Source organism: Perca flavescens, chromosome 19 (genome assembly GCF_004354835.1).
Source record: "Perca flavescens isolate YP-PL-M2 chromosome 19, PFLA_1.0, whole genome shotgun sequence".
Taxonomy (NCBI): domain Eukaryota; kingdom Metazoa; phylum Chordata; class Actinopteri; order Perciformes; family Percidae; genus Perca; species Perca flavescens.
The window spans coordinates 12,869,391-12,941,479 of record NC_041349.1 but is presented as its reverse complement, the minus strand read 5'-3'; the positions used below and the strand labels follow the sequence as shown (position 1 = coordinate 12,941,479).

The following is a 72,089-nucleotide window of genomic DNA, read 5'->3' as shown; positions in this document are numbered from 1 at the left end:
TGGAGAAGTTTACCTGCGACCATTAAGTCAGCTTTATGGCTTTGCCCTGCTGCTCATTCTCTTGGTCTGTGTGTTTGTTACTGTTTCTGTCTAGGAGTTTTGTTGTGTATGTGGTGTTTATGTTCTGCAGAGCAGGAACCTGCTGAAAATCAGTTTTACACTGAGTCAGGCCCGATTGTCTTTAATCTTTTCCTGTTTAATAAATAAAAAATGAAATAAAAATGAATGTAAAGTGCTATATAAATAAAATGTATTATTATTATTATCCCAAACCTAAACAAGTAGTTTTATTGCCGAATCAGGTTATGCACTGCAGGGGCATGTGCAGGCGCACTGATCGCTCATGATGCTGGACATTTGCAGGAATACGCACGAAAAAAGTGTGCAAAACGTTTTGTAAGCTATCATACCAAGGAAAACAAACCGCTATTCAAAGTCCTTGATTCTCTCTGCTATCTGACTTTTAAATCTACACAGTCTCTGGAATGAGCGTCCTTTTAGATTTTCCTGAGGTGTGAGCTGCTTGTGTTCAACTTGTTTGGGAACCTGATTTGTCATTTCTCACCTCAAACAGCGCTGTGTACACTCACTGCCCGTCCTTTATATTTTGTTTCTGACAATCTGCTGTCGGTTGTGTATGTGTTTATGTGTAAATGTTTTGTTCTTGGGGTCTGAAGACTGCTGGAAACTAAATTGCCCTTTTGGGATAAATAAAGTAGTTTGAATTGAATAAGTACTGTTGTATGAGGATACATTGCTCAGGTAAACCCATATCCAAAAAGACCTTACCGTATACTGTATTTGTATGCAATTTTATGCTAACTTTTGGTCTTAGATGTAATGCTAGGTTCCTGCTATAGATAACTGCCACTGGTAGTATGATCTGCTGTGTTGATATGAGACATTTCCGTAGATGGTAATTTCTTTGCTTGAGGACTCATAACAACAAGGTCGGTGTGTGGATTTGTAAGCATGAAGACATGCACATGTATCAGTGAAGCATTGTTTTGGTTCATTGGACTCCCCTTTCCTCTTTCTTCCTGTATGTTTTGTCTGTCATGTGGTTTGAATTGTCTCCCTTCATGGTTCCTGGTATTGACTTCAACCACAATTGGGACAGAAGATCTAATAAAAGAGAGCTCGGATCTGTACTCCAATTGTTGAATTGACTTTTTAGATCTCTGACAGTCGGCCCCCAACTTTGGAGAACCAGGCCCGTGTGGTCAAAACCCCAAACACATCATTGTGTTGTCATTTTTCTTTGAGTTTGTTCTTCATGACAAGACTAGGTTTGATTTTCCTTGAGATTAATAAACCCTGTATGATCATGTTGCCGCAAACCACATGCACAGTTCAATGTGGTTACAGTCTCGGTCATTTATTGTATTAAGTTCCAGCGTTTCCCAATTTCTTAAATATTTTCACCAACAAAAATGAACAAAACAAAGGAGCCAAACATCACATCCACACATGAGCGAAGCAAATCCAGCGTATCAGTGACTCAACTTAATTGAGTTTCAGCACAAATGATTGAAGGCATATAACATGATCACAGCGTTGCATGTGGAAACAGGGAACGCATTCACATATTTAATCAATATGATATGAGGAACATTCAACAAGGCTTTAATGTAAATGATACGTTCTTGAGATTAATGGTTCCCAGTCCTGTTTGGGTGTGAAATCAGGAGTTCATGACCTCCTAATCAGTTCATGTTCCTCACTGTGATTGGTTGATGTTGGCTTATGGAAGGTGAACAGAAATATTTAAAGAATGTACGATATCTTATCTATGTAACAACAAGAAGTGGTAATAACATGATGTGGTGAATGAAAAATGTAGCTTAGCAGTAGAGAAGTCAGTTTAACCTTGAAAAACATTAGCTAACGACAGCTACTGGTCATTCCGGACCAAGTACTGAATGGATGTAGCAGCAAAGTGTTTTGTAACTGATTGTATAGGTGGTGTATGCGTGTGTCTCATTTTTCATCTTGGTCTCATTTATGACTGTATGCTAAGGACCTCTAGTGGTTATTGATATCAGCAATGTATTTAGATTTCCCTGGATCAATGTTGAAATCACCCACAGTTTATAGCCTACTGATATCACACTTGAAACATACGCCCTAGAGCTGGGCAATATATCGATATTATATCGATATCGTGATATGAGACTAGATATCGTCTTAGATTTTGGCTATGGTAATATCGTAATATGGCACAAGTCTTTTCCTGGTATTAAAGGCTGCATTACAGTAAAGTGATGTCATTTTCTGAACTTACCAGACTGTTGTAACTGTTCTATTATTTGTCTTTACCCACTTAGTCATTATATCAACCTTACTGATGATTATTTATCAAAAATCTCATTGTGTAAATATTTTGTGAAAGCACCAATAGTCAACACTACAATATCGTTGCGGTATCGATATTGAGGTATTTGGTCAAAAATATCGTGATATTTGATTTTCTCCATATCGTCCAGCCCTACTACGCCCTCACATTTGCTGACAAGACAGTTTCCTTAACTGCAGACATTGATATCTCTGCAGTGGCTTAACAGATTTTTAACCATCCAAACTGCATTTGAAACGTTCATCTACCTTCGTTCTTGTGCAATTTCAACTGCTGAGATTGACCTTACCGATCTCTCTACAATGTTAGTTTATATCAGGGGACATAAGGATGACCCCCCCCCCTGTGCAATACCACATAGTGAATGAAGAGGCAAATGTGCACTGTGATGAATGTTTATTTTAGACCTAATTATGCACATCTGTTACAGAGAGAGCGGAATTATACGAGGCAATGTATAGGTTTCTCTAAACAAACTGCCCATGAGTCCCGACAGTTATCCTAAATATAATTTCTTACCCGTGACATTTCAGACAACAAACCAACTTTCCCATAGCATTGTTTTCCACTGAGCCATGTTTGCTTTGAAGACGTTGAATGTCACTCTGCCTCACCAGCCTCTGCGGGCAACTTTCATCCAGTTTCACCACAGTTGACTTGTCTGGTCTGTGTGGGCTGAGGCCAGCTGAATTATAGTCATGAGACAGTCAAACACGTAGAAGTATACGTATAGACATACAGAGGAAGGCAGTTATTGCAAATATGAAAGGTTATCTTGTTTAGGTTGGGCTGCTTTAAAGGTTAAAGGCTTGAGGCTGATTGTTTATAAAACAGTGATTATATAAAGGCATGTCCTCTACTTTTTAAGGTTTGTCATTAAGTGAATTTATAAGCTCTGACAAGGTTCTTTCAGTCGTTCCTTCAAAGAGAGACTATTACTTTTAGAAAAAAAGAGATCACGCAATCTTGAAAATTAACGGAGCCGAGAGGGTGAATCCTAATGATTTCGGGGATCCTCAGGCTTTTCCTCTAGCTCCACCAAGAGGTTGGTATTTGTCATTTTGAGTGAAATGGATGGAACTGTTGGATGTTCTACCATGAAATTTGCTTCACACATTCAAGCTCCTTTCAGGATGAATTGTAATCACTTTGGTGATCCCCAGACTCTTCATTTAATGTCCCCATTGATTTGTCCAATACTGTTTTATTACCAAATACTGTTGCATGATGTTAATATGAACGTAATGAATGCATTCAAAAGAGATGTGCAGAGGTGAAAAGGGAGACTTAAAATCTCCTCATAGTAGAAAAATCGGCGAATGGTTTCTGCTTTAGAAAATAAATATATTGCAAGTAGGGCTGTGTATTGGCAAGTTTCTGGCAATACGATACGTATCACGATACATGGGTCACAATTCAATATATTTCGATACTGTGCGTAAGGCGATATATTGGGATTTTTTTAAAGTATAATTTTAGAAAAACTAATATTTAAAAAAAATACATGATGTTCATTAAAGTCAAAGAAGTTTACTTTAGGTAAACAATTCAGTACACATAAAATCAAACTGCGTTTTTGAAAATCGATATAGTATTACTAAATTAAATATTGCGACACTCAAGTGTATCGATCTACCCAAGTCATCCTCCATTGCCTCCGCATTTTATTCATCGTGTTCTTTCATTGTTATAGTTATAGTCTGTAAAAGTACGATCAGGGCTCGGTGCCAGCAAGTATAAAGCCTGGAATGGTTTTGCAGACAATTTAGAATTTATTAGGAAACACGATATTAACAATAGTTAAAACGGCAAAAAGTTTCTTAACCATTCCTTAAAAAAGGAAAACTTTACATGTCAAGATCACTTTTCGTGGCATGAGAAGCTACAACTAAGCATGTGAAACTAAACCGTTGTGTAATGTCTTCTGTGGGTCTAGTCCGAGAAAATGACCCAAGTGATGTCACTAAAGTTGTCTTGCTTTGAGCTTAGAGACGACACATTTTGAACAGCAAGGGTGTGTTCTAAACTGATGATTTTTAAAGATGTATCAGCCGAGGAAACTAATGCTGCCTTCTTGGCTATATAGGTCCCTTAATAAAAAGAGATTATAGTCTCTATGAGGCTTCTACCTGGATAGAAGGAAGGAAGGGAAGAACAAATGAACGAACAGAGGAATGTGGGGGAAAAAAGAGAGAAAGGAAAGGGAGGGGGAAGAAAGTAGAAAAGAGCAAAAAGGAAGGAGGGAGGGAGGGAAGGAAGGGAAAAAGAGAAGGAAGGAAAAGAGGAATGAAGGGATAAAAAGAGGAGGAAGTGCAGTCCCTCTGTGTTGTGTGGATTTAGTAGCTGATTGATGTACCCACTTTCGTGCAAAATTCCTCAGACTTAATGCTCATGGTTTCTCAATGGGGTTCAACACACAAATTAATGCAAACACACACACACATACATTAAAAATACATTTCTCTCCCACAGGCTGAACTGGTGGTGAAACATGTCTGGTTCTTGTTAACTTGAGTGTCGCATCCCCCCATCAGAACAACAACAACACTCCCTCACTCATTTTCTTTCCTTCACTTTGTTTTTCCTGTTTCCCTCTGTCTCTCTTAAAGCCTCTTGTCATCCTGTTACTCAATATTCACTCCGTCTGTCATTCTCCCTCTATGAGCCTCCTGGTCAACCTACAACATTGTAGCTCCCAGACTGATGTCTTGTTAGAGACTGAGAGTGAGATCTTGATGGTCGGTTGATAATGTTCACTGCATACAGCCAGAAGAGATTTCCATTCCATCGCCTTTTTAAGGCTTTTGGATTTTGGTTAAATTGTCAACTGTTCTGATGATGGTTTCTCTCTCCTCATCTCGGCAGGGGGACCACACGTGGGCGACCATGTTGGGTCAGAGTGTGCGGTTACAGCCGGTGCCCATCCAGAGCCTGTCGGAGCTGGAGCGAGCCAGGTTACAGGATGTGGCCTTGTACCACCTGGAGGAGAGGGACCTGGACTTCAAGATCAGCATCCCGAGGGGTACGCAAATGTTTTCACTTCTTGAGTTCCGATTGTTTTGTTTTTTCCAATATCCAATATATATTTTTTAATTGATTTCCTGCCTTTTTTGGTACTTTTTTTTATTTTTTGCTTTTTTTTGCTGTTTTGCCAAGCGTTTGATCAGAAGAGTCCCATTTCTTGTCTGTATGGAGAGTGGTATCAATCTTTGCACCTAACTCTTGGAGAGAAAGCAAATGAGCGTATCTACCAAAATGTCAAAGTAGAGCTGGGCAATATATCGATATATTATATCGATATCGTGATATGAGACTAGATATCGTCTTAGATTTTGGACATCGTAATATGGCATAAGTGTTGTCTTTTCCTGGTTTTAAAGGCTGCATTACAGTAAAGTGATGTCATTTTCTGAACTTACCAGACTGATGTAACTGTTCTACTATTTGCCTTTAACCACTTAATCATTATATCCACATTACTGATGATTATTTATCAAAAATCTCATTGTGTAAATATTTTGTGAAAGCACCAATAGTCAACACTACAATATTGTTGCGGTATCAATATTGAGGTATTTGGTCAAAAATATTGTGATATTTGATTTTCTCCATATCTCCCAGCCCTATGTCGAAGTATTTCTTAAAGATTTGGCTGCCAATTAGCAACCTTTGTCAATGTAAGAAACACCTTAAAGTCTTGTGTTGGATATCTTTACAACATAGTTTGTGAATACAATTTTAGCCGTTGACTTTCTTGAAATCTTGAATGTCACAGCACACAGGCATGTTTCAAGACTTTGATTACGTCTTGAAATTAATTTTATCAATTTAAAAATAATTTCTGCTTAATGTCATGATTCTTGATGGAAGTGCCCACTTTAATGTTTTGTCTCGCTTGTGAAGAGGAGTGGCAGCCTTGAGGTTAGAGAATCAAGCCAGTTGAGTGTGAAGCAGGAGGACGTTGAGGATAAGCCTGTGTGTGTTTGGTCAACTCTCTGGTCAAAGAAGGCATTCCATGCACAAGTGTAAGCAATGACGTTGTCGGTTATGATAAGAAAGGGCAAAGGATGCTGCACGATGTGTTTATTCTTCCATGCGTCTCGCTCCATATCTCAAAAAAGGGGGGGGGTTGATGACAGATGAGTCTGATTCAACTTTTGAAGAAAAGCAACCTCCCAGTAGGGCTGCACGATATGAGGAAAATATCTAATTGCGATTATTTTTGACTGATATCGCGATTTCGATATGATTCATGATATTGGAGGAAATGATCATTTTTGTATCATTATTCTCCTTTTCATAGAAAAAAAAATTAATTTGTAGGCTAGGACGACTGCAGATCCACAATACCTGAATAATAATAATATGGTAATTGAAGTGAAAAGCATATTAGACACAAATTATATTGCAGCAGAGTATTTTTGTATGTCTTAAAACATGGGATCTTTAAAGGTGCTGTAGGTAGGATTGGGAAGATCCAGGACTTAGCCATCAACAACTTCTCAGTCCCTCCCCTCTTTCTGCTAAAGCCCAAAACGGTCTCCTAAGCCCCTCTCCCCACAAGGGAGAATTAATACGTGTGCATGAGCAGTGATTCACATGCAGTTAGACCCCCGGCCATGATTGGTGCATCTGAACAAGGAGCGGTGGGTTTTTGCAAGTCACACTACAGGCTGTAGGTGGTGCCAGAGGAGCCAGATTTATTTTTAATCACGTGCTTCATGTAGTACTACTGGAACATAGGGTCAGTTTCAGCAAATATGACAGAAAGTTAGTTTTATAAGGCTTACCTACTGCACCTTTTTAAGTAAGAATGTCAAGCCTCAGTGAAGGCTGTTGTCCTTAACAGCCTAACCCTTACATCAGCTCTAGTAATCTTTAATAAGAGCGGTTAAAAACCTCAACATGTTTCCTCTGCTAAGGTTTACTTGTACAACCTTCCTCTCCTTACCACTGGACTCTACTCCCTGCTTTGAAATAGTGTTTGTGTGCACTCGTCGCATCCGTCTAAGCTCTAAAGTCCAGCCAATAAAGTGAAGGAGTTTTCACCAACAAACTGTAAATCTTTCAAACACTTCATAGGTCACAGACTGGGAGGTTGTTTTTTTATCTTGTGTTTATTGGGGCTGGAGATATCTCGAGGTTCACCGAGTATAGCGGCTGATGCTGAGAAACGCAGCTGATTGTAGAAGTGGTGTGTGTGTGTCTGTGTGTGTTTGTGTGTGTGGAGGATCTGTCGGTAGCCTTTCTCCTATGAGACCAGTCCTTGGGCTGCTTTTCTCAGACTCAGCTGCTCTCTCCCATACTGTTTTTCTCTCTCAGGGTTTTACAGTAACCCCCAGCATGCTGAACTTTGACCACAGGCCCAGTTTACATATGATCTCCAATACTGTAAAACAGCAAAGCTCAATTATTTTCTAGATCATCTGCTGTCATGGTTTTGATTCCCACTTGGATGAGAAAATATATATATTACTTTACTACACTGTATCTTCTGTTTTCACTTACTTTTGCTGCTTCAGTATCCTTATTTCCCCACTAGGATCTTATTCATTTGGCCCTTTAAGAATCAGACATATGTTGTTAGATTTTTACAAATAATACTGTCATACTAAATACTTACATAACACTGGTTTCTTAATATGACTCAAAGTGTTGGGAGTCATGGGATATGTGAACGTGTTTTACTCATGTTGCAAGGACATAAATCTGTTTACACAGTCACATTTAGGAGAAAAAAACAACGTACAATGTAAAACTTTAAGTTTTAGGGTCAAGACTTGGTTTAAGATTAGGGTCTCAAGGGAATCTGTGTTAATAAATGAATCTTCCTTCCAAGTAATGGAAACAAGTTGGTGACTTGGAGCAATTTACATCCTGTGAGACATCCACTTGTCCCTGTCCTTCTCATTTTCGGGAAGTTTTCCTATTTCTTTTGTTATCTTTTCTTTATCTTGAGGGATACATTTTGCTCTCTTCTTCCATCAGGTCAGGGTTCAATTATACAGTGAGTATTCGTGGGAAAACACGAGTAAATCATTCATGGCTTTGTCTTTGGCTTTCTTTTTTCCTGCAAGCAAGTTGAAATTCTGGGAAAAGACTTCCAAAATGTCTCCACATATTCCAGATGGAATAATCTGGGGGATGTTTTGGATGATACCAATTAATGTGCCGAAAATGAATGTAGCCATCAGTTTATTGATCAAATGGGACATATTTGTTTTACCTTTCTATTCAGTTTTTCGTTTTATATATTTTAGATTTTGCCAGCTTTTGTCCTCCATACTGCAACATCTAAATTTCCCCTCTGGCGATCAATAAAGACTTACCTCATATTATCTAACCGTACGCACCACAAAGTTCAACTAGGGATATGCTAAAATGTTAGCAATGAGCACTAAAGTGACATCTATCGGAGACTTACAGACAATATCTCTTTTATGTCACCTGATGCATAGATTTGCCAATGAAAAGTTTTAACTTACAGCAGATATCAGACACATGTGATGCCCATAAGTATAAAGTCTGGTGCTGCCCCATAAAAGATCAAACTGGTAACGATAACCGTAAAGATGACTGTTACAGTGCCCAGAGATATTTATTTTTCTTACAGTTAAACCATGCCATTAGATATTACTGCAAGAACAGTTTGAATCTACTTGTCCGGCGCACAGACAACGCGCTCTCTGAGTAAGTGTGGGAATATTGGTCCTCAGTTTCTCCCCCGGGGTGAGATATCTGCAGTCCATCCATTCGGTCACGGTCTCGGCATCACCTCCCGCCACACCCCCCTCCCTGTTTGTCTTTTGGGTTTCTTCTTCTGCACTTCTGTTTCTTTGATTGATTGTCTCCATCTCTCTCTCTCTCTCTCTCTCTCTCTCTCTCTCTCTCTCTCTCTCTCTCTGTCTGTCTGTCTGTCTTCATCACAAAAATGCATCTTGCTGTCTTTGCTTCTCTATATCTTTCACTTTGTCTACTTGCTTCGTTCACCCTTTTTGTCTATTTTTTTTTGCCTCTTACCACTGCGACTGCAATAAAACCTCTCCAGTTTCTTTGTACAAGCACACTCTACTTTATTATGTCGGTCTTTGCATTCCTGTACATGCAAGTGCTGGCATTTATATGAGGTGTTTGTACTTTTTAGTTGAATCTTTCCTTTTTGTGCCACTTTGTAATCCTACTCAATCTCAGAGGGAAATATTGAACACACTAAACACAGTTTATACAAGTACACCTGAAACAATTAGCCGATTACAGAGAAATGTTGATCACTTGGGTCATTTTTCATATAAAATCACTTAATGATTCCGTCTTCTTAAATGATAAAGATTTGCTGTTTTGCCTTTTATATAATAATAATAATGATAATAATAATTGTAATAATAATTGTAATAGTAATAATGTTGAGGTTTGGACTCTATACAAAACAAACATCGTGAAGATACCACTTTGGGCTCTGGGTAATTTTCCATTTCTCACTATTTTTAGTGTACATTACATTTTAGTACATGCCAAACAATCGATTGATTAATGGAGAAAATAATCATCAGATTAATCCATAATAATCTAACGATAAAATGTATAATAGAAACACTCACAGGGGACATTTTTCTGCATTGAGTAATCCTGATTAAACTTGCATACATTTACTTAAGTAGCATCACAGTGCAGTGTGAGTACTTTTACTTAAGTAAAGGATCTGAACACTTCTTCCGCCACAGTTTGATTGTGCGTGAGTGTGTGTGTGTGTGTGTTGGTGTGCATGCACCTGGGCATGTTTTTGTGCACGAGTGTGTTTGTTGGTTACATTGGCAGGGTCCAGTGAATTCTTTGAGAAACGTGTCAGTAGCTGAGAGACCGATTTGCTCTTGTTTAGCGTTTTCCAGAGTTCATTCTCATGCCCCATTCTCTGAATCGCTGTTCTACAGGGACTCCAAACTAACTCGCTCTCTCTCCTTCCTGATCATCTGTCCAACTTTGGTTCTCTTCCCTTAAGCTCCGCTTGTTCCATTTACTTTATTTCTTATAACACAAAAGCCTCTTTTTCAAGAGTCCTGGCTATAGTCGGAACAATATGTTGAGTAATCGATCAGGAGAGAATTTAAGTGTTTTCATAATCAAGTAATCATTTAAAGTTAATTCCAAGCACAACTGCCAGATTTTCTTTGCTTTCTGGCTTCTGAAATATTAAGGATTTGCTGCTTTTCTCCTTTTTCATATAACTGTAAATTGAATATTGGATTTTGGACTGTTGGTTGGATAAAACATGCAATTTGAAGATGTCTCTATGGGCTCCATGTAATAGTGACGATCAAAAGATGAATAAAAAACAATTACTAGTTGTAGCCCTAGTCCTAGACAAGATAGGCAGCAACAACAAAAAGTGCATGAGGAATGTAATGATCTCTCTTTAAATAGAAGTAGAAAAACCAAATTGTGACACATCCTAAAGTGCTCGAGTCTGGCAATTTTGTACAATGTGTGATCCTGTAATTGATTAAAATGATGCAAAACTTTCCGCCAACAACAAATTGCAGGAAAACATCCAAGTCTGTTGTTCTTGGAAGCCTACAAATAGCCTACATATGCACCCACACACAATAAGGGATTAGCCTTAGCTGGAGGTGGCGTGTGTGTGATGGGAGGGGCCGTGTGCTTTGGAAATAAACTTTAATTTCCTGCAGTCGTGGGAATTTGACCCTTTTTATCCAGGCACGCACGCGCTCACACACACACACACACACACACACACACACACACACACACACACACACACACACACACACACACACACACACACACACACACACACACACACACACAAATAAAAGTACGTACACACACATTGATATGGATACAAATACTCTTTCTTTCCCTTACTGTTTTTAATTTGCTGTTTTTTTTCTGTGATGAAGCTGGAATTAAGCAAAGAATTTCCATCTTCAGAGTCCCAAACATTCTGGACAGCATGATTTTCGACACAGGGAACTCCAATCGTTCCTTAATAGGTAAAAGACCCAATGTTGAATTAGTGATTTCTAAACAGCAGCTTAAGTAACCCAAACAATGGCTTCTTCCACATAAACCCAGTCAGAGGAGCAGGATGTAAGAGCTCGTATAACCGAAACGTAACACACACCATTAAACCAGACCCACAGAGAACTGCTGCTGCTGCAACAAGCGCCCACACATACGCACAACACTGGCCACTACATGTACATCGATTTACAGCTGCAGAGGCTTCACATCACCATAGTATTTTCTGCTATCAAACTCCACTGTTGATGCAACTAATAAGTAATAGTAATAGTAATTCACAGGGGGAAAAAAACACCAAACAAAATGGAATTAGAAATCCACAAAATGTCCGCAATTGTGGTTTTCGAACTGAAATTCAATTGCACTTTGCAAATTTCATGTCCCAAAAGCGAAAATAAATAAAATACCAATGAAGGTAAAAGATTAGAAGACTTAAAAACCCAAAGTTACAAACATGAGACAAAAGTGAGTTTAAACAAGTGTGTCTTCAGCTGCTTTTTAAAAGCATCAACTGAGACTGCGGAACGCAAGTTAATAGGAAGGGCGTTCCACAGTCAGAATGTAATCGACTTGAAACTTAATTGCATAAAGTGTAAGTAGCATGGAGTCTTGAACTGTCTAATTTTTCAGGACTACACGCTCAAGCTGCATTTGTGACCTTTCACTAAAAGACCTTGTATTTGAATGAAAGTAAAAGCTCATTCTTTGTCTTAATAACAGTAGTGGTTTCTACCAAATACTCACATGTATTTTATATTTCTCCAGTGTGATTTGTATTTATGTGTGATGTATTTATGTGTGATGTGTATAAACGTGTGCCAACAAAAAAAAGGGAATGTAACTGAACGTCTACCAATCAGCTTTTTCCTGAGCTTTCAACCACACCATGGTCTTCCTAAGCAGATGCAGTTTGCTCAGTAGTCATGGAGATAACTCAGTTGTCCATACTTAAAATAATCTAATCTCCCAGGCATTTGAGCAAAACCCTTCACCTGAGGAAAACTGTGGGATGTGATTGAAAGCTCTGGAAGAACATTGCATTTGAGATTCTTTTTTAAACTCAACAATACGTTTGATTTTGACACTGCAAAAAGGGATTTCAGTTGAATTTTAAGTCTTTAAAACATGTTTTTTTTCCTTTTAATCAGTCTCTTAAATATATTCTCGATTTCTGTGACACACGTAAAATATTTCATTACTTCATGTGTGGGGTGGTGCATCCTTTGAGCAAAGGGCTATTCAAACCAACAAGGTCTATTGAAACGGAGCGCTCTATTCTTAGAGCTGAGGAAGAGGTACTAAGAGAAAGAAGGGAAGAAGGTCGTAATGAGGGCCGTGTTTGTATTTCAGAGAAGTGAGGATTGAGTTTATGAAGTTGATTTAAGGCTGATAAAAAGCACAAAAGAAAATGTGTGTGTGTCTACATTTACAAATCCACATGGAAATACACAAAGCGGGCTATATACGCACATACGTGCATGTCTAAATAAATGAAAAACAGACATCCCTGAACAAACAGTCTTCATTGTTCACACATTCTTGAGCATCACTAATAACTTTATTCATGGTGACCTTTTGTTTTTCCTCTCACAGAAACACACAAACGGAGAAAATCTCTACGCAGGAAGTTTGACTCCTTTTCAAAGGAAAAGAAAGAGCGAGGTGAGTTCATCACACAAACACGGTCACGTGTGGTTAGACATGAAACCATCTCTGGCCACAGTTTGTCTCCTCTGTGCTTCGTCCCTGCGTGAACCGACACCTACACACTCTCGGTTTGCCTCAGTAAATATTATCATCAAACACAATGTCCCCTTTCAGCCTGTTCTGCCTGTTATACCCGTTACACAGCGTCGTCGCCGCTGACGTCCAGTGGCTTTTACCGCTAATGGTTTCACATACTTGAAATACTGTTTATAAAGTACAAGTGGCTCATGGCTGCAGACAGCCTTCAGTGAGTCAGGCTTATGCATTTTCATTGTCTCTGCGTCTTTTCTTGCGTTGTTGCAACATAAACGGATTAATGACCGGACACAAACTCCCTCGACAGTCACCGGGTCACCCTACAAATGCAAAAACAAACTCCGTGTGCTTACGTACCTCACTGCGGACCGCAGCGTATCATCCACTCTGCTGAGAAGTTGATCGGCTGCAATCTGCCGTCCCTCCAGGACTTTTTTTTTCTTCTTCATTTTTCATGGTTTATTTGGACAATTTTTCTGATGTTATTGTTGCCTTTTTCAAGTTTTTTTTTTTTTTTTTTTTTTTTTGGACACTTTTTGGGCCTTTTTTTGACAGCCTTTTTTATTTAATTTCTTTGAAGCTTTGAGTTTTTTGTTGACAGTTTTTCCAATGTTTTTATTTCAAAAATACATAATATGTGGCCCCGGGACCTCCCTAGATAGTTGGAGATCGAGATACACTCCACTCTGGTAGGAGGCTGCGCTCCATCATGTCTTCATCAAGTCTCTTAACCCTCCGCCCCCCCCCAACCCCTATACTGTATACTACATGGTTACATTAACGAACATCCTGGACTATAAACCTGTCCATTTCACAAACTATCTCCTGAACTTTTTGCACACTTCTCAACATCTTTGCACATCCTGCAATAAACTATACAGCCTTCTTTTCTCATTTTCAAAGGCAGTAATATTATTCATATTTGTTTATTTATGTTATCGTTTCTTTTACATGCATTGTTTATTTCCTTTTAATATGTTTGTTTATGTATGTACCATCCACTAAGGCAAATTCCTTATGTTACTTACTTAGCAATAAATTCTTTTCTAATTCTGACCCTGATGACTGGAAGTAACTAGCTTGAAAGTGATATTTTATTCTTGACATTTACGTTGTTCAAAGTGATTTCTTATCGCATTAACTCAGATTTGAACTATCTTTAGACAAAAACACATTGCTAAAGAAATATTATTATAATATTATTATATTATATATTTATTATTAGAATAAATCATATTCAGCAGTGAAGCCATAACTTATTGCTCTCACATCCTCTCATTGCTGTCACCCTATGGAGCTAAATCAGGGCCAAATGTTTTGTTCATTTGAAAAAAAATATATATAGTTGAAAAAATAAAGCTTGAAATTGAAAATTTAAGTTTTGTTCAAAACTTGGAAAAAATAAAACCATGTATTCAAACTAAAAATAAGTGTACCAATTTTTCTTTCAGTTTGAATAAAATATAGATTAAATTCTGGAATTATTTTGAATAAATTATAAATTTTCATTTTTCACTTTTATATTTGTTTTCAGTTCCACATTTCATGTTTTCAGATTCAAAACTTATTTTTTTTACGCCTTCAAATCTTTTTTTTCGGTTTCATTTTTTTTTTTTTTCAACTATATATATTTTTTTCAAATGAACAAAACATTTGGCCCCGATTTAGCTCCATATCACCCACCCATAAAGATGAAAGGAATTCAGTCGCAGCCTCTAACCAAACTGAACAACATGTGGCAACCTTTTTTTAAAGATATTTTTTGGGGAATTTTAGGCCTTTATTTTATAGGACAGCTAAAAACATGAAAGGGGCGAGAGAGGGGGAATGATATGCAGCAAAGGGCCGCAGGTTGGAGTCGAACCCACGGCTGCTGCGTCGAGGAATGAACCTCTATATATGGGCGTGCGCTCTACTAGGTGAGCCACCCAGGCTCCCCCGTGCCAACCCCTTTTGCTCGGAATGGGAACAAAATAATGTGGGAGAGTCGTACTTCAAACTCATGGCAACTCGTGCATCACGTACTGGTTTTCATAAATGCCTAAAACAGCCAAGCCAACAGGCCTCCACTCCCTTCAACTGTTTTCGTTTGCCTCCATCTTTACCCTTCATCTCTCTCTTCTGCTTTTTTTTTACATCCCTCTTCTTCCTCTCTTTCTCACTGTTAGCTTCATCTACCCTACTATGTGACCCCTACCTCTCATAAAGAGATGTTCTTCTCTATCCTCAGGTGATTAACACAGCAGTGAGAGAGCCAAAACACACATACACACACATTCCCAGGCTCTCGCGCAGGTCTTTAAATCCTGCCTCCCGCCTCTTACACACAGAGACTTAGCTGAAGCTAACCCTGCTAATCGAAACACAGAACATTGGGACCTGGCAGCGCTCCTGCTGGCTCTGCTCCCCCTACTGCTGAAGGCAAGACTGCGCGGCCTTTGGGCAGGTAGCAGATTACATGTAACTGGATTGTTTAGCGGTAAAATTGGAGTTACTCTGAGTTTGCCAATGGGATTGATGGGAAAATACAAAAAACAGTTTATCCTTGATTTGATGCAGATTGAGCAAGAAAGCATTTCTCTGGTGCAGAAAATCACAGCAGATAGTGGAGGAGAAAGAAAATATGAAGCCAGAGGTGTCAATTTACAGTATATGTATATGGAAAGTAGATGTGACCGTGTGCCTGTTGAAGTTTAACTGGACAAATAAGATTAGTGCTGCTTTCAAGTCATGTACTACACAGCGTGTTTATTGACAAGGGAATTCCTGTAATTAACGTAATTAATATAAGATTGTTTTGCAGCATTGAGTCACAGACTTGATTTGGGATTTTTCAGAGGGTAAAATCTACACTGGTATTTAAAAAAAAACAACCTAGCGTGCGTTTTGGCCTTTCGTTGTTGAAACCATTTCCAGTATCAACTAAACTCTATCACAGGAGGCAGTTAAACTACAGTTGCATGAGCACGCAGTAGTGTAGCAGCTCGGACGCATAGCTTCAGCGTTGATAAAATGAGTGCTAAATGTTTATCAGGACTGCTCAGTGTTACGGTTCAACAAATTACGCAGTATGACCTGAAGGAAAAAGTGTTCATACTGGTTTCAGGCGAAAGACAAAAATTCTGCTTTATTTGTGCATGTCTTTGTAGTCTCTTAGGTGATTAATCTTGCTAATGAGGATGGAGGGAGACTTTCAAACAGACAGAGGCATTCATGGCATTGCACTTGATTGTACGCACAAAAGCAACAGAAAAAAACTGTTTAAAAGAAGAAAATAAACTTGAGAGACGTTTCAAATCCTTCTTACTTTCTCACTTCTGCACACCTGGCTAATTGCCACGTAAATTTGGGCATGAGTGTCACGAACAGCTTGCTTTGGAAACCCACCATTGAGATGTCAGAAAGAGTTCAGAGGCTGTTTTTTCTTCTTTACTTCTTACTTCTTTCCCAGTCGCTCCACCTGCAGTATTTGTGTAATTCTCTTTGCTGCTTTGGCCTCCAACCTGCTTTATTATTATAACATTATTTTAGGAGAAGGATAAAGAGATGTTATTAAGCTCCTGTGTTGTTGCATGTGTTTCACTGGGGTTTACACAGAGGACATTCTGTTAAACAAGTTTTTTTTTTATTCACTTAGCTCAATGCCTCGGAGGACGAATACTTACATCCAGATGCTGGCGTGGTAACGGATAAATAGTAGCGAGCACTGAACTGCATCTAAATATATCTCCTTTAGTCCTCCAGGAACTGACGATGACTAGAAATACTAAAGAAGGAAAGCAGTGAAATTTGTAAACAATAGGGCTTTGACCAGTCAGACACACACAGCTGTCTTCCTGTCTGAATTTTAGTCTTTGTGTTACTTTAAACCCAGGACCTCTCCTGAGGGGTCTCATCAGTGAAATGCTAACTGGAGTAATGATGCCTACTAGGGCCAGGATTTTAGAAATACCCAGGTCATGACAAGAGGGCAAATTCCCCCATGCTGCACAATCCATATGGAGCCCCAAACCTGTACTATAAAAGGAAGTGAAAGATTATCGGATGAGACAAAAAAATATAAGTGATTATACAATACAATACATAATACTGTTATTTAAATAATTAAAATGGAGTGTTGAAACAAATGTAAAGCTACATTTAATCAGTTTCGCGATTCCATATCTTCCAACAAAGGTTTGACTTGGAACACAAGAATATACTTTATAAATAAATTTATTTTTGTCTAATTTAAATATATATATATATATATATATATATATATATATATATATATATATATATATATATATATATATATATTGTTATTGTAAGAAAAATCCCTTCATTTTTAAAGTTAAAGCACTGACTCAGGAAAAATATATATTTGTATTATTTAGTTGGGTAACAATTTTCAGAACATTTTGTTAGATTAAAAATAATAAATAAATAAAATATATACAGATATATAGATAAATGTAAGTAGTAGAACTATCCTAACTTAAACCATGATGTAGGTACATGACATTATGTTGTCAGCTAGATATGTATACTAAAATATATACATTCATACGTTCATACACGTATACATATAAACAAAGCCTTGTGTGCCCAAAAGTCTAAAACTAAGCAGAAAATCTGGCAGCACTGCTAGAAAAAAAGAGAAATCAAGTGAAAATCAGCCTTAAAAGAACTATTAACTATAAATGTAAACTCCTTTTCAGGTTGATTTAAAGGATCCCCGAAACATGCAGACTTTATTCAGCTCTGTAGCACTGACGCTTTGGACCTCTCAGTTGTCTTAACGCCCCGACAGCTAGGCTGCCTGACTCTCTGAAGTGTTGCCCAAGACTTCCAAGCTGCCACAGCCACATTTTAAATCCTCAATGTTTACTTTTAACACCTCCAGCACATGCAGCTAAAACCAGCTGGCACAGGATGCCAGAAAGCGTGGCCAAACGTCTATAGACAGCAGCACGGAGTGGTCAGCTCGGCTGACAGACGTCAGCACTGTGAGGAATAAGTGCGAGCTTACTGATCAAACTGGGCCATTAAAGTGCAGTGCGTAAGACACATTAACAGATGGCATCTCATTCAATGGAAGGTAGCCAGTTCTCATTAGCAGGGGACATGTTTGTTTAAAATGTACCGGGTTATACACGTTGGCGTCCATCCTGATGACGTGTGCTCGAACAGGAATTCTTGTGTATGCGACAAATAAAGTACCTCTACCTCTACCTAAGACAGCTTCATGTTTATACCGGCATGTGCATGCCCGGTGTGTAAATGGTGTGATATGCACTTTAAGACGTGTAACTATGGATGGAGATCATTTATGGTACGGAGCCTAAATGGTTGAATGGACGGAGATAATTTTTGTCTCAAAACGCTGCTTAAAAAATTAAATGTAGTAGTGAAGATGTAGCCTCAAAGTAAGCAAAATGGGCACTGATGTTGGTTATTACCAGTGGTGGAGGAAGTTCTCAGCTTTTTAGAGACATAGCTGCCTTGACACAACACAGGAAGATGTCTTAATAATTATACAATACAATACAAACTGTGTGTGTGTGTGTGTCATTCAATAGTCCTGTGTGTCCTTATGATTGTGTGAATATGACCTTGTTATGACACATGCAGAGTGATCAGTTTATTCCTGGGTATATCAGGTGCTGTAGAGTGGAACGAACAGTCACTGTACACTCAGCGTTGGCAGGATGTATCAGTCGTTGGACAGACGTTCTTCAACTGGACAATAACGGTTCAAGACCACTAACTGGCAAACATCCTTTGTGATGGAATTACATTTATTCTGTAACTGACCCCACCCAAAGGGGTGGGGTCAGTTACAGAATAAATTTTTGTGTACACAAACTGCGTTTAAGGTCACTGCAAACGTATGTTTTGGAAAACTCCTGCTAGGGTGAACATTTTCAGAAACTCTGTTTTCAGTGTTGTCGTGTATACAGGGAAAACAGAGTTTTTGGCTTGTGTGCGCCATTATCCCCTTTGTGAGGTGTCACAAATAAGGTGACATTTCGCGAAATTGTAGACATGGCCAAAATAGTGGTAGCTCTAACCGCTCACAGATTGATGCATATTGCAGCCAGGTAGCCTAACCCTAGCTTTGGATTGGTCAACATTGCTTTAGGGTTATCGCCACCTGTTGGTTTGGCATGCTCCTGACTGCGCTTCAGTTGTGTTTTCATTTGGACAAAGATTTTTGTTTGTGGACAGGATTTCTTTTTAGAATAGAGGAGGAAACACCCCGGTTTTCCTCACCGCTCAAGGTTTCTTTCTAAAAGGGAGTTTTTCCTCGCCACTGTCGCACTAAATGCTTGCTCTTGGGGGAATTACTGGAATTGTTACCTGAAGGTGCAAACCGCTGTTGGATTAAAAAATGACAGCACCGACAAGTGGCTTGCAAAACATTATCATTTCATCGATTTTAAGTCAACATTTTGACATTTCATAATTTCACATGATGAATTACTATCATCATTTTGTAAGCAAATGAAAACCTTGAGGTTGTCTGAGAATCTTTCCCCCCATTATTTTTTATTTTTATTTTCCTGGCGGGAGTGGACTCTGTAGAGTGTTAATTCGTGCTCATTTCACAAGCCAAAGCCATTGTTTGTTTTTGTTATTGTTCTTAATGCCCTTAATTTGCCTCTAACTGGATTTTGCGCGCTGAACTGTTGAGCGAAGGATTCGCAGTTACAGGAGTCGGGCTGCAGATCATGAAACATGACAGCACCCTCCCTCAAGTCATGTTGCGTTTACCTGCAGTAAGCCTGTATCAGTCTTATTGTGATGTCTGGTTTGCGGCTGTGACTGCCCTAACAGGATTACCTGTTTAACCCTCTTTTACCTGCTCTCTCGATCCATTCTGTCTATTCTTGTACTGCCCGTCGACTTCAACTCTAAGCTCTCCTTTTAAGGGGCTGTGTGATGATCGCTGCGTTAGAAAGGCAGAGGCAAGCGGATTTCCAACACCATTGGTACATTATGTATGCGTATGGGTGCAAAAACCCAAAGTGCTTAGATTGTTACATATTTTTTCTTGTTGTAGTTTCACTTAGGCCATATTTGCTCTGTGAAGAAAAAGAGTCTCGCCCCCCCGAAGATGAAAGTCAAATCACCTTCCTGTTTGGAGTTCAGATGTGATCAGCAGAGAGGAATGTGTTCTGTAAATAAAACGAGAATCACTCAGGACCCCAGTTCTGCTCCAAGTGCTGATTTACAACATCGATGTGTTCACACAAAATGAAATGACCTGCAAAACTGTTTTGATAATAAAGTATTCATTCTGATTGGCTACTGTGTGTTTCTTGTGTGTGTTTCTTCTTCTTCTTTTATAAAAAAATAAATAAATACCTCCATTAAAACGTTAATAACTTTCTGTCAAACCAAACAAACTATTCCGTCCTCTCTGTGACTTTATCAGATTTGTTCATCCAGTTAACATCATCGCTGACAAGAAAACACAAAATAACGTCTTTCCTTTCCTTTTTCCGTCCTCTCCTCCCTCAGAATCGGCCCCCAAGGCGTTCGGCATCCCCCTCTCCCAGGTCATCGCCAACGACCGAGCCTTCAAGCTGCGACAGGACGCCCTGAAGGAGAGCAGGCGAGACTGTCTGGACCTGGAGGCCAGCGTTCTGCGCTTCAGGGCCGAGAAGAGGCAGTTCTTCAACGGGAACACAGGAGGAGGTCCCGGCTCGCCATCTACAAACTCTGTAGCACCGGCGCCCGTTTACGAGACCCAGAACAAACCGATGTCGCCCACGTTTCTGGATAACTCCGGCCGAGTACAGAGAAGGGTGAGTGAGTGTGTCAACGTCTCAGTAATTACAACAAATGGCCATCTTTTTTATTTTGAGGAACCTTTTTTTTGTTTTGTACAAAAAGTTTTATAAACTTCAAAGGTCATTTAAAGGTCCCATGGCATGAAAATTTCACTTTATGAGGTTTTTTTAACATTAATATGCGTTCCCCCAGCTTGCCTATGGCCCCCCAGTGGCTAGAAATGGTGATATGTGAAAACCGAGCCCTGGGTATCCTGCTCTGCCTTTGAGAAAATGAAAGCTCAGATGGGCCGATCTGGAATCTTCTCCTTATCAGCTCATAAGGAGCAAGGTTACCTCCCCTTTCTCTGCTTTGACCGCCCAGAGAATTTAGCCCACCCATGAGAGAGAGACATCATGGCTTTCAAACAAGCAAAGTTGCAGTTGGTCAAGGCCACACCCCCACCCTCCACCTTGCCCCGGGAATTTCGGGAAAAAGACTTCAGATACAGTATTAAGGGACCACTAAGGTCTATATAAAAGCATCCAAAGAGCACCATGTCATGGGACCTTTAGCTTACTCAACCCTTAAAGACGTGTGTAAATATGGAGAATGTCTGGAGCACCAAATATAAACCTGTCATGGCCTTTAAGGGTACAAGTTGGTTGTACTGACTTTGTTGTAAATTGTGTATAAGGGGCATTGTGTTCTTAACTAGTACAGTAGGCGGTTTTTAATGCAGCCGCTGTGACTGATGGATCAGCAGCTTTGACATTTTACTTCTCTTCTTGCTCCAAGTGCAACATTGCATTTTTGAATTTCTTCCTTGCTTTTCCCAAATTCCACTTTTAATCAAATGGTGGGTATTTGTTTTTCTGTGTTCCCATGTGTGTATTTTTAAAGAGATTTGAATCGGTGAGTCAAGGGAAGAATATTCTCCTAATCGGTGAAGTGGAAACTGGCAGTCCAGATGTTTCTCTTTGTGCCAGCGTGTGTGTGTGTGTGTGTGTGTGTGTGTGTGTGTGTGTGTGTGTGTGTGTGTGTGTGTGTGTGTGTGTGTGTGTGTGTGTGTGTGTGTGTGTGTGTGTGTGTGTGTGATGAACGCCTCCATGTTGCAGCCTGCTAATGTCTGACTGCAGCTCTAAGCATTTTCACATCTCAAATTCTTATATTTGTTGCCAGTCGTGTGTTGGTACGAAAAAATGCTGTGTGTGTTTTTCATCTGTGTGAACCCTCTCTGCTTGAGGCCGGCACACCCTGTAATCCTCTCCACGCTAATCTGGAAGTAGTTGTTATGTTATGCCTTTAAGGAGTATCATTACAGCCGCAGAGTACAGTAATCAAACCTGAAGCAGCTATCAAGTTCAGCTCATAAAAATCAGTCAGTGAGGTAAACACTTTACACACAGTGCTGCCTGAATGGGTACTATTGGTGAATATTTTGTAGAAGACAGACATAAATAATAATGTGGTTTTGTATTTAAGAGCTGGAACCAACAATTATCTTAATTATTGATCGTAAAAAGTAAAAAAAAATGTTTTTTTACTTACACTCTAAAACCCAAATATATTAAACTTGCAATAGTGGTGGAAGAAGTACTCAGATCTTTTACTTAAATAAAAGTACTAATACCATGGAAAAATACTTAAAAAGTCCTGCATTCAAAATGTACTTTTTTATATATATATATATATTTTATATATATTTTTATATATATATATATATATATATATATACATATTTGCATCAAAATGGACTAAAAGTACTGAAAGTAAAAGCAGTCCTTATGCAGAATCATATATATATATATATATATATATTACAGGATTATAATTCATTAATGTGTTCATAATAATACATTTTATTTGTAGAACACTTTTCATTGAAAAATCAATCCCAAGTGCGACAGGAGATGATCATCACTTTATTGTTGCAGCTGTTAGTTTGATTACTTACTGCTAGGTACCTTAATTTAAAATAAAACTTCCAAATGTATTTGTTTATTGTATTTTGTATTAATCAGGATCTGCAAAGTGACTAGGTATACATTATGCTTATGTCAAGTGTTGCGTGACTCTCCATGTTTTTTTTCCCCCGATGGATGGAGATGTGTTGGATTTTGCTGACAGCGATAGCTCCAGCTGTACCGACACAACCGCTAACATGACTGCCGTGAGTGCAGACCTAATTACTGTGCGTGGGGCCCTTTGACTTTCTGGTGGAAGTGACGTCGGCAGTAACGAAAAGGGAACACATCTGACGTGGTCAGCCGCAGACGCATGATAGACACAGGTGTGAATAAGGATGTTTCGGCCGTCCACTTGTGTTCACACCAAACTTCACACATATTTACAACATAAATTCCCACTTTATGCCTTCACATGAGCATCAGGCTCTAAGTTAAGCTTCAGTATAATTCTTTGTATTGATAGATATTTCCCTGCCGTGATTATTAATAGAGTAGAACTGGTTGTTTAGTAGAAAGATGGTGAGAAAGACAAAAGTTTTCTCATCCGTCTCGACCTAAATGGTACTCTGACTCATCCTCTTACAGCTGTCTGGACTGTAGCAGCTCACTGTTTACATATCACACACACACACACACACACACACACACACACACACACACACACACACACTCAGCTTGACAGATGAGGCAGCAGTAATGTGGTGGTGTAGTTGCTGCATCGGGGCCTGTGCAGTGACAGATAGTGTACACAGTCAGAGTAAAGGTTGAAATTAATGGCTGGAACAAGATGGATAGTAGAAGAGAAGACTGCGTGGCAGTAGAAGTTGTTGTGAGGATATTTTAAATCATTGCAACAATATATTTCTTTCTCTATCCATGTAGATTAGAGCAGTGAAGGAGGCCAGACCTACTTCACTCGGACTAGAAAGGGAGATGGATGGGGATGGAGGGCTTTCAGGTTACCTAAACTTTCCTAATTCAACACTTTGTACATACTAATTCTAAGCAGGTAAAATTGCAATTAATAAAAGAAATGGAAAGTGCTACTTAGACATGCAAAGTTGCACATATACATGTAGAAATTACAGTAGGAAATTAAAAGTTGAATTAGCAAAATCACCGTTTGATTGATGTCCGTTGCTGCCAGTATGGTATAATTGTATATTGTAACGTTCTGTCCGTAAGAAAATATAAAAGTACATTGATTTCTTGTGCTCTAACTAGGGATGCAATTATTCAGGAAATAGGAAAAAGGGAATATTTTTTTTTCTCTGTAAATGTCTTATTTTCCCTGACCAACAGTCCTAAAAACCAAAGATATTGTTTTAGCATCACGTATGACAAAGAAAAGTAAAAGCTGAAACAAGGGAATATTTCGTTTTCTTAAAAATAACTTAAAGAAAACCTGTGAAGTATAAACATACTGTATATTGTTATTGTGCAGCTATTTTTGGAGGTTTATGGCTAAGAAAATAGTTTTTTTTTTTAATCCTATATGAGCCATCTAATAACACAGGTTAGGTTTCATAAAATTCTCAGATTTTCAGGCTTAAAAAGAGACATAACGTTTTCCCTTTTACACAATATATAAGTCCCAAACTCTGGTGCTGTTTGGTTTCTGGACTGAAGCGCTGTTGGAAATTCCTCCCGACACTTGACGTTCCTCCAGAAACGATTTGCAGCAGGTCGTAGACAAGTGATTTATATTTCTGTTTTCAGGCTCTCGGGTATTTATTGGATGGCAACGTCAGGATGTTCTGCTGGCCTCTTCTTTGCCTGACATCCATCTTTAAAAATGTTCTTTCCAGTTTCTCCTGCCAGTGCTTCTGTCTGGGTCTCTTTTCTTTCTCCACTCCAGCATTATGAGAATATGTTGTTTATCTTAATTTAAATCTGCACTAATCAATATTTTTTACGTTTATTTATTTTAAGTTATTGCTCAAAGTGTGGAACCCAGCGAGAGATATCAACAAAGTCTGCAGCTCCCCTCACCTTTGACAGTAAAAGTACAGCAGTATACACTTTTTAAAAATGTATGTAAAGTACTTATTCTGAAAATTATAAATTATATTTTACATTACTAGATTATTAATACTGATGAATCATTGCGGTCTGTGGAGCTGATTTTAACCATCTTAGACAGTGAAGTTCTGTAATTTAGTCCAGTGGTTCCCCAACCTTGGGGTTGGGCCCCTCTAGAAGGACACAAAACAAATCTGAGGGGTCGTGAGAGGATTAATGGGAAATAAGAAAAAAACAAAGCTCTGCTACACAAATCTGTGTCAACATTTTAGACTTTCCTCTATGATTTTAAATCGTTTTGATCTCTTTTTACTATCTGCAGGGTGGTCTGTCAGTGGACTCCATCTCGGACCTGGTAGAGAGTCAGTCTCGCCTGCTGGAGGCGCTGCAGCTCTCTCACCCGGCCGAGCTGGAGCTGAAGAAGTCCTCGGACGGCAGGGGCTCGTCGGAGGTGAAGACCCAGACCAAGCTCAGCCTCAACCCCATCTACAGACAGGTGCCGCGGGTGCTGGAGAGGTGCTGCGGTCACATCGAGAACTATGGTGAGACGCGGGCTAGATCTCACTGGTGCCATTTGGAGTCCCCAAACGAAACACACTCTTTTAACTTGAAGCAAACGTAGAAGTCTGGGTTTAAGTGCCTTCATTTAAATATTCAGACTGAAGTCTTAGTGTAAATGAGCCGTATACAGGCACGGTGGCCCAATAGTTAGCACTGTGGCCTCACAGCAAGATGGTAGCAGGTCGTCCCGGGCCTTTCTGCGTGGGTTTTCTCTGGGTGCTCCAGTTTTCCCGCACCACTAAAAACATGTTCCCTTCCCTCTCTGCCGAGCTGATGTGTAGTGGTTGCCATGCATGCATCACCCCGGTGGGTGCTACACATTGTTGGTGGTAGAGAGTAGTCCACCCCCCCACCCCCCAAAGCGCTCAAAGTGTCTGTTAAAGCGTTACATAAATGTAATGAACTATTATGTAAATGTAGATAAATGAGGACTTGATGAGACTATTTGGCGCTCCATTTTGTGCCCCCAGGTCTTCAGACTGTGGGAATTTTCCGAGTTGGTAGCTCTAAGAAGAGAGTGAGACAGGTGAGGACATTTTCTGTTCACCCACATCCAAAGTGTTGTTATTTTAACCATTACAAAAACTGGCTAAAATGTTGTTTGTCGCAGGAACAAATAAGTTATGCCCTTGAATATTTTTTATTTGAAGATTTTGTTATTCCTGAATAAGTGGAATTCTTTCCCTATAACTGCCCCATACTACTCTTCTCATAATCAGACACCAGAGGATTATTGCTACCAATAATAAGATTATTGTGTGGATCTTTCCTTGATTCACTGCCCCGTGTTTCCTGTCACTGGAAATAATCTCCAAGGGAAAAGCTGACGATGTGTGATATCCTGTTTTTAGAGAAATCATGTCCCATCGGAGGGGGGCTTTGACCTCCGTGTGTATGTTTTAGTCTTTTTCTATGTGTCTCTTTTTTTTATTTTTGGGTACATTTGTCCTCTGTGTGCCCCTCAGCTGCTGGAGGACTTTGACAGAGGGGTGGACGTCCAGCTGGATGAGGAGCAAAGCGTCCATGACGTGGCAGCGCTGCTCAAAGAGTTCCTCCGAGAAATTCCTGATCCTTTGCTGTCCAGAGAGCTCTACCCCGCCTTCCTGCATGCCAACCGTAGGCACACACACACACACACACACACACACATATACGCGCAGAGCGACTAAACAACGACGTTTCATATGCGGGATTGTTCTGGTGCCGCCGGATGTCTCTCATTTTCGGCCGGATGTCCCTCACCTTCCGCTTTCTTTGTGTTGGCATTCTAAACTCTGGTCGATTCGGGAATCATCCGCCGAGCTAGAACCGTCAATCAAATTATGTATGTTATTATAATTATGTTATCTTTTTTTTTATTTATTTCTTTTGTAAAATTCTCATCACACACTCAACAGCCATTTTAATTCCAGAGCTCGCCTCCCTACGTGCACGTTCCACCAAAACAAATTCCTTCCCAAGGCTGTTCTGCAGCGCCACCGTCCCTGTGTCCAGCGCTTAGCGCCGCCCCAGAAGATTGTGATTGGTTCAAAGAACTGCCAATAAACCAGAGCACGTTTTTCTCCCATCCAGGAATGGTGTGTGGACTAGCCAGACCTATCTCCGCAGCGCTGCAGAGATAGGTCTGGCAATGCGAACACCTGTATGAATGAAACCAAACCTCCTCCTCTTCCTCTTCCTCCTCTCTGTGCCTCCTGTAGTGCTGAGGGGAGCTGACCAGCTTCAGTACCTGCAGCACCTCCTCTACCTGCTGCCTCCCTGTAACTGTGACACCCTCCTGCGACTCCTCAGCATGATACACACCGTGCAGAGCTTCGCCCAGGACACCATCGGGACAAACGACGAGGAGGTAAACCACTTTGTTGCATCTTTCCAAAAGTCAATGCGCAATCGTGTTATATAATCGGGATTTCAATATTGACCAAAATAAACGTGATTATGATTATTTATTTTTTTTTCCATAATCGAGCAGCCCTACTGCTCATATAATTGTGAAAAAAACAGAGAGGTCATGCACATTTACCAGGCACAGAGGGTCTAACAGAAACATGCTATGTAGTTGCATACCCATCTGCTCGTCGAGTCAATGACTTCTTCTGGCCTTCCTCTCCTCCTGCTCCTCCTCCTCCTCCTCCTCCCTCTCTCCATCTAGATCCCCGGGAACAAGATGACGGCTGCGAACCTGGCGGTGATCTTTGGGCCCAACCTGCTGCAGAAGGAGCGAGGCGGAGACGCCAGTCCCCATGCGATGGGGATCGAGGACAGCACGGCGATCATCAGCGTCACCCTGCTGCTCATCCAGAACTACAGGAGGCTCTTCACGGTACGCCCATGATCATATTACATTACAATTCATTTAGCTGACGCTTTGATCCAAAGCGACTTGCGATAAGGGCATTCAGCCATGAAGGTAGAAACTCAGAACAGCAAGAGTGCAGTCGGAAGAGATGTGTTTAGCCTGCAGCAGAAGATGTGTAGACTTTCAGCTGTACCGATGTGTCAATGGGGAACTCGTTCCACGATTTAGGAGCCAGGACAGCAAACAGTCGGGATTTCGTTGAGCGATTGGGTGTCCCTCGCAGTGATGGAGCAGCAAGCAGTTTGGCCGATGGAGATATTCAGCCTTCAAATCTAGTCATTTAACTTTTTTTTTAACGTCTTTTAGAAGCACTGTCTATGAATAGAGCTAATAACGAAGGTGTTACTAGTATTAAAGGGTTAGTTCAACCAATTAATGGTATCGAGTCATGCAGCTAGTTTCGGTTTCATGTGCTCAGGCTTTGAGGTGTTTGCCTCTTAACCTCAGTTCGATAGAGATGAATGGAATTTAGTTTGTCTTGCTCACAAGTATTGAAAACTCAACTTTTCATTGGGAGTCCTTTTGAAGGAAAGTAATCCAAATAACCGTGGCTTTACCCATTTAAGAGAGATTTCTTTACATCTTATATTTCTGTGCTGAAAACAATTTTTTTTGGAGTATACATTTAATAAAATGTTAAATGTTCATGAATCATACAGGAAAAAGGGACACACCATGAATGAAAAATAGAAAAAGTCATTTCAATTAGTAAAACTACCAGAGATGGGTCGTTTTGGGTGCACATTTTTAGATTTAGTTAAAGGTTTTAAACTTTTATATTTTAGCTCTTTTAATTTAAGCTTTTTGATTTTTCTACAGAAAGGGTTTTTGTAATGCACACAAACGTTTGGTATGTGTGACCCTCCAGGTGTCTGCAGAGCTGCAGCAGGAGGTCCTGATGAGTCTGATCCAGACAGACCCGGACATCATCGACTATCTGCTGCGTAGGAAACTCAGGTAACCATGGCAACCGGTCTCGTCAATAAAATCCCAACGAGTATTGAATCTGATTTCCCTTTTTTTTTTTTTTTTTTTTTTTTTTAAACTGTGGTTTTAAACTAACTGCGGATGCTACAACAGACAATATAATATTTTCATCCCTTCATATAGCGTCAGCCACCTGACGGCAGAGAGCAGCGGTGAGACGGGGGGGCGTCGGGACACAGGGGCGTCTCTGGACTCTGTGGGAGCCTCCAGTGGGAGTTTGTCCCCGCTAGAGCCACCATCACCACTTTTCCCGCCCAAAAGCAACGGCCGTGAGGGCAGCCTGACCAGCGAGGTCTTCCTCAATGTGCTCAAACTGAACCAGAACAGGAAGCGCCAGGAAACCAGATACGGTAGCGTGATGAAGTTGATATCAATATATTTTTTAGACGTTCTGCCTTTTAAATTTGACCATTTTCAGGCAAAGAAAAAATGTATTAACTAATACCAAATACTTAAATATAACTATTAAACTACGTCAATGCTCTTAAAAAAAACATTAATGAGGTGTAACCATATCCAGATTATTAGGAAATTGTGGCAGCATAGAGAGGACTTTAAAACAGCATTTATATTTATATCTTTTTTTATTTGTTGATGAATAGAAAGGTAATGCTTTTCTCTCACAGGAAATTCAATTTTAATTATAGGGGACATGAAAACAAACTTTTAGACAGTTCTTGAAAGAAGTCCATCTTTAATCAAATTTAGGAAAATATAAATGAATAGCCATGATTACTACAATCCTGAATAAAGACACTGAACATCTGTTGACCCATACACAAACTAATGTGTCAGAATGTTTTAAAAACATGAGTGTGCTGGGATGATAAATGTGGCCACAGCACCACCTAGCTGTGACAGACAGAAAGTTGGAGATTTTGTAACTGTAAACTGTAATAAAGTAATAACATTAAGTACTGTTTTTAACAATTAAACATTATTCTTTTTTTAAAGAGTGCAGTCCATGGCTGCACAACATTCACAGACAGAAGAAGAGTAAATAAATAGTAAAAATCATGACTTTCTTAATAATATTTTGGTTGTTTCATAGTCTTTTTTTTATTTTTATTTTTTATATAGGTTAAGTCTTAGTATGATTTGTTGAACATCAAATCTTGAAATCAAAGTTCTAAAAAAAAAAAAGGTTTTCTCAAAAGATTTTGCTTTCCACGGTCTCGAATGGTTTGGCATTTAATTTTTTTTCTGTTACTGAATAAATTGTTTCCCCAAAAGAGAAAGGGATTATAGGAGGTTTGCTCAATGGCTTTTAAAGGTTCAAACGTGCACTTTTCCTTCTTGTTTTCAATCCTGCAGGTGATGCCCCTTCAGGTAAATCCATCCGCCACATGCGTCAGTTCCACTCCCACCACAACCTGCTCAGCCTGGCCCAGCCATCCTTGTCCTCCACCTCCAGACACCACAGTCAGGACCAGGACCGCAGGGCCCCGCTGGGCTCTGCGCTCAACTTCAACCTGGGCGGCCTCGGCAGCGGCAGCTGCTCCAGTCTGAGCGCGTCGACGGAGAGCAGCATCTGGGTGAGACAGACAACGCCCGAGGAGAGCAAACCCTCGCCGGCGTCTAATTTCTGGGACTTTTTCACCGGGAAAGGGTCAAGCTCAGAGACGATGGTATGATGAAAGGCGAGAAGAGGAATATGAAGGAAAAGAGGGTGTTTTTTTTTTTTTTTTTGCTGTCAGAAATCCCCAGACAATTGGTCAAATTTCCTGTTACGTTAACAACAGACACAACTTACCCTTACATGCATGACTCCATTTTTTAAAAATCCTAAATTTCCTAGTTGAAGATACTACTTTAAGGGAGCAAGTTTTCCTTATTGGAAGTTGGAATTTCACACTTTTCTGGCTTTTTCTGGAACGCAGCATGTGTATGAATTGGGACACAGAAGAAGAAGGAAATGTCAGATAAAAAATACGAAATACTTTTTTATTTTTTTTTTAAAGACATTTTGGAGTTGTGTCGGAAACTTTTGCAAACTTTTAAGCACAACTCCCTCCTACCGAAACACGGACATCAGTAAATGAAGGAAAAGAGACTAAATAACTCTGTTTGTGAAGATTATATGAAAGTGGATGCAGTAATATTTGTAATGTATATAATGTGTACATAATGTATTCATTTTACACACACATACACACACAACATCTTTACTACCTACAACAGCATAACTATGTGTAGCTATATGGACTCTACTAACACTTTATCTATACTGACACCGTATCAGATTCCCTTTGCCTTTCCCGTAACCTGCAATAAGATACATTTACTGTAAAAATAATTCACAAACGAGATGGCGTGCATTTATCAACTCTCAAAATCAAATGATTTCAAGGTTTATCACCAGGAAGTTGCCCCCAAACAGATTACAAAGTGATAAATACCATATATCATAATTATGTGAAAAGTCCCATGAGGCCTGAGTTCACAGTACGGTATACTGTTTATGTTATGTCCCCGAAATTCGACCAAAAGATAGCCTTCTTTTAGCATTGCTTTGCAATAAGTCATGATATATCCCATCTAGAAATTTGGACTTTGGAGATAATTTGGAGCTATGATGGAAACACTTTGATCAACTTGGAATCTGTAATCAATCACAAACACACAGATGTTCACCAGATGAACTGTTGGACTAATTTGGTGATTTTGCATGCAACAGCTTTCAATCTCAATGTTTTTTTTCCTTATTTCTTATCAAGCTAATCATCTTGGAACCTCTGGTCTAGGTTGTTTCAAAGGTTTTTCAGTTTCTAAAATGTAATGTGAAGCAGCTGGATGTCTAAAAACATTTTACTGTTCAACCAAATTTTGCCCTTAATGTCTAGACATCTTTTGAATTAGACCCATTTGCAAGAAATGTAAGTCATTTAATGTCTGTATTCAGCAGCACTTTTATCTTTGATAATATTACAGGATCATATAGGATAGTTACCTTCCTTTATCCACACGAGGGCGATATTCACCACATAAGATCAACCTTTAATCCTCTAATTGTTTGTCCTTTATCCACAAACTCCTATAATGTTGGTCAAATGTATAGGTTTATTGTATTAAGTTTGGGGAATAGTGCCAAACAACTAGAAACTGTAGACATGTTTGCCTTTGTCCTCTTTGTAGTAGAAAACCATTTTTCCATTGTTTGCACAGAGATTTTCCTACATCCTAACGTTGCTTTGCTTCATCACAAACACAGAAGTCATACAGTCTGTCCTTCATCTCAGCAGGTGAATGTATCGTATTGTATTTTGGATTCCTTTAGGAGAAAACAAGATTGTCTTTTTATCAGTGACTTGTTTTTTTTCTATATTGTTGTAAAATCCATCAAGACCTAAATAATGTACGTAATGTTCCACTTACCTGCAGATAATAAATGTCAAACTGCCCAAGTGTGTCATTGCTTATTGTTGAATCTGCTTGAAAATTGGAGGTGTAAATGTTCTCAGTTAGTACACTTAACATAATAATCAGTTTTAAAGGGAAACTATTGTTTGTTTTTCTCAACCTGGACCCTATTTTCCTATGTTTTTGTGTCTAAGTGACTGATGGGAACAACAGTCACTGACATTGGTCCAGTATTAACCAAGATTGCTGCAGTCGGCAGCTGGCAATTGTCCAGCTTGTATTTACCTTCACAAAAGTGCTTGTTTTGCCACTGACAGGCTCAGATTAATTCTAAGAATTTCTAAGGAGGTGGACCTTTCTGTTAAAGAGTAAGATCCTTTTTTAAACAAAAACATCTGCAAAATTGCGTTCGCTAAACCCACCAGACTCCATGTAAATAAACAGTCATTTTAGCATCATAAAATACACTTCATTCAAAGTCCACAGAAACAAAATAAAACTTTGAAACACCATTTTAGGTTGTCTTTCCACTTTTCCAACCATCACAACTCTAATTTCGGTTGAAATAAACACTTAGTTTTTCGATTTACATGAAAATATACGCGCTAAAAGTATTACTTTTTTAAAGTTGCTTAGCATGTGATTAAAACAGTCAACTCTATAACTTAAAAAGTCGTAGCATAGTATGTCCAAAAGTGATAAAAAAAGTCTTAAATAGCTATACTGCCCTACAAAGGGAAACCGCCGTAACATGATTGTGCAAAAATTAGTTAATGTCATTTTTGGGATATTTGAGACCTCCTTTATCATGTGAATACATATCATGAGTCAATTTGATTGTTTTAACGGGAAAATAAAGGGCTATGACAACCGTAACATCCAAAACCAATTGAGAAACCACAGCAGAACACCGCAAGAGCTGTTACAGCTCTTTACCTTTGTTCCGGCACGCTGAAGTTGAGTTAAGGTGTTCTGACTTTGTTTAGCCGGCCATCAAGAGAGATGTTACTGTGCCACCGTGATGTTACTGTACTCTGGCTTTGTAATACTGTCAAAGTTTGCTGCTTTTAATTGTCACCAAAAAAACTCATATGTATGTCAAAAAAAGTCATAGTATAGTATGTGGAAAAAAGTGAAAAAAAGTCATAGTATAGTATGTAGAAAAAAGTGAAAAAAGTCATAGTATAGCATGTCAAAAAAAGAGGAAAAAAGTTAGTATAGCATGTTGAAAAAAGTCATAGAATATCGAAAAAAGACATAGTATAACGTGGAAAAAAGTAATAGTATAGTATGTCGAAAAAAGTCATAGTATAGTATGTTGCAAAAAGTGGAAAAAAGTGATAGTACAGCATGTCGAAAAAAGTCAGAGCATAGTATGTCGAAAAAAGGAAAAAAAAGTCATAGTATAGTATGTTGAAAAAAGTCATAATATAGCATGTCAAAAAAGTCATAGTACAGTATGTCGAAAAAAGTCAGCATAGCATGTCAAAAAAGGCATAGTATGGTATGTTGCAAAAAGAGGAAAAAAAGTCGTAGTATAGCATGTCAAAAAAAAGACAGAATAGTATGCCATAGTATAGTAAGTTGAAAAAAGAGGGGAAAAAAAGTAAAAAAGAGGAAAATAAAGTCATAGTATAGCATTTCGAAAAAAGTCAGAGTATAGCATGTCAAAAAGAGGAAAAAAAAGTCATAGTATAGTATGTTAAAAAAGAGGAAAAAAAGTCATAGTATAGTATGTCGAAAAAAGAGGAAAACAAAGCCATAGTATAGCATGTCGAAAAAATTCATAGTACAAAATGTAGGAAAAAGTAAAAAAAAGTCATAGTATAGCATGTCGAAAAAAGTCATAGTATAGCATGTCGAAAAAAGTCAGAGTATAGAGGAAAAAAAGTCAGAATAGTATGTCATAGTATAGTAAGTCAAAAAAGAGGAAAACAAAGTCATAGTATAGCATGACAAAAAGAGGAAAAAAGTCATAGTATAGTATGTCGAAAAAAGAGGAAAAAAAGTCATAGTATAGTTAGTCGAAAAAAGAGGAAAACAAAGCCATAATATAGCATGTTGAGAAAATTCATAGTACAGAATGTAGGAAAAAGTAAAAAAAAGTCATATAGCATGTGGAAAAAAGTCATAGTATAGCATGTTGAATAAAGAGGAAAAAAAAGTCATAGTATAGTATGTCAAAAAGAGGAAAAAAAAGTCATAGTATAGTATGTCGAAAAAGAAGAAAAAAAAGTCATAGTATATTATGTTGAATAAAGAGGAAAAAAAGTCATAGTACAGTATGTCGAAAAAAGAGGAATAAAAGTCATAGTATAGCATGTCAAAAAGAGGGAAAAAAAGTCATAGTATAGTGTGTCGAAAAAAGAGGAAAAAAAAGTCATAGTATAGTATGTGGAAAAAAGAGGGAAAAAAGTAATAGTATAGCATGTCAATTAAAGAGGAAAAAAAGTCTTAGTATAGTACGTCAAAAAAAATCATAGTATAGCATGTTGAATAAAGAGGAAAAAAAGTCATAGTATACTATGTTGAAAAAATCATAGTATAGCATGTCAAAAAGGGGAAAAAAAGTCATAGTATAGTATGTTGAAAAAAGAGGAAAAAAAAGTCATAGTATAGTTTGTCGAAAAAAGAGGAAAACAAAGTCATAGTAGCATGTTGAATAAAGAGGAATAAAAGTCATAGTATAGCATGTCAATTAAAGAGGAAAAAAAAGTCATAGTATAGTACGTTGAAAAAAGAGGAAAAAAGTCATAGTACAGCATGTCAAAAAGGGGAAAAAAGTCATAGTATAGTATGTCGAAAAAAGAGGAAAAACGTCATAGTATAGTGTGTCAAAAAAGAGGAAAAAAAAAGTCATAGTATAGCATGTCAAAAAAATTCATAGTACAGAATGTAGGAAAAAGTAAAAAAAGTCATAGTATAGCATGTGGAAAAAAGTCATAGTATATTTAACATGTCGAAAAAAGTCAGAGTATAGAGGAAAAAAAGTCAGAATAGTATGTCATAGTATAATAAGTTGAAAAAAGAGGAAAAAAAGTCATAGTATAGTATGTCGAAAAAAGAGGAAAAAAAGTCATAGTATAGTTTGTCGAAAAAAGAGGAAAACAAAGCCATAGTATAGCATGTCGAAAAAAGAGGAAAAAAAGTCATAGTACAGTATGTCGAAAAAAGAGGAATAAAAGTCATAGTATAGCATGTCAAAAAGAGGAAAAAAAAGTCATAGTATAGTGTGTCGAAAAAAGAGGAAAAAAAAGTCTTAGTATAGTACGTCGAAAAAAATCATAGTATAGCATGTTGAATAAAGAGGAAAAAAAGTCATAGTATACTATGTTGAAAAAATCATAGTATAGCATGTCAAAAAGGGGAAAAAAAGTCATAGTATAGTATGTTGAAAAAAGAGGAAAAAAAAGTCATAGTATAGCATGTTGAATAAAGAGGAATAAAAGTCATAGTATAGTATGTCGAAGAAAGAGGAAAAAAAAGTCATAGTATAGCATGTCAATTAAAGAGGAAAAAAAAGTCATAGTATAGTACGTTGAAAAAAGAGGAAAAAAAGTCATAGGATAGTATGTCAAAAAAAGTCATAGTATAGCATGTCGAAAAAAGAGGAATAAAAGTCATAGTATAGTATGTCGAAGAAAGAGGAAAAAAAGTCATAGTATAGCATGTCAATTAAAGAGGAAAAAAAAGTCATAGTATATTACGTTGAAAAAAGAGGAAAAAAAGTCATAGGATAGTATGTCGAAAAAAGTCATAGTATAGTAAGTTGAAAAAAGAGGAAAAAAAGTCATAGGATAGTATGTCGAAAAAAGTCATAGTACAGCATGTCAAAAAGGGGAAAAAAGTCATAGTATAGTATGTCGAAAAAGAGGAAAAAAAAGTCATAGTATAGTATGTCAAAAAAGAGGGAAAAAAAGTCATAGTATAGTATGTCAAAAAAGAGGGAAAAAAAGTCATAGTATAGCATGAAAAAAAGAGGAAAAAAGTCATAGCATAGTATGTCGAAAAAAGAGGAAAAAAAGTCATAGTCTAGTTTGTCGAAAAAAAAAGGAAAACAAAGCCATAGTATAGCATGTCAAAAAAATTCATAGTACAGAATGTAGGAAAAAGTAAAAAAAAGTCATAGTATAGCATGTGGAAAAAAGTCATAGTATATATAGCATGTTGAAAAAAGTCAGAGTATAGAGGAAAAAAAGTCAGAATAGTATGTCATAGTATAATAAGTTGAAAAAAGAGGAAAAAAAGTCATAGTATAGCATGTCAAAAAAGAGAAAAAAAGTCATAGTATAGTTTGTCGAAAAAAGAGGAAAACAAAGCCATAGTATAGCATGTCGAAAAAAATCATATTACAGAATGTAGGAAAAAGTAAAAGTATAGCATGTGGAAAAAAGTCATAGTATGGCATGTTGAATAAAGAGGAAAAAAAAGTCATAGATAGTATGTCAAAAAGAGGAAAAAAATGTCATAGTATAGTATGTTGAATAAAGAGGAAAAAAAGTCATAGTATAGTATGTCAAAAAGAGGAAAAAAAAGTCATAGTATAGTATGTCGAAAAAAGAGGAAAAAAATGTCATAGTATAGTATGTTGAATAAAGAGGAAAAAAAGTCATAGTACAGTATGTCAAAAAAAGAGGAATAAAAGTCATAGTATAGCATGTCAAAAAGAGGAAAAAAAAGTCATAGTATAGTATGTCGAAAAAAGAGGAAAAAAAGTCATAGTATAGTATGTGGAATAAAGAGGGAAAAAAGTAATAGTATAGTATGTCAATTAAAGAGGAAAAAAAGATAGTACGTCGAAAAAAATCATAGTATAGCATTTTGAATAAAGAGGAAAAAAAGTCATAGTATAGTATGTTGAAAAAATCATAGTATAGCATGTCAAAAAGGGGAAAAAAAGTCATAGTATAGTATGTCGAAAAAGAGAAAAAAAAGTCATGGTATAGTATGTTGAAAAAAAAGGAAAAAAGTCAGAGTATAGTATGTTGAAAAAAGAGGAAAAAAAAGTCATAGTATAGTTTGTCGAAAAAAGAGGAAAACAAAGTCATAGTATAGTATGTTGAATAAAGAGAAAAAAGTCATAGTATAGTATGTCGAAAAAAGAGGAATAAAAGTCATAGTATAGCATGTCAAAAAGAGGAAAAAAAAAGTCATAGTATAGTATTTCGAAAAAAGAGGAATAAAAGTCATAGTATAGTACGTTGAAAAAAGAGGAAAAATGTCATAGGATAGTATGTCGAAAAAAGTCATAGTATAGCATGTCAAAAAGGAAAAAAAGTCATAGTATAGTATGTCAAAAAAAGAGGAAAAAAAGTCATAGTATAGTATGTCGAAAAAGAAGAAAAAAAAAGTCATGGTATAGTATGTGGAAAAAGGTCAGAGTATAGTATGTTGAAAAAAGAGGAAAAAAAGTCATAGTATAGTATGTGGAAAAAAGAGAAAAAAAACGTCATAGTATAGTATGTGGAAAACAGTGGAAAAAAAGTAATAGTATAGCATGTCAATTAAAGAGGAAAAAAAAGTCATAGTATAGTACGTCGAAAAAAGAGGAAAAAAAGTCATAGTACAGCATGTCAAAAAGGGGAAAAAAGTGATAGTATAGCATGTCGAAAAAAGAGGAAAAAAGTCATAGTATAGTATGTTGAATAAAGAGGAATAAAAGTCATAGTATAGTATGTCGAAAAAAGAGGAATAAAAGTCATAGTATAGTATGTCGAAAAAAGAGGAATAAAAGTCATAGTATAGTATGTCGAAAAAAGAGGAAAAAAAAGTCATAGTACAGTATGTCAAAAAAAGTCATAGTATAGCATGTCAAAAAGGGGAAAAAAAAGTCATAGTATAGTATGTCGAAAAAAGAGGAAAAAAAGTCATAGTATAGTATGACGAAAAAGAGGAAGAAAAGTCATGGTATAGTATGTGGAAAAAAGTCAGAGTATAGTATGTTGAATAAAGAGGAAAAAAAGTCATAATACAGTATGTCGAAAAAAGAGGAAAAAACGTCATAGTATAGTATGTGGAAAAAAGTGGAAAAAAAAGTAATAGTATAGCATGTCAATTAAAGAGGAAAAAAAAGTCATAGTATAGTACGTCGAAAAAAGAGGAAAAAAAGTCATAGTATAGCATGTCAAAAAGGGGAAAAAAGTCATAGTATAGTATGTCGAAAAAGAGTAAAAAAAAGTCATGGAATAGTATGTGGAAAAAAGTCAAGTATGTTGAAAAAAGAGTAAAAAAAAGTCATAGTATAGTATGTCGAAAAAGAGGAATAAAAAGTCATAGTATAGCATGTCGAAAAAAGAGGAAAAAAAGTCATAGTATAGTATGTTGAATAAAGAGGAATAAAAGTCATAGTATAGTATGTCAAAAAAAGAGGAATAAAAGTCATAGTATAGTATGTCGAAAAAAGAGGAAAAAAAAGTCATAGTATAGTACGTCGATAAAAGAGGAAAAAAAGTCATAGTATAGTATGTCGCTAAAAGAGGAAAAAAAGTCATAGTATAGTATGTCGAAAAAAGTCATAGTATAGCATGTCAATTAAAGAGGAAAAAAAGTCATAGTATAGTACGTCGATAAAAGAGGAAAAAAAGTCATAGTATAGTATGTCGAAAAAAGTCATAGTATAGCATGTCAAAAAGGGGAAAAAAAAGTCATAGTATAGTATGTCGAAAAAAGAGGAAAAAAAGTCATAGTATAGTATAACCAAAAAACGGGAAACAAAGTCATGGTATAGTATGTGGAAAAAAGTCAGAGTATAGTATGTTGAATAAAGAGGAAAAAAAGTCATAATATAGTTTGTCGAAAAAAGTCATAGTATAGTATATTGAAAAAAGAGGAAAAAAGCCAGAGTATAGTATGTCGAAAAAAGAGGAAAAAAGTCACAGTATAGTATGTCGAAAAAAGAAGAAAAAAGTCATAGTATATTATGTTGAAAAAAGAGGTAAAAAGTCAGAGTATAGTATGTCGAAAAAAGAAGAAAAAAGTCAGAGTATAGTATGTCGAAAAAAGAAGGAAAAAGTCATAGTATAGTATGTTGAAAAAAGAAGAAAAAAGTCAGAGTATAGTATGTCGAAAAAAGAGGAAACAAGAAATAGTATAGTATGTCGAAAAAAGAGGAAAAAAGTCATAGTATAGTATGTCGAAAAAAGAAGGAAAAAGTCATAGTATAGTATGTTGAAAAAAAAGGAAAAAAGTCAGAGTATAGTATGTTGAAAAAAGAAGGAAAAAGTCATAGTATAGTATGTTGAAAAAAGAGGAAAAAAGTCAGAGTATAGCATGTCGAAAAAGGAGGAAATAAGTCATAGTATAGTATGTCGAAAAAAGAGGAAAAAAGTCAGAGTATAGTATGTCGAAAAAAGAAGAAAAAAGTCATAGTATAGTATGTCGAAAAAAGAGGAAAAAAGTAATAGTACAGTATGTCGAAAAAAGAGGAAAAAAGTCATAGTATAGCATGTCGAAAAAAGTCAGAGCATAGTATGTTGAGAAAGAAAAAAGTCATAGTATAGTATGTCGAAAAAAGAGGAAAAAGTTATAGTATAGTATGTCGAAAAAAGTCATAGTACAGTGTGTCGAAAAAAGAGGAAAAAAAAGTCATAGTGTAGTATGTCAAAAAAAAGGAAAAAAGTCATAGTATAGTATGTCGAAAAAAGTCATAGTATAGTATGTTGCAAAAAGTGGAAATAAGTCATAGTATAGCATGTCATAAAAAGTCAGAGTATAGTATGTTGAAAAAAGGAAAAAAAAAGTCATAGTATAGTATGTTGAAAAAAGTCACAGTATAGCATGTCAAATAAAGAGGAAAAAAAGTCATAGTACAGTATGTTGAAAAAAGTCATAATATATCATGTCAAAAAAAGTCATAGTACAGTATGTCGAAAAAAAAGGAAAAAAGTTATAGCATAGCATGTCGAAAAAAGTCATAGTAGGGTATGTTGCAAAAAGAGGAAAAAAAGTCGTAGTATAGCATGTCAAAAAAAGTCCTAGAATAGAGGAAAAAAAGTCATAGTATAGTATGTCGAAAAAAAGTCATAGTATAGCATGTCGAAAAAAGGAAAACAAAGTCATAGTATAGTATGTCGAAAAAAGAGGAAAACAAAGTCATATGTCGAAAAAAAGACAGAACAGTATGTCATAGTATAGCATGTCAAAAAAGAGGGAAAAAAAGTCATAGTATAGTATGCCGAAAAAAGAAGAAAAAAAAGTCATAGTATAGTATGTCGAAAAAAGTCAGAGTATAGAGGAAAAAAAGTCATAGTATAGTATGTCGAAAAAAAGGAAAAAAAAAGTCATAGTATAGCATGTTGAATAAAGAGGAAAAAAAGTCATAGTACAGTATGTCGAAAAAAGAAGAATAAAAGTCATAGTATAGCTTGTCAAAAAGAGGAAAAAAAAGTCATAGCATAGTACGTTGAAAAAAATCATAGTATAGTATGTCGAAAAGAGGAAAAAAAAGTCATAGTATAGTATGTCGAAAAAAGAGGAAAAAAAGTCATAGTATAGTATGTCGAAAAAAATCATAGTATAGCATGTTGAATAAAGAGGAAAAAAAGACATAGTATAGCATGTCGGAAAAAGTCAGCATAGTATGTGGAAAAAAGGAAAAAAAAGTAATTGTATAGTATGTGGAAAAAAGTCATAGTATAGCATGTCAAATAAAGAGGAAAAAAAGTCATAGTACAGTATGTAGAGAAAAGTGAAAAAAGTCATAGTACAGTATGTCGAAAAAAGAGGAAAAAAGTCATAGCAAAGCATGTCAAAAAAAGTCAGTTTGGTTTGTTGCAAAAAGAGGAAAAAAGTCGTAGTATAGCATGTCAAAAAAGTGGAAAAAAGTCATAGTATAGAGGAAAAAAAGTCATAATATAGCATGTCGAAAAAAATCATAGTATAGCATGTCGAAAAAAGAGGAAAAAAAAGTCATAGTATAGCATGTCAAAAAGAGGAAAAAAAAAGTCATAGTATAGTATGCCGAAAAAAGAAGAAAAAAAGTCATAGTATAGTATGTTGAAAAAAGTCAGAGTATAGAGGAAAAAAAGTCATAGTATAGTATTTCGAAAAAAAGACAGAACAGTATGTCGTAGTATAGTAAGTTGAAAAAAGAGGGAAAAAAAGTCATAGTATAGCATGTCGAAAAAAGTCATAGTATAGTATGTCGAAAAGAGGAAAACAAAGTCATAGTATAGTAAATTGAAAAAAGAGGGAAAAAAAGTCATAGAGTAGTATGTCGAAAAAAAGACAGAACAGTATGTCATAGTATAGTAAGTTGAAAAAAGAGGGAAAAAAGTCATAGTATAGCATGTCGAAAAAAAGTCATAGTATAGCATGTCGAAAAAAAGTCATAGTATAGCATGTCGAAAAAAGTCAGAGTATAGAGGAAAAAAAGTCATAGTATAGCATGTCGAAAAGAGGAAAACAAAGTCATAGTATTGTATGTCGAAAAAAGAGGAAAACAAAGTCATAGTATAGTATGTCGAAAAAAGAGCGAAACAAAGTCATAGTATAGTATGTCAAAAAAAGAGGAAAAAGCAGTCATAGTATAGCATGTCGAAAAAAAGTCATAGTATAGCATGTCGAAAAAAGTCACAGTATAGAGGAAAAAAAGTCATAGTATAGCATGTCGAAAAGAGGAAAACAAAGTCATAGTATTGTATGTCGAAAAAAAGAGGAAAACAAAGTCATAGTATAGTATGTCGAAAAAAGAGCGAAACAAAGTCATAGTATAGTATGTCAAAAAAAGAGGAAAAAAAAGTCATAGTATAGTATGTCAAAAAAAGAGGAAAAAAAAGTCATAGTATAGCATGTTGAATAAAGAGGAAAAAAGTCATAGTATTGTATGTCGAAAAAAGAGGAAAAAAAGTCATAGTATAGTATGTTGAAAAAAGAGGAAAAAAGAAGTCATAGTATAGTATGTTGAATAAAGAGGAAAACAACGTCATAGTATAGTATGTCAAAAAAAAGTCATAGTATAGCAAGTGGAAAAAAGTGGAACATATATATATATATATATAAGTAAAATAAATAATTAGAAGTATGCTACATATTTAATTTAAAGTGGAATCTGTGCTGGCAGTGCTCTGTCAGATGCTCTGTCGCAAAGTAACTTTTATCCACTTTTAAAAGCCACTTTTTAAGATACTTTTCGTAGATCTTGGACACTTTCAACAACACCTTTTAACTGGATTCTGACTTTTAGTAATTGGATGCTGGGATATCAATTATCTGAGGAACAGACCCAGGAAGTGGTAACCATGCCTTCTGTGAACACTGAGGACAATGTTTTGCTCCAGAAAGCAAATAAAATGATCACCTACCTTAAGGAGGATGTCCGACGGATCTTTGAGGAACTGAGGGCCCCTGGTCACTACTCCCGTAACATAAACTCTCTCGCTGCTGTTCACTTTGCAGAAGCCTATGAGAGAAACGTTATCACAGACTCAATTTCCTATACTGCTGAGCATCTTCTGAGCCCTGATAAATTAATTTCTCGATTCCACTCTGCATGCTCAACTATTCTGGATGCTGTAGCCACCTGAAATATAGATTTGATTGGTATTATAGGTGCAGCTTTAAATTGGTTTAAGTCATATTTCAGTTTCAGAACATTCTCTGTAGCATTAGGTCAGTTTTCCTCATCCACTACTACCCCTGTCACCTACGGTGTCCCACAAAGCTCCATCCTGGGTCCAGTTTTTTTCTGCCTGTACATGCTCCCCCTAGGAAACATTATTAGAAAATATAACATCTGTCATTTCTACGCTGATGATTCACAGCTGTATCTGCTGCCAAAATCTAGGGACTCCCTACAGCCTCTCCTAGATTGTCTTGAATACATTAAAGGTTGGATGGCAAAGAACTTCCTTTAGCTAAACGACAGCAAAACTGAAATAATTATCTTTGGTCCCTCTAAGTTCAAAAGTCAACTCACCAGTATGCTAGGCCACCTCACCCCATATGTAAAGTCAAATGCAAAAAGAATAGTATTATATTTGATTCTGCACTTTGTCTTGACAAGCAAATCAGCTTTGTTGTTAAAAAATAGTTACTGTCATTTAAGAACCATTTCCCAACTCAGCAAATTCTTTCCTTTCAGGACATGGAAAAAGTAATTCATTGCCTTCATTACATCCAGGCTGGACTATTCCATTTTCCTTTATTTAGGCCTTCCCCAGTGTTTCATCAAGTCATCTACAGATATGGTCCAAAATGCAGCTGCAAGGATATTGACTGGTACTAAAAAATATGAGCACATTACCCCAGTGGTAGCCTTTCTTCACTGGCCACCCGTCGACTTTAGAATCCAGTTTAAGACCCTGTTGATTGCCTTCAAGGCTCTTAATGGCCAGGCACCATCTTATATCACAGATCTTATTCAAAGGCACTCAGCCCCGAGGTCTCTTAGATCTGAGGACAAATCTCTCCTCTATGTCCCCCGATCTTGACTTAAACTAAAAGGTGACAGAGCCTTTGCAGCTGCTGCTCCACAACAACAGATAATCATATCAGATGTGCTCCCTCTATTTCTGTATTTAAATCTAGGCTAAAGACACATGTTTACTCTCTGGCCTTTTAACACACTAAGCATTCATTCTGTCATCATTCTGTCATGTCTGTAATTAATTGCTGCTTGTTGTTGATTGGGATGCTTTTCTGTATGTGTGTTTTGTTTTCACTTTTTATTTTAACATTTCAATGTTTTTATCAGCACATTGGTGCTTCTTTGTAAAGCACTTTGGTCAGCTTAAGCTGTGTTTAAATGTGCTCTGGAAATAAACTTTACTTAATAAAATAAGAAAAGATTATTTGGAGACAAATTATATGGTAAAGAGACAATGATGTAATTAATATCAGCAAAGTAAACAAGTATTTATTAACAGTGTACACCAGACTAATATTGGATATGATTTAGTAACGGTATATTATATAATAAAATGCAAAAGTCAATGTAACATATAAACATGATATAGTATAGTATAGTATAGTATAGTATAGTATAATATAGTATATGATAGAGTATGGAATATGAGACATACTATAAGGTGTAGTAGTGTAGTAATATAGTAAAGTACAATATAACATAGTATAGTATAGTATAATATAATATAGCATAACAGTTTTAGATATTACATAATGTGCAGTATAGTACAGCAATATAACATAGAAGTCAATAAAATATATAGTATATAACAAGAATATATCAACAGGATGGCAAGGTATATAATCAGCAGAGATACAGAGGAAAGGGAGAGGTGAAGGTCTCGAGTGAACCAGACACTGTGGTGAAATGGGTCTGTGTTTATTTGATGTGGGCGTTATAGTCCATGGTTTCCACTGTTGTTGTACAATCTGATAGCATCTGGTAGAAGGGAGCACCAATAGAGTTCTGGTTTGCACCTGGGTGGAATGGTCCGGTGGCTGAATGAGCTGCACATCTGCCATCTGTCATCAACAGAAGAGGATTGACGGGGTTGTCCAGGATGGCTTTGATTTTGTCTTTAATAGTCCTCTGTACCACATGAAAAACTTATGGAACAATGCCATGAAATGTCACAAAAGGTTACTGTATAACATGTTAGAAATGGTCATTAAGTCATGACCCACTTTTATATAATTCAAACCACGCAAATTGATTTTTCAAAAATAGCCTTTCGAAAACACGTAAGTCATCTTTTTTTTAAACATAAATACACATATTTAAATTTTTTGGATGGTTTCATGCTCCCATGTGCAAGCACTTAATTACATATCAGAAACTGGGGTTTTTGTCCATTTTTTATCCTCAATGTATGAAAATCCACATTTTAAAAACTCCAGGTCCTATTTGCGCTTTGCCATCTTGCCTGCAAAGATTAACACAAACTTGTGTATAGTATGTTGAAAAAAGATATAGTATAATATGTTAAAAAAATCATAGTATAGTGCCTTGAAAAAAGTCATAAAAATGTCCTAGTATAGTATGTCAAAAAAGTCAGTATAGTAAGTAGAAATTAAAAAAAAAGTAATTCAAGAGCATGTCGAAGAAAGTCATAGTATTGTATGTTAAAAAAGTCATAAAACAGTCATAGTATAGCTGTCGAAAAAAATTCAGAAAAAGTAATAGTCTAGTATGTTAAAAATGAATAGTATAGTATCTTAAAAAAAGTAATAGTGTGTCAAAAAAAGTAATAAAAACGTCAGTATAGTATGTTGAAAAAAGTCATAGTATCTAAAAAAGTCAGTATAGTATGTCAAAAAAGCATAGTACATGTCCAAGAAAATCATAAAAGTCAGTATAGTATGTTGAAGTCATAAAAAAGTCCTAGTATAGTATTTTGAAGAAAATTATAAAAAGTCATATTATAGTATATCGAAAAAAGTCCAAAAAGTCATTTTATAATACATTGAAATAAATCATAAAAAGTCATATTATAGTATGTCAAAAAAGTCATAGTATAGAATGTCAAAAAACAAAAAAAAAAAAAAGCCATAAAAATAGGCAGGTCGAAAAAAAAAAAAAGCCATAGTATGTAGAAAAGGTCTATAAAAACTATAAAATAAATTTTATAGTTTGTCGACAAAAGTCATAAAAAGTTACAGTATGTCAAAAAACGTCACAGCTGTAGAAAAAGGTCATAAAATAGTCATAGTACAGCATGTTGAAAAAAAGCCATTGTATAGAATGTTGAAAAAAGTCATAAAAAAATCATCATAGCATGTCGAAAAAAGTAATAAAACGGGCCATAGTATAGCATGTCAAAAAAAGTCATAGTGTAGTGATTAGAAAAAGGTCATAAAAAAGTAATAGTCTAGTATGTCCAAAAATGTCATAGAAAAGTCATAGTCTAGTGTGTTGAAAAAATAATAATAAAAAGTCATAGTATTGTACTTTAGGCTAAAAGAAGTCAGTTAAGCCATAACATTGTCATGGCATATTATGACATCAAAGGGCAGTTTACTTTCAGAAGTGGGGAAAACACATTGAAGTCTGTATTCTAGCAGCTGTTCAATGATGTAGAAAATTCCTGTTTGAAATAATAATTTTAAGTCATGCTATTCACTTTAATAAACCCAACTTTAAACTAGCGTCATCAAAACTAAATTTAAATCCTTCCTGGTTTAAATCTTTTGTACAAACTTAACGTACTTTGATTGACAACAGAAATAAAGAAGACAGTCGAGATCGTTCCATCTGAAAAAACAGTTTGTGTTTTATTTCAAACAGTTTGGACACCAATAGAACCAGCCGTCATCCTCAAACTTCACTGCATCTACATGTATTCAGAATGAACTTCAGCGGCAGCAGCCCACACAAACACTTGACAACAAGGATCCAATTCTTTGTCCTTCCGATCCCTTAGTAGCAAGCTGAGAAGCCCCAGGAGTTTGAATCTTTTCTGAAGGCGTGGAACTGTTTTAATCCTTAGTTTATTTAGAATAATATAAATAATTAGGTTTGTTGTTCGTTAGGCTGCTGTCTCTTTGCACATGAGTTAGTTACAATGTACATTATCAGTGTTAATGACACATTGAGTCACTTTCCGCCCGTCAACATACTGGGTTCAAAACATTTACATTCTTCGTGAGTGAAAAGTAGGGGACGATGTGGACGTCCAAAGGCCTGAAGGAACATTTCAGAAGACAGAACTGAAACTGTTAAAAGGAAAAATCCACCCGCAGATGTCAGTTTATTTAATTAGTTATTTGGTGAGAAAATGTTGGAGCTCCCGGTTTCCCCCAACCCCATCTCATCTCCTTTCCCATATCCAATACATTAAATCTCTCAAATGACAATCTCCCTGTTATTTGTTTGGTTAATGTTAGCATAAGCTCTAGAAAGAAGCTCTCACTCTCTGCAGATGACATTCTATTTTAAATCATAAATAAAATCAACAAATGATTGTTTGTTGATTTGAAACAATGTCCTCAAGCCTCTGATTAGGTGAATAATCACAATGTTGATGACCAGTTTAATGTGGCATGAGTAGGGCCGTGTATCCAAGTAATGTGATTTTTGAATCCAGTACATAAAGTACTGAAGCTCAACACCAAATGCTTGGTCCGATTAATAGTCGTTTTTGTATTTTTTGACCAAATAATGTCATGACTTTACTTTTGCTGTAATTCATTTAGGTTACTTTCATTATTGTACACAAATACAAAGACCCCTCAGAATGTTCACCTTTTTTGTGAATTATAAAAAAAAAAAAAAAAAAACTGAGTAAGTTATTTAGCTTTACCGATACTTGATATTTAAGGCTAATATCAATATTAGAGACAATATATATTTGCTTGTCTCTCTCTTGCCTCTGATCAAGATTATGTAATGACTGGAACATTTTACTAATGAAAAATAAATTCTGTGGGTCTGAAACGACTTTCTAAACAACCTCAAACATATCACTGCCATTTCTGTATTACTTGGACTTATATGCAATACCAATACATCTGTAATAAGCCAAAATTGGCTGTTAGACTTATCAGGACTCTAGTAAAGTTATAAAAAAAAAGATTGGGTATCAGTACTGGAACTCAGTACTTTTGGAATGGAAGCAGTATTGAAAATGTATCTAAAAAATAATTTTCAAACTCTATAGAAGATCCATTTAAAGCTTGCTACTGAAGTATACTTTTTGAAACTGAAAATAAATACATTTTTGGTGAAGCCAATATAGTCATCTTTTAATGCTCTTCAACATTGTGATTATCAACAACATTTCTCAAGGTGCCAACAAGTCATCAACATTTGACTAGTTATTCACAGGAAAAAGTAAACTAAACACCAAACTATAAAACAGGCTGAGAGACAAGAAGAACCAACCAACAGTTGATTTTTGTGTACTTAAAGTGGATTTTTCCTTTAACACAGTGACACACAGGACAGTTTTGGTCAGTTTCTCTCTCCACAGCAGTTTGTTGTATGAAGAACTTTTAGTTTTCTTCATAGTAAGTGTATCTTAATGAAATCAGTCCGTTTTTTTCTGTGTACTATAGTGTGACCGGTCAGATTAAATATGAACTAATTTACTTTGGGGCTGTTTGATTTAGGCTGCCTGGGATGCCAGATGGGTTGGTTGTTCATTTTTGAGCACCAGGCATATTGATTTATTAACAGAATAAAAAGAATTTTGAGACATAATATCCACACTTTTTGATCTAGGTCTGCTGATTATTTCAAGCAAGCAATTTATATTCCAATAATATCTGTATTTATGTACACATCAACATTTCTCGTTACATACTCCCAAATTGAACCAAAACAAACAATCTTTGAATAGGCTTTCCAGAGCTGCCTACACATGAATGGTAGACTAGTAAATTAGTGAAATATATCAAAAACAATGAAACATCTAAGAAAAAGAAGATAACAGACATTCATAATAATAATATTTATAATATTTAAATGAAAAAAAAGAGCATTGTTTCAGCCAAAATGTTCAACCAGTCTTGTTGATTACATACACGTACAGTTTTGGGGACCAATGATTTCCATGAAACCGCATTTCATTAAAAGACAGATATAACCTGCTTCAAACTGAATCTGTGGACTTTGATCCCCCAAATAATGCGCTTTTGTGCTTGTTTTTGTTGATTTATACGATGAATAAATGAAAACTCATTAAAAAGCTTAACACATGAACACATCACTTGGTAAATACATGAAGGTAGCTTATAAGAGTCCACAGTTTCTGTTGGGGCATGGATATAACCTGTAAACTAGGTTGTCTGACTTTCAAAAAATTGTAGAATTGATGGAAACGAAGTGGATTGATCCCAAAACAGATTTAATACTACGCAAAACATCTTCCTTTCATGAAGATTAGTTGAGTTTAAAGCTTTAGTGCGTAACTTTTTGATAATAATGAACGTCCGTTACATTCAAGCCAAAAGAGTTGATACAAAGCTAATTAAGACCATCAGCTGGACAAAACTCTATTTCTCAGCATGGCTTTGTTTAGAAAATGGTGTCGTTCGGCGACTTTCGCGCGGAGAAACTCGAGTGAAGATAATGACCTCTTTTGAAGAGTTCGTGTTTTTTTTATCCTCCTTGTCCTCCTTGGCTACTAGCAACTGCGTGGTGGAGGGCTGGGGGTGAAGTGCGTTCACAGAAGGCTTTTGTCATGTGGATGCACCGACAGAATTGATGTCATTACTTAAAATTCCTCATGGGGGAGACAGAAACTACGCACTATAGCTTTAAGGGTAGCAAAGAAAGGAAAAGAAAATAGTGTTGACTTCAAAGCCTCAACCCAGTGTAAAGTGTTTTGGGACGTGTCACCTGAAGTTGCTCCCTTCCTTTTCAGTCCTTTACGGCGTTTTGAAAACTAAGTAAACAAGTGAGACGTTCTTGAACAACTTAAAACGCACACTTCTGTCGTTGTGATAAACAGATTTTAACTGCCTAAACTAAAACATAGGAGTGACTTAGAGTTTGGATACAAACTAAATCGGGGCAACAGATTACCCTGACCGCCATTACTTTTGCTTATCAAAATAAAAGACTCCAAAGGAAATACATTTTTTTTCAGAATAATAGTATTTGTTACAAATGAATGTTGTAAAAGTGCTTTTCTTGTTTTAGCACGAGAGAGAGCAACTTTAGATTATTGAGACATGCCCCACTCAATATGGTGTTTTACAGGTCAAGCAGTAGCAGCAGCCCTATTTTTATTTTACTGTACATTTAACATTCAGATAATAGTTGACCCATTGCCCGGGCAACTCAACTACTGTAGAATATAAACATCTTTAAAAGCTACAGGCATGTTTCCGTTCTCTTTCCATCTGCTGCAGCTCTGTTAAAAGAGTGACAGGGTGAGCTTGTTTGTTAACCTTGGACAGCCCAGTTGGGTGGAGCCTCACGAGCTTGGCGGTGTAAAACACTTTAAAAAACAAGTCTAAAAAAAAATACATTTGGTTTGTTTGTGTGTTAAATTAAAGAAAAACAGAGGTGATAAAGGTTGTTGCCCATCAGTCGGCTCGAGTTAACAAGTAAAGGCTTTAAAATGGCTCCCGTTTCTCCTTTCCTTAGAAAAAAATAAAAAACCCATTTGAAAGCACTCTTATTTCAGCATGCCTACAACTCTTTTTTTAAGAAAAGGGCCAAAAGATAATTCCTAGAGCTGAGGAAAGACTTTCAGTTGTCTAACCAACAACTGAAAAAGCGGTTTGAATTTACAATGATAAGAGATGGAATGTAACACATTTGTATTTGTTAAAATAGTATGTGTCAACATTAAATCAGAAGTTGTTACCATCTGGAAACATTGCCCTTTTTGCTAGAGATTAATTACAATTAAATGAAAGCAGGGAACTGATCATTAATTATACTCATCACTATAGAAACCATCCGTGTAATTCTTTTGCAATTTGCTTGAAAGAAACCCAAATTACTGATGAAGAAACTCTGAAAACGGGTCAAATTTGACCAGAGGACAACAGGAGGATTAAAAGATATGGAGGAGAGGAATCCATTTTAAAACCACCGAGACCTGTGTCTCAGCAGTTTTCGTCGTACTTCATGAAATATGCCATGCCGTCAACAAACAGTGGACGAGCTCCACATCAGCAGACCGTTAGCATCACTCAGCATTACTGAGAGCTCCAATTTAAGATTCTGGAGTGAAAAACATGTTATGTAAAAGGTCTGACTGCCTGCCAGAGCTGCAGCTGCAGGAGAAACGCTTAAGCCAGAGTAGGAATTTGCAGGCGTGTGATTGGTGGCTGATATAATGAGGTGTACTGAACCAGCTGCAGCATTGGCATATGTATGGAGGTGTTAAGAGTTACATCTCCGGAAATAAAGCATTAATAAGGAACAAAAAAAAAAATGCAGACATTCAACCTGTACGTAGTGTGACAGTTTGGGTGTCATAACTGACTTAAAGGAAATAAAAAGTATTTGTCTCTGTATGTGTCCCTTTAATAATGGTACAAATATGCATATTCTGGAATTTTATAAAGTCATAAAATGTTAAACACAGATCTTTGAAAGACTGTGCTTGCTGTCATAACCACGAAAAGCCCGCTTGAAAAAAAAGTTAGTTTATGTTTATCTTTTTAACCGCTGTGGCACAAAACATGACCCGTAATGGCACGACACACCAGTTATTTTAAAACTAAAACTTTGACCAGCCACTTTCACGCACTGCTTTGCTAGCTAGCCTTTAAAAACTGAAACAGGATTGTTGGTGATCTGTGAGGCTCATTGTTTTTGCCAATTTTTGCTGAAGAATGTCTAGATTGGACAAACTGACTTTAACTGCAATTTACAGAAACCGAGCCACTCTTTTAATGCAATTGTATTTTTGGACAGCATTTCATATTTTTTTATACTCAAGATAATTTCTTGGTAAAAAACTAACCTAATGAGCCTCTCTATCGGATTCTTCCACATCTCTCTGGTGGCTGGTTTTCATTTCACGCTCTATAACACTATACGTTATTAGCACCACTTCATGATACAAACACTGCAAACTAGCAACTTCAACGAGCTGCGCGCCAAGTACACATTCAAGACTTTCAATCACTAAAGGCTGTGTCAGTGGTTTTGGCAGGTGGGGCTTTTAACAAGGCGGTCAGATATTATTTTCTCCGTGTGCGAAAGGATTTTTGGGGAGTGAACGCATGGTACCTGTGTGTTAGCCTAAAGCTAATTTAGCATTGGTATATTACACACACAAAAAAAAAAAAGGCTAAAGAAGACTGTGATGACACTGGTGGTTACCATGACGAGGAGGATAGCAATCCTGTGTCTCATCTGAAACAGTTGATTTGGTTACTCTACATCATCTCAACAGTCTCAAACGGCTTTTACCTCCAAAAATGGATCACTGTGGGCACGGCGATGTCAGCCTCTTGGATTGGTGTTACTCGGTCTTCCCAGTTGCCCCAGTGCAAAGCGAGTGTTACAGATTGAGCCATCTTGTTGGTTTGTTTTAAAGTGCTTTTTGCAGTGTGGGCTCAGAGGAGTTTGAACGGTTGTAATCCAGGAGGCTGGCATGCGACCTGCACGTCTTAACCGATCCGAGTGGCGCTCCAGTGCAAAGCTCCCCCTGCAGGATATAAAGCCTGGACGCTTATGTGAGCCTACTGGGCGGAGCCGGTGGCAGCCATAAGAGCCTTCCCCTCTGTTGGGTGACAGTCTGTGGGGGATTTACCGCTGTCTGGTTCAGTCTCTGGACTGGTAGAACAGGATGTATCCTGATTCAGAGTTCTTGGAAATGTCCGATGTCAGACCGTAGAACTCCTCGATCGCCTGGGCGTCGATTTTCTACAAGAAAAAAAAAAAAGGAAAAACAAGAACAACTTTGTCGGACCAATATTCCACAATTATTTTGATAATCAGATACGAATTAAAGTTACTTATCCAGTAAAAATGGCAAACACTTATTGGCTATAGCTTCTCAATTTTGTGAGGATGTGGTATTTTTCTCTTTTTTATACCACTGTAAATTTAATATTTTTTGCTTTGTAGGAGAAAACAAGAACTTTGAAAACATCCCCTCCGTTTCTGAGATGGTAAGATGTGCACTTTTTACTGGTTTCTGACATTTTATAGACTAATGACTATGACTAATGGCCTTTAGACCGGTGAGAACACTCTCTACCAATTTCCTTGTTAATTTGGCCTCCTTTGTTCTTAGGACAAACAATTTATTCTTTAATAGGATTGGAAACAGTTCCAAATTGGAATCTTTTCAAAAATTACGATTCCAATGGAATCGTTTCTTTATTGGAATCGTTTGGAAAATTTGGTTTTGAATTCAATCATTGGTTACAAATTTACCACGCGCAAGTTTTGGTTTCCGTAGCATCCGGGGGCTTGTTGCGTTGCAGCCAAAGAGCACAGTAAGTGGCACTCTAAAGTGAGGCAGAAAAAGCCAGGTAAAACTGTAAATCACCATTTGATCAATGTTAAATCTTATCTGTGAAATAAGCATGTGACCCATTTCGACTCCACCCCTCAAGAATTGGAATCGAGAATCAATAAGAACCGTAATCAAAAGGAAGAATTGGAATCAGAATTGTTAAAATCAAAAACGATGCCCAACCCTATTCTTAAATGACGTAAAGGATGACTGCGATGAAGGCCACAAGATGAGATGCGTTGGTCTGACAATAAAGTTGTCCCCAGTCACGCTTCACTTAGCTTAACCCATCAGAAAGGCATGTTACAGCCCTGACTGTTTCTTATTTGGTGTAGCAGCTTTGTCCAAAAAGAGAGAGGGAGAATGGTGCTGAAAAAACTAATTGCAAATAATATACTTTTGGATTGGTGGTGAAAGAGAAGTGGACAGCTTAAGAGAAGTCAGGCAGCTTCAGTTTCAAGTGGAAAGACCCAAATAGAAACAGATACAACTTATAGGGAGTTAAAAAGACAAGAAAGAAAGTGAACAAAAGCTAGAACACAAGGCAGTGAGACGGAGAGGGAGAGAAAATCTCCACAAACCATAAAAAAATGATTAGTTTGCGTTTCTGCTCTGCAAACTCAGTGGAATCTTCCAGAACTCGGTCAATTTCTGGACCACATGTTCGAGCGGGCCTCCTTCCCATCATAATGGAAAAATACACTGGTGATGAGGATCAGCTTTAAAGGAACACGCCGACTTATTGGGAATCAAGCTTATTCACCGTAACCCCCAGAGTAAGACAAGTCAATACATACCCTTCTCATCTCCGTGCGTGCTGTAACGCTGCCTGACGGTTCCAGCATTAGCTTAGCCTAGCACAGATCCTGCAGGTAACTGGTTCCAACTAGCCTACTGCTCCGAATTGTGACAAAAGTGACAAAATAACGCGAACATGTTCCTATTTACATGTTGTGATTTATATAGTCACAGCATGTACAAAAAACAACGTAACAAGAGACACAGCCATCTTCTAACAGTAAACAAACCGGGAACTATATTCTCAGACAGGCTTGCTGCGAGCATATTACTCCGCCTAAGTACTATATTCTTCCGCCTGAGAATATAGTTCCCGGTTTGTTTACAGTTAGAAGACGGCTGTGTCTCATGTTACGTTGTTTTTTGTACACGCTGTGACTCTATAAATCACAACATGTAAATAGGAACATGTTGGCGTTATTTTGTCACTTATTCGGAGCAGTAGGATTGCTGGAACCATTCACCTGCATGTTCTGTGCTGGGCTGATGCCGCTGGAGCCGTCAGACAGCATTACAGCACGCACAGAGATGAGAAGGGTATGTATGGACTTGTCTAACTCTGGGGGTTACGGTGAATAAGCTAAATTCCCAATAAGTCGGCATGTTCCTTTAAAACGTCAGTCCTCGATGACTGTGACTGAGCAGTTTCCTCTGTATTCAAACAGCAAGGTGACTTCTTCCACTGCCGGGGAGATTAAAAGTAAAATAAATCCTTTTAATTGGGTGAAACTAGAACCATCGCTGAACTGGAGCCATACGTGGATCAGAAAGGACAAACAAAATGTTTTAGACGGAGCCTCAACGACCGCCCGAAAGCATGCTAACATTATATGGTCAAGCGACCGAAAGAGTGACTGAAGAGAAGGAGCGGCCAGCGGAGTTAGAACAAAGCCGTGAATCAGAGAAATAAAACGTGTTTTCGCCGATTCAGCACTAGAAATACCAACTGTAGCAAGCGTCTCAAAATCACCAGCGTTATCCACATTCATATTTAGGCAAAACAAATGATACATCCAGCTACAAAAAAGCCTAAAAGTCGGAAATTAGAACGGAAGTTATGGAGATGATACACCGTCTCGTCGCATTGGTGCGAACTGGCAGGTTTTAAAACGCTGCAGACCGACGCGTTGAAAGACGTCACAAGCTTCAACTCGTCCCGTCGCGAATCTTTGGTCTGAACTAGGCTTTAGACATTTGAATGCTTTTTTGCCTGCCGTTCCAGGCAGCCATTGTTTTCCATAAATTGCTAGATTAGCAGACTACTGAAACATGCTTGAGATGCGGACTCCATCACAGCCTACACACCAAGCATGCAGTGATTTCTGTCAGTTACAATATCATTGTCATGTAATACAAATCAATAAGCACTTAAATTGTTTTACTCCGCAATGATAACATAGTAACATTGACAAAAAAATGAATGCAAACGTTATCAATTACGTTTCAGGAGTCTGCTGATTGATTTTTCATCCCATGAGAAAATAAATGGAAATCGATAGCTGCCTGGAATACTAGGAAAAATACATTCAAACTCTAAAAACATGTAAAAAAAAAATAAATGATTGAGAGCTGAAATTTGCAAAATCACTGGTATGGTCCTTTTGGAGGCAGTATGAGTATTTTGGTGATAACCAAAAGTAAAATCTAAAATGAATAAATTTATATTTTAAGATAAAATATGAATATTACAAAAGTCTTAAGACAACTATTAATTTCTTTAGAATGTAACTGAAGGAAATCGCTTTGGTAGACATGTCAATTGAGGTTTTCATTAATGCTGTGGTTATCTACTAAAAGATTATTGGACAAGCTTTATTTTACAGGTCCGTTAATTCAGAATAATTTCCTAGGATGTTTACTAGAAAGGACTACGTCATTTTGGAATACATAATATAGGAGGAGAATGTTTTGTTATACTTCAAATTCATTGTATCAAGTTCAGTATTAGCACAGAGAGAGTTTTAGTCGGCTGAACATGCTAAAATGTAAAATGTATCTATAGGCATGAATACAAATTAGATGGAGAATAAAGTTTCCAATAGTGAAAAATAATGGATATTTACTAAATGAAAAAATAAATGAAGCGTTCTTTCCAAGAAATTCTTCATTGCCCTGTAATTAGTACCAAATTATGTAGTTCTTTCCAAGAAACTTTCTAGGGAATTATTAGGAAAATAACTGTAAATCACAGACCTGTAAAATAAAACTTCATTGGTTCCTTTGTAAAGAATCTACTTTATTACATTGCGTTTTCCCTCATGCAATGGCCGGGGATTTTTTAAATTTTTTTTTTTAAAACACTGCAACTGTTTGTACATTTGTTTCTAATACAGATTATACTTCACAAACCCTGGAACGTTTAACCATCATGACTGCACAGTCAGTTAACCGCTGATAGCTTGATGGTGTGGCATACCGTTCTTTTTGGTGTAAGAAAAATAACAAACTGAAAGGTTACTTGGCCCCAGCTGAAACACAGCAGCATGCCGAGGCTTTGGCCGTGCACTCAAGTGGTCGACTGCCAATGACTTGAGAGCTACATCATGCTTTTGGCCAACGCTACATACTAGTAACGCTATACGTCTGATTTCATGTACTTTAAAATTTGTTGCAGGGTTGCAGTTGCTGGTACATTCCCCTACTTGGATTGATCCATCATCACATTATCTTCAATGTCACTATGCTGCTGTTGTTACAGCGTGCCAAGAGGGGAGCTGAAAACAGTTATCACGGTTATCACAGATGCTAGAAGTATGTCAGACTGTGTTGTTTTTAATGTAGGCTGCCATGTTTTCTCCAGTCACCACATCAGAGAGGAAAGCAGATGCTTTTAGAGCAGAAGCTGCAGAGGATCGGCAGATCACGACAACCATCCATGTAAATCTTTTTTGGAGTGAAAGACTGAACTTGTCAGTTGCTTTTTATAAAGTTAAAATAGCCATATATTTTGAAGTGGTAGTAGAAGTAGTAGAAAGAAAGAAGACAAAGCAGCCGACCATGTTTCTCATTCCAGATCTTGTCCACAAGGCTTTGGGCTAATCCTGTACTTTAATCTGAAGCAGGTATGCACTTCTTTCTGTTTTCTACCCAGTTATCTTCTTACATGTCTCCTTTACAAATTTTTCATCTACCATTCTATTTCTATAATCCTATCCTGATTGCTAAACCCCTTTATTGACAGCTGAAGAAATGAAAGGAGAGAGAGAGAGAGAGGGGGGGGAATGACATGCAGCAAAGGGCCGTAGGTCGGAGTCGAAACCGGGCCCGCTGCGTCGAGGAGTAAACCTCCATATATGGGCGCCCGCTCTACCAACTGAGCAATCCGGCCGCCCTAAACCCCTTTTCTAACTCCTCATTATTCAGCAAAGGTTAAGGTATCTAGGTTGGCCTTTCAAAGGAAATCCAGACAACATTTGAAGTGCCAGGATCTACACTGAGCCTGGAAGGACGGTGTGGTGGTGTGGAGGGGGTGTGGGGAGGAGGTGGTGGCTCAGGTGAGCAGGTCGGGAGGGACTGATTGCTACAGCTGCAGCGAGTTGTCTGATCATGTTCTCCCTTTAAAGCAGTAGTGAGCCGGAGCAAGCTTTTGATGGCCGACCGTGAGAGAGGAGACGTGTGGTGAGCTGGACAGCGCAAGTTTTGCCCTCGCGACCGAGAGCCTCGGGCCAAGTGGGAGCGAGGGAGCTCCAGACGGATTGTGGGACAATTCATTGCTGATGCGATCCTCAAATAAAGTGTTGTGGCAAATATTCCTCCCTGTGTGTTTGTTGTTATCTGTGAACAGAGGTCTACAGCAGTGGAACTGCTACAGACGGTTATTTGAAATTCCTGTCTGGTTCAGATAAGATGGGATTTTAAGCTTTGGTGTTCCTTGATTTTAAATTGGGTAACACAGTGTTAAATGATGAAGTTTAGACCTGAAAGCAGTTCATCTTTGTAAAGTGGAACAAAAAAAATTTGTTGTGGTAAAGAAAAAGGAAACTGAGAATGAAAAAACCTCTCGCTCACCTCTACGATGTCGTCATCAAACAGCAGCCAGAAGCCGTGGCTCTTGACAATGGTGATGTAGTGTCCGCGGTTTGGCCCACTGCAGAGAGGAACAACAACAAGTAAGACACATTGATACAAAGTTAATTAAGACTATCAGTTCCACACAACTCTCTCTGTATTTCTCAGTAATGCTATTTATAGAAAACGGTGTGGTCCGGCGCGCAGAAACTCGAGTCAAGATAATGACCTCTTCTGAAGAGTCCATGTTTTTCTTTAATCCTCCGTGTCCTCCTTGGCTACTAGCAGCTGCGTGGAGGACGGTTGGGCTTGTATCATGTGGACGCGCCGACAGTTTTGTTGTCATTACTTTGAATTCCTTATGGGGGAGACAGAAACTACGCACTATAGCTTTAATGTTTTAGTCAAATGACAATGGCAACTTCACTAAAGCCAAAGAGTTGATTTATTTCCTTGCATTAGGAAGTTAATGACTTTTTTTCTTTTTTGGTGCTGATCAGACTACGAACCAATTTCAAAAATCTAATTGATTTGTGGTGAATTTTGTTTTGACAAACAACCGATATAAACCACCACAGACCCTGCAGGTTTGCAATAGGAGGAAGGATTTAAAGAAGAGAAAAGAGGAACGTACCTGCCACAGTGTACGACGACAGCCACCAGGTCGTACATGCGGTCGGGGTTGGTGGCGTCCCCGGACGTGTTGAAGAGGCGCAGCTCCAGGGGGAAGACAACGCGATAGGACAGTTTGGTGTAGCGGTGCAGCTGGTCCATGTATTTAAAGCGCTTTAGATGGAGGGCCAGGATCATCGGCAGCTTCTTTACCCTCATCCTGACAGAGAGAAAGAGACGATGAAACTGAAATCATCTCTGAACTGAACCATACCCTCAACTTTTTGCTGTAAAGAAGTTTCAAATTACTAAGAAGAAGAAAAAGAAAAAAAATATTACAAAATAAAGCACATGGCTTGGAAAAAGGTCAGTGGAAACACATACTACTAGGGAATAACACAAAGACAGACAGCGAGGGGACATCTAGAAGAACTTAAAGGAGGGCTAAAAGCTTTCCATGTTGATACCATTATTGTTCCAGACCTATCAGGAACAAGTATGTTTTTAGACGCTTCCTCCGAAGTTGGCGGAACCTTTGGCTCGCGCTCTCACAGCATTCTGCTCAGTGTTAATGCGAGGTGCAGTTGCTGTTGACAGCATGGCTCTTTCGAGCTAATGGATGGGACTTAGTGCACTTAGCAAGTGCACTTAGCAAGCGCCCAAAAACAGTGGATGGTGTGTATATAAAAAAAAATTAAATACAGGACAGACACGTTGTTGTTTTATCTGGTTAGTGTGATAATTTAGCAGCCACATTTCATAAGAAACTGAAGACAAAAGGAGCAACGGCCAGCGGTTGTACTGCTGCCGTGCAAGTAAGGCTAAATGCCCGACGAGGTGTCCATTGTCAGGTATTAATAACAACTCATTTGGCAAAGGTTTGACTGTAACGTACGTTTATTAATATCAAAAAGTTACGCACTAAAGCTTTAAGGGAGCCAACAAATTGTCACCCACCTTTTCTGGGCTTCCTGTTTGCTGCGACACTGCTCACAGTAGTATTTGTATTCACTACATAACGTCTCGGTGTTGCTGAAGCCCCTGTAAAGAGACACACATTTACCAACACCAACCAACAACGTTTAAGAAACTTAAGTGTCATGATATCAAATTCAAGCTTTTCTCCATGGCTTTCCATATCAGGTGAGCATAAAAGACTCATTTCCCTTTCCATGGATGAGCACCGTGTTACCTGAGACAGTGAGTGATGGAGGTGTTCTGCTCCACATCCACCGACAGATCCAGGAAGTCCTCGTCTTTACTGCTCACCTGCAGTGCAAGCGAAGACGTGAAAAACGCTTTTGCAATGCAGCATTTTGAACAGATGGAGGCCCACCAGGTAAACATGGAAAACATTATGTGTCCTTGACATCCAACAAATGTGTTAAATGTATTTCCCTTCTCTTTAAACATTTCCAAAGCTAATGTTTAAGTATTTTAAACCCAACGGTGGGAGTCTTTTCTTCCCTGCCTTTAGCAGCCCTTAACAATATCACAATGTCAGTAAATATTGAGTCTGGCTTAGGGAGTTGTTTAATGATATACTGTGCAATGTCACCACTACAGATCATTTTGTAGTCCCGTGAAACAGGGACAAGTATTTATCATCTTTTTGGATTTAGTTCACTTGGTTCCACAGTGCCCAAAAAAAGGAAACCAGGAATCTTCATAAGTTACCGTTTGTATGGCCGTATCAAAACAAAACTGGATTAGAAAAACACATTTATCTTATTATTTCATGCCGAATGTATTTTGTGTTTTGAAAAGATCAAGGTAAATAAATCATAACTTAAATCTTTACAAACTGCGCCAGAGTTTGCACAGAAAAAGGACTTATTTTTTCCCACTTACAGCTTCACAGTTGAGGCAGCGAGTCTCGTTGGTCAGTGTTCCCTGGAAAATCTCATGGACCCAAGTCTGTTGTGTCTCCTTTCCTCCTTCCCCTTCTCCTCCCTCACTTCCTCCTCCTCCTGTCCCTCCTCCTCCATTCTGAACCAGTTTTCCATTCTGCTGTCGCTCCTGGCTCTTCTCCTCCTGCAGCAGGTCCGCGATGGTGTTGAGGAGGTAGTTGAGGAATTCGTGGGCGTCCTGCTGCATGTAGTTGTCAAACAGCTCTGAGAGGGACGGATGGAGAAAGACAGAAATATGTGGAGAAATAAAAATACATAGAGTCATAGAGAAGTAGTAAGAGGAATACAGAGAAGGATATACATAAAGAGAAACAGAGATGGACAGGGAAGGAAGAAGTGATGAAGAAAGCGAGAGGAGAAAATGAATGATCAGCATGTGTTGGCGAGGAGATCTGGAACCAATTAAAATCTCTTCTTTATCATTTGCTTTCCGCTCCAGGATATGGCTGACAATTTTATTTCCTCAGCTGTGAGATTAACGTCTCAGCTGACATACCCCCTCGCCTCTCTCCTCCCCCCCCCCTCTTCTCTCCTTTTCCGCGCTCTCTTCCTCATCCCTTTCTCCCTTGCCAATCAGCTAACTTCACTGATGAAAGAACATTTCAGATTTGACATCTCTACAAACACCTGGTGTTGGATTGGATGTTTTCCTGGGAAAAATAACAGGAAGTCATGCGTTTAGGTTTGTGACAGAAGCAACAGCTGTGAAGTCAAACCCTCCACTTCGATGAAAATCAACAATCTGAACATTTCTAGTGGTTTAAGCACAGGGGAAGTTCCCTCCCTCCTTCTTTACAGTACTATGTTCTCCCGGAACGATACCTACCATTTTCTTTTCTCAGTCGTGAGATGAATTTCTTGGGAGGGATGACTCCGACTTTCTTCTTCTGTGTGGCAATGCTGTTGAACAAGTCGGATAGACAGGTGAGGAGCGACTCCTTACGACGCGGCTGCACCTGGAAAAACAAAAAAAGGGACACATCTGTCACTCCACGGAGAGTTCAACAACCCCCAGACAGTTATCTTTCTCTCTGATTTAGTTTTTGTTGGTTTTCTTGCCTGTACTGAAATGATTCTCTCTCTCTCTCTCTCTCTCTCTCTCTCTCATTAAAAAAAAGGTGTTTTGGGACAACAGTCAGGGGACAAGATGATAACAAACCCCCTAAATTGGTCAAAGTTATTTGGAAGAGAACACAAAGGTGTACGGTAAAGTTGGGATTCCTAATTTGACATATAATACTTAGCAGTAGTAGTACTAGTAGTGCACACACAGTTTTCCTGTTCAATGACACACACTTTTAGTTGCACCTCAATTTAAAGTGGTTTATATAATCTGGCCGAACACTTGACACTTGTTCCCCATGGTCTGATTTTCTGACTGCTTTTTGAAAAAGAAAGTATACTGTCCATGCGGGGACTTGAACTGACAACCCTCCGGTTCCCAAGCCAGGTTTTTCTAGACTGAGCTACGACTGTCCCATTGTTTTCATATTTTTGCTAGGAACATAAAAACCCAAGTTGTAATAAACCCGTTTTCTTTATTATTATTATTATTATTATTATTATTATTATAATGCAAGTTCACTCTGTGGTGCAGGGACTGGGCCTCGCTCCATTCCTCTGCTGAATATTTAAATATCTAGTCCTTGAGTATAACACGCCATCCCGTTTTGCAAACATATTAACAAGAAAATCTTATATTCGGACCGATACTTTATTATTTTCGGGGGTATTTAAGTGCATTCTTTTAGTAGGAGTCTTTAGTACTCTGTGCAAATATGAGGACAGAAACACTGCTGGCCGATACAGCTATGGTGTCTCCCTCATCACTTACCTTGTACGCCAACACCTTCTCCCTGAACGGTCGACAGAAATACAGAGCCTGCAGCACTGAGTTACAGTAGCAGGTGTTGCCAAACTAGAAAAAAGAAACAGAGACAGAATGAGAGACACAGAGACAAAGAAAGATACAGGACTAACGGTTGATTTATGCTTCCGCGTTAAATCAACGGCGTTGGTGCGTACGTAGGTAAGTGGAGGTGCGGACACCGCTCTAAAAAATGTAACTACATGACGCACGTCGCTCGGGCGTGGATTGGTAGCGTTGCATTCCCCCTTGTCTTGCTTTGCCAGACCCGGAGAGTCTGGCTACTCCACCTAGCATTCGGGGATGGGAGGAAAACGTGCTCTGGTTTAAATGGCATTTCTTTAAACCAATCAGAATCGTCAAGGGCGGTGCTATACTCTGCACAGAGGCGCTGCAAAATGCTTGCTAGAGAAAACTCAGATTGGACAGATAGTCCAGCTAGATGTCTCAATTTACCCTGCAGAAATCTGAGGAGCAGTTAACCCTAGTCCTCATAAATCCACCAAATTTAAAATTCCAACACAAAGAAATCGGAAGGAAATGGGAAAATACATGCATCCGGCGGAAACATGTCACCGTCAGTTTCTCACTCGCTCTACCACACACTCCGTGCGCACACACACCCTGCTATTCTCTTAAAGAGATCGACGCACAAGTATAAACTTCAGGCCACTTACGTAGGCTACACAGAAATATGTTGGGGCAAGAGATATGTTGTTGTACTTGTTTTAGCAATATTACATTTTATACCATCTGAGGGGGGCAGTAATGCATGCTCTTGACTGACACTTACGTTGACCAATCCAAAGTAGTGTTCATTAACGGGAAACTGTTCCGGTCCAATCTCCTTTTCCAAGGCAGAGGCATTGGCGCCCTGAAGAAGAAAAAGAGAAACATTTAATGGATATCCTTTGTGGTTAAAAACAAAGATGTGCATGTACAATGAGTGTCACAGTACAGTAAAATAAATTTTTATTTTACGTAAAATTATCCATCAGAATCCCTCCTTTGCCCTTTTGTTTCCTCATTGTTTTCGGTTTTCCTGCCCTACTTTCTCTCTGCTCTGCTGGACTGTTGACCATCTGTTTGTTGCAGCTGTGCTTCCTACTTCATTTCTCCAATAAAATCGTAATACTTGTCGTTTGGCTTTTCATAACTTCACATTTCATTATGTTACAAGACAACACATGAATCCAGTATTATAGTTGAGTTATGTCACATGTGGGAGCAAACATAACAGTATCTGTTGATCGATGTCAGGCCATAAAATGTTATTGTAAAAGGAGTCAAATTAGGCAAGATATACCGTCTGTTTTGACATTCAGATGGTGCATTTGTTATTATAGCCCACTTCCTGATATTTTGCTCCAAATTTTCCTTCCATGACTCAGCTGTAAACTAAAAAAACATCAACAACAAGCTGAGAGGCCATTTAATAGTATGAGTGCACTCATACATCAGTTGGTATAACAATAACAATGAATAGACCTTTATTTGTGGATAAGTGTGCATTTGTATTTATTTTACATCTGCCTTAACAAGCCAACTTACTTCAAGGTAACAATTTGAAAGTTTGCATTTTACATAGAAACTTTCAATGAACAACCAGATAAGATGTTTTTTTTTTATTTTAAAGATCAGAAAAACTTATAAAATGAAGTTTAATAAGATTTTGAGATTGTAAAATGATATTCAATGGGTAAAAAAAGACAAAACATGTGGTTGTAAACAAGTTGGGGGGGACTCAAACATTGAAAATGTCAAAATAAAATGTGTGCACAAATGATATAAACCGTGAGGTTACACTAACACTCAGAGAAAGATCTGATTATAAAGAAAAGAAAGAAAGAACACACAAAAAACTGTTTATTAAATTTAAAGTTCCCACACTGTTTAAGACACTGAAATCACACATGCACACACATTTAGGGGATTTTCAGGCCAAGACAATATAGCAGTTTGTTTTTTAATGAAACCCATGTCTGTGTTGTGAAGACTGAAATGACTTTATAAATTACAGGTTAAACAGCAGATTTATGAATCATTCTCAAAAACATGACTTTCACTGTATGACTTGGTTTAAAACTCTTTCTTGAAACAAGTCTATGATTCATCAAAAAACCTTTTGCCTCTGGATGTTATCTGGTCTGAGCTCCTAGAAATCAAATGCTATATGAAGGCAGGAGAGAGAGAGAGAGAGAGAGAGAGAGAGAGAGAGAGAGAGACAGACAGAGGAGGGGGACGATGATGATGGTGATGATATTAACCATGATACAGCTTTTCCTTCAGGGGTGAGTGACTACATAGGTGGAGCCACTCAATTGTTACTCATCATCACAATGCAGTCAATGCAAAGTCAACAACGGGAGAGCAAATGAAGGCGTGGCTGAAGGTACAACACAACGTCCAAACATCGCAATGTTGTAAACAAAGCCAGAGCACCCGACGTTGGAAATGCAAACGGAGAGGAAGGCAAATTTCGGCCTGGAAAACAGGAGAATGATTGCTTTCTCCCGCATACTAGGACTACAGCTGAAAATTAGCCAACTGGCTAACACTGGCGCATTTACAGAAATGTTGATTAATGTGCACTGTCCTAATCAAATAAACTTACTTACTTACTTACTTACTAATATGTGCTGTAAACACACGTTTGAATTCATTTATGTTTTCAGGTTTGAAATGACTCCGTTTCCTGAATTGATGGAAATGAAAGCCAACTGCTGGTTGTGCAGGACAGCTTTAAAAACTTCTTAAAAAAGGTACCAGCATCAGTGAAAACTAGACAGACAGCAGAGCTAAATGACTGCGTTGTTAGACACTGTGATCATAGTTATTAATCGTGATATCAGTCAGGAAGATGTTCTGATGAAAAATAGTTTGCTGTCTTACGTCAGCATCTCGTCAACCTTATTTTCTGCTTTGAAGAAAAAAACGTTTTTTGTCTGGAACCTTGTTTTAATTTAAATAAATAAGTACGCATGTACAAGGGTGCCAAAAATCAGCAAAATTATGAAAATCAAAGGCTCCTGAACAGCTACTAAATGGACCTTGTGTTGTGGGGAGACTGTTGTGTCAATTACTGTTCCTTAGGTAAAGAACAAACGTTCAGTCTTCATTTTTAAGGCAACATGGACGAGAAGTCCCTTAGCACTAACTGGACATAGTGGTCTGACTGTTTTGGCGGTAAAATTATGATTTTAAACTTGTAATGTGTCATCATCAGAGAATAAGTAATCAATACCAATAAATACTGGAAGTAGTCACATTTTAGAAATGATTTCACTCGTGCTGATACAAGTTTTGGTGCCAATATCTTACTTTGAGATATCTAAAAAAAAAAAAAAAGAGCTTCTACAAAATCCTTTAAAATTTAAGATACGAAGCCAAAGTTGTCAAGTTTAAAATTTCGGCTATACACAGGAAATGAGCTAAAGGGAAAAACGCTGTCAACCGATCACCATCTGGTGGTGAGTTGGGTCAGGGGGTGGGGGAAGACTCTGGACAGACCTGGTAAGCCCAAACGTGTAGTGCGGGTAAATTGGGAACGTCTGGAGGAGGCCCCTGTCCGACAGACTTTCAACTCACACCTCCAGCGGAGCTTTTCGTGCATCCCTGTGGAGGCTGGGGGCATTGAACACGAGTGGACAATGTTCAAAGTTTCCATTGCTGAAGCTGCGGCGAGGAGTTGTGGTCTTAGGGTCTTAGGTGCCTCAAGGGGCGGTAACCCACGAACACCGTGGTGGACACCGGTGGTCAGGGAAGCCGTCCGACTGAAGAAGGAGTCTTTCCGGGATATGTTATCCCGGAGGACTCCGGAGGCAGTTGCAGGGTACCGAAGGGCCCGAAGGGCTGCAGCCTCTGCCGTGAAAGAGGCAAAGCAGCGGGTGTGGGAGAAGTTTGGAGAAGACATAGAGAAGGACTTTCGGTCGGCACCAAAGTGCTTCTGGAAAACTGTTCGCCACCTCAGGAGGGGGAAGCGGGGAACCATCCAAGCTGTGTACAGTAAGGATGGGACACTGTTGACCTCAACTGAGGAGGTAATAGGGCGGTGGAAGGAGCACTTTGAGGAACTCCTGAATCCGACTAATACGCCCTCTATGTTAGAGGCAGAGCTGGAGGATGACGGGGGATTGTCGTTGATTTCCCAGGCGGAAGTCACTGATGTAGTCAAACAACTCCACAGTGGCAAAGCCCCGGGGATTGATGAGATCCGTCCAGAAAAGCTCAAGGCTCTGGGTGTGGAGGGGCTGTCCTGGTTGACACGCCTCTTCAACATTGCGTGGAAGTCTGGGACGGTGCCAAAGGAGTGGCAGACTGGGGTGGTGGTTCCCCTTTTTAAAAAGGGGGACCAGAGGGTGTGTGCCAATTATAGGGGTATCACACTTCTCAGCCTCCCTGGTAAAGTCTACTCCAAGGTGCTGGAAAGGAGGGTTCGGCCGATAGTCGAACCTCGGGTTGAGGAGGAACAATTCGGATTCCGTCCTGGTCCTGGAACAACGGACCAGCTCTTTACTCTCGCAAGGATCCTGGAGGGAGCCTGGGAGTATGCCCAACCGGTCTACATGTGTTTTGTGGATTTGGAGAAGGCGTATGACCGGGTCCCCCGGGAGATACTGTGGGAGGTGCTGCGGGAGTATGGGGTGAGGGGGTCTCTACTCAGGGCCATCCAATCTCTGTACGACCAAAGTGAGAGCTGTGTCTGGGTTCTCGGCAGTAAGTCGGACTCGTTTCAGGTGAGGGTTGGCCTCCGCCAGGGCTGCGCTTTGTCACCAATCCTGTTTGTAATATTTATGGACAGGATATCGAGGCGAGTTGGGGGTGGGAGGGGTTGCAGTTTGGTGGGCTGGGGATCTCATCGCTGCTCTTTGCAGAGGATGTGGTCCTGATGGCATCATCGGCCTGTGACCTTCAGCACTCACTGGATCGGTTCGCAACCGAGTGTGAAGCGGTTGGGATGAGGATCAGCACCTCTAAATCTGAGGCCATGGTTCTCAGCAGGAAACCGATGGAATGCCTTCTCCAGGTAGGGAATGAGTCCTTACCCCAAGTGAAGGAGTTCAAGTACCTTGGGGTTGTGTTCGCGAGTGAGGGGACAATGGAGCGGGAGATTGGTCGGAGAATCGGGCGCAGCGGGTGCGGTATTACATTCAATCTATCGCACCGTTTAGACGAAAAAGAGAGCTGAGCCAGAAGGCAAAGCTCTCGATCTACCGGTCAGTTTTCGTTCCTACCCTCACCTATGGTCATGAAAGCTGGGTCATGACCGAAAGAACGAGATCCAGGGTACAAGCGGCCGAAATGGGTTTCCTCAGGAGGGTGGATGGCGTCTCCCTTAGAGATAGGGTGAGAAGCTCAGTCATCCGTGAGGAGCTCGGAGTAGAGCCGCTGCTCCTTTGCGTCGAAAGGAGCCAGTTGAGGTGGTTCAGGCATCTGGTAAGGATGCCCCCTGGGCGCCTCCCTAGGGAGGTGTTCCAGGCACGTCCAGCTGGGAGGAGGCCTCGGGGAAGACCCAGGACTAGGTGGAGGGATTATATCTCCAACCTGGCCTGGGAACGCCTCGGGATCCCCCAGTCGGAGCTGGTTAATGTTGCTCGGGAAAGGGAAGTTTGGGGTCCCCTGCTGGAGCTGCTCCCCCCGCGACCCGACACCGGATAAGCGGACGAAGATGGATGGATGGATGGATGGATGGAAAAACGCTCACAAACTGGCAAAATTCGGATTTTAATAAAAGAACTCTCTTATCAAAGAATCATTACACTAGACTAGTCATTCTCAGCCAGCTTTCAGGACCTGGCAGTCTTTGATACTTTGTGCTAGAGACCCATTTCAGTTGGTAACCAAAAGAAGTATTGGAGGTTCAATTTTTAGCCCCAATCAAAATGTTAAATAATCTGCTATTCCAATACTATATATTCCCCAAACTTGGAAGTTAAAGTTGGGATATAAGTGGTCAGGTCTCTCAGAGCTGGGAAATACAGGCCTATGAGACTATACATCAGCTGGGATTCTGGTTACTGTGATATTGAGATACACTATAGCCAATTATCTTCAATTTGTCTTTAATGCAGAATTACAGTCAACTGATATGACTATACCGTCATACACTGAGTGAATTAAACAATAACAACTCTATTGCCTGTAAACTAATTTTTCCTTCTTTAAAAACATCAACATTGTTCCCCAAAGTGCTGCTACAGTATGGGAACTGAGATGCAACTGCCCAGCTCTGGATTTTGCAGCCCTATTATTGACTTTCACAGGTTCAACAGAAACATTGATTTTCTGAAAAGCAAATACCTTCTGGGCAGCAACTGGTAGACTGCCAAAGTGGCAAACAGACTGAACAAACCTGCCAGCCATAGCTAATATTTAGCCTGGTTAGTATTGGTCTAGTAGGTGCTGGTAATTTGCCACACAATGGTGCTGGCCTTCACACTTAAAAGGGTTGCATGGCCTCGTGTGCGGTCTTTAAAAACACACACAAACACACACACTAAAAAGACCGCAGCAGACTCTTCTGTTGCATCTGCCTAACTGTCTGTCAGCTCTGAAAGGTGCAGCAGGTAGAAACAGGATAAGCTACAGTCAGAAGTGACAAGCTGGTCCTATAACTGGGGAATGCGTGCTAAAGCTCCTGTGTTTATAGGATCTACCAGCTGATGGTGTCTTTGAACAAGGCTGATCCTAACCTCTGACACTGATCAATACAGAGTATCCTATTATTAAAACCTTCTAAAAAGCCATTTAGGAGCAGAAGACTAATGAAAGCATTAAATATGCCGAACTAAATACAAAGAAGATATACATTAACACGAATCCACCATATTATAAGTAAAGATAAATCCTTTTTTAGTTAATGTACACAACATTAATGAAAAGCTTACTGGCCTGTAGGCAAGGTAGCCATCCACAGATACAGTTAAGCTTAATGACTCACTGTGCCACATTTAAACAATAAAACACAATGTATACATATATGAACATGCCAACAATTTTACTTTAAAAGCTTGGTATCGTATGCACCATTAAAACGGTATGTGTAAATGCTTTGAGCAGCCCACACGTTATTGTAGGCCCAGTTTTTAATATCAAACTCAATTGTATGCAATATATGTTTTAGGGGGTATCTGCTCTGTCTCTTTTCAGCTAAGAGCTTAGCCTAAAAAACGTTTAAGACCTCTTAGGCTTAGAGGGAAGAAAAAAAGAAGCACAATCACAACACATGACACTTCGACTTGTCTATTATTTCCAAGTTGGGAAGTCGTTCTTCAGACTTCAGTGTGTTCATGAGCTTTAAGTCGTAATGTGGGAAAAACTTGGATGCTACAAAGAAGATGTGATGTATTTCATTGCTCAGAGTGTTTTAACAACATGTTGATATCTGGTTCCAGTATTATTTCCAGTTTGAAGCTGTATACTAGTGGTTTTGTCCCAGACTTGTTGCTGCACCAGTAACGTTACATTCCATAAAATATTGCTTTACCTGACATGTTATCAGGGTTCATTCTAATAAATAACGGTTCTAACTAATCTAGGTCACCCTACATGGACAGCAACTAACGGTTACAACCTAATATCATATTACGAATTACACGTGAGCAAAAATGTATATGCAATACGTGAATTCATAAAAGGTTTCTTATTATTAACCTAACATTTATTTTTCGTCCGCCGTGTTACTACGTAATATAACGTCAACTCAGAAAGTCGTGTGGCAAAAATTTTGCCGACTTTCCGAATTGTTGTTCCGAATTAAGGGGGACTTCACGAGAATGTTCCCAATCGGGGAATAATCTTTCCGATTATGTCGACACCACTTGAATGCAGCATACAAGCTAGCTAGTTTTCGCCCTTCTCGCATAAACAAACTAACGTTACAACCCGGGTAATAAACTGCCAAACAAGCTTGGTTTGTGCTTAATAACACCCTGTTTTAAAACTAAACACGACTATCTCCGGAGCTGGAGAGCTAACTGTTAAAAGGCTACAACTTTCTGGAAACCCTGTGTGTTATTATCATGTTGCTCTGTAATGTTAGCAAACAGGCTAACAGAGCAGCTATCTTTAGCTGTCCAGGCTTACTAGCCCGGGCACCGGATAGAGGCGCAGCGCAAAAATACCAACGTTAAAGCCGAATATCAGCTCCTTACCATCGTACAAATCGAGGCGATCTTTCGGACTGTCATCAGTATTTCCATCCGTAAGCCGCCATGTTGGACCGAACCCCGATATTGAAATTAGAGCCGATGCGGCTGCGGAGTTCCGGGAGGCGATATTACGAATCCCACTATGTCCACGCCAAGACCCGCCCTTCAATAGCGTTCACACACTACTATTGGCCAGGCGTCCATGCTTACATGTACAGGTCCTATCCCCTGACCAATCCCCTAACCCTAACCTTAACCACTCGATCGACCAATCGAGCTGCTTCGTAGGGCGGGTCTTGGCGTGGCCATAGTGGGATTCGTAATTTTGCTTCCGGGAGAGCCTTCTGCATAGTGCCGTCAAAATGCACAGAGTAGCATGCACGACTTCCGGTCTTGTATTTCAAAATAATACGCCAACAGAAAATAAATAACTGGAAATAAATAAATGTGTAATTTTACCATTAATGGCCCTTGATTCTGACAACAGAAGCAAAGTGAATAAAGAATTATTGCCAAAGTGTTGATTTTCGATACTAATCCCCAATCAAAGTTAGATAAAATATAACATATAAATGTAAAATAAAATATATATTTGTGGTAGACTGTACAGTAATTGCAGAACTGAATGTCAACAAGAATGCAGTGAATGTATATGCATAATGAGAAGTAATAAATATATACTGTATATATAGAGATGTAAACAGGTTGTAAGTAAGTGAAGTATACATAGGAAAAGTGACAATACATAGGCCTAATATATAGTATATATATCTCTCAAAATGTCCTTTTTTCCTCCTAATAGCAAAATATATTTTTAGTTGAAGTAAGTAATTCATTCAGTTGTTTTTAATTCACTGTAAGTCTCACATTGCCAGACCTACAGCATTGCAAATGAGGGTCTGGCTAGTCCACACAACATGCCGAGATAGGAGAAAAAAGTGCTCTGGTTTATTGGCATTTCTTTAAACCAATCACAATCGTCTTGGGTGGTGCTAAGCGCTGGACGTAGATATGGTGCCTCTGCAAAATAACCTCGGGAAGGAACTTGTTTTGGTGAAACGTGCATGTAGGGAGGCAATCTCTGGAATTAAAATGGCAGTCAAGTGTGTGATAAGAATTTTACTCAAAAAAAGGATTTTTCCCAAATTTGAGTTTGAGTTTAGAATCCCAACACAAAGAAAGCGGAAGGTGAGGGACATCTGGCCGAAAATGAGAGACATCCGACGGAACCTCCGGTGGCACCGGAACAATTCCATAAATGAAACGTCTTCAATATAGACTAATTCACTTTTAATGGTTAACTTTTCTCACCTAATGCTTCAACGTAGGGCTGGGCGATATGGACCAAAAGTCATATCCCAATATATTTTGGCTGAATATCGATATACGATATATATCCCGATATTTTTTTCCGCAAAGTGAGAGCAAATGTTCAGTCAAAGCCAAAATCAAATATGACATGTCACAAGTAGTTTCATAGAGACAGTTGCAAAATCAAATAAATAATAAACCGGTTTCTTCACCTGGTTCATGATTAAATGCTCAGCTGTTCAAATAACAATAAAATGTAAACCTAAATACTGTATAACAGGAGTACCTTTTTTGAAATCAAAGCTCCATATTTGTGATTCGTTCCAAAGGTCAATTAAGCTTTTGATATTAATATAATCTACTTTGTTCAAAATGTAATGCCTCATGCCTGTAAGCCTAGGTTTATAGTCCCATTCTTCCACTTGATACTGCTTCCACTTA

At 38.2% G+C, this 72,089-nt stretch overlaps 2 protein-coding genes across 6 annotated transcripts in view; one reads left to right on the top strand and one right to left on the bottom strand.

Moving 5' to 3' along the window:
* The window catches only part of arhgap36 (Rho GTPase activating protein 36), a 69,531-nt gene extending 37,329 nt beyond the window's left edge, over positions 1-32,202 (top strand). For all 5 annotated transcript variants that reach the window (XM_028564485.1, XM_028564489.1, XM_028564487.1 and 2 more), the window contains exons 2-12: positions 5,222-5,378; positions 12,989-13,057; positions 20,648-20,934; positions 25,214-25,433; positions 25,923-25,978; positions 26,418-26,568; positions 27,153-27,301; positions 27,605-27,775; positions 28,680-28,768; positions 28,922-29,148; positions 30,113-32,202. In XM_028564485.1, coding sequence (XP_028420286.1) covers positions 5,222-5,378; positions 12,989-13,057; positions 20,648-20,934; positions 25,214-25,433; positions 25,923-25,978; positions 26,418-26,568; positions 27,153-27,301; positions 27,605-27,775; positions 28,680-28,768; positions 28,922-29,148; positions 30,113-30,432 — 1,896 coding nt within the window. In that variant the 3' untranslated portion in view covers positions 30,433-32,202. The remainder of the gene's footprint in view (positions 1-5,221; positions 5,379-12,988; positions 13,058-20,647; positions 20,935-25,213; positions 25,434-25,922; positions 25,979-26,417; positions 26,569-27,152; positions 27,302-27,604; positions 27,776-28,679; positions 28,769-28,921; positions 29,149-30,112) is intronic.
* Positions 32,203-46,312: 14,110 nt separating this feature from the next.
* Positions 46,313-70,482, bottom strand: usp12b (ubiquitin specific peptidase 12b). The gene is made up of 10 exons (XM_028564236.1): positions 70,341-70,482; positions 62,981-63,061; positions 62,155-62,238; positions 61,147-61,276; positions 60,262-60,524; positions 59,603-59,679; positions 59,368-59,451; positions 58,433-58,630; positions 57,799-57,877; positions 46,313-52,394 (listed from the first exon to the last, which is right to left on the bottom strand). Exons 1-10 carry the CDS (start codon positions 70,386-70,388, stop codon positions 52,293-52,295), a joined length of 1,146 nt encoding a protein of 381 aa, XP_028420037.1. The 5' UTR covers positions 70,389-70,482; the 3' UTR covers positions 46,313-52,292.
* Positions 70,483-72,089: the final 1,607 nt, after the last annotated feature.

Coding starts and splice junctions, on each gene's coding strand:
- usp12b (XM_028564236.1), bottom strand. CDS start 70,388: ATGGAAATACTGATGACAGTCCGAAAGATCGCCTCGATTTGTACGATG. Junction 61,277..62,154: donor AGAAGGTGTTGGCGTACAAG/GTAAGTGATGAG, acceptor TTGTTTTTCCAG/GTGCAGCCGCGTCGTAAGGA. Junction 57,878..58,432: donor GTCGTCGTACACTGTGGCAG/GTACGTTCCTCT, acceptor TCCTCTCTGCAG/TGGGCCAAACCGCGGACACT.